The 72,089-nt window shown below is 38.3% G+C and overlaps 1 protein-coding gene across 1 annotated transcript; it reads right to left on the bottom strand.

Annotated features, from left to right (window-relative positions):
• Window positions 1-25,260: 25,260 nt before the first annotated feature.
• On the bottom strand, window positions 25,261-70,621 carry PLPPR4 (phospholipid phosphatase related 4). Its single transcript, XM_006169018.3, has 7 exons — window positions 70,205-70,621; window positions 45,711-45,896; window positions 38,639-38,768; window positions 34,676-34,871; window positions 31,963-32,020; window positions 31,037-31,210; window positions 25,261-27,142 (listed from the first exon to the last, which is right to left on the bottom strand). Exons 1-7 carry the CDS (start codon window positions 70,424-70,426, stop codon window positions 25,817-25,819), a joined length of 2,292 nt encoding a protein of 763 aa, XP_006169080.1. The 5' UTR covers window positions 70,427-70,621; the 3' UTR covers window positions 25,261-25,816.
• Between the last annotated feature and the right edge of the window lie 1,468 nt (window positions 70,622-72,089).

Genomic DNA, 72,089 nt, shown 5'->3' with positions numbered 1-72,089 from the left:
AAAATATCTATTTATAGGTAGGCAAGTGGCAGTTACCATAGAAACTAAAACAGCAATCAATTCAGAAACCATGAAAGTGTAAGTAAAGATGTGAGTATTATGAATAGAAAGCAATAAAATACAAAATCGCTCATAATTATTAGGAAGAGATGCAACTTAGAATTTTTTCCCCCAAGGGTTGATAGCAGAAGGAAAAATAGTATACAATTAAGGTTTATCTACTAGAGCGAATTTGTGCAATCATAATGAAACTAGGCATGCTCTCATTTTAAGATGCTGTCACAAATCAAGTATTTTTAGAAAAATGGGTAAATATAAAATTGCAGTGTATTTTGAACAGCCTATATATTAAGGCAGACAATTCCTGCTTCTCTTTCTAAATTTGTAATATTATATCCAATGTAATACTCAAATCATTGTGATTTTGCAAAGATTTTGAACTAAACCTACCCCTTCTACAACTACCACTAATTTACTTGGGTGTTTAATGCACTGGGAAAAATTGAGGAGGAGGCTAGGAATCATAATAGATGACCATCAAAGGTATAACATCTCTTAGTGATTAATTGTATGTATTTTTTTTTCATTTGGTATGTTTCCTGCACTAATGCAGTCATTCCTGAACTCAAAACTGTGACTCAATAGTAAAACTACATTAAGAATTGCAGCTAAATCTGTTGGAAATGGAAATTAGTTTTCCCTTTTAAAATATACTTTTATAGAAGGCAAAACAAAAGAAAACCACTGTTCTACTGATACATGGTTTTATGAATGGATTTTTCTCACCTGTGGGTATTTAGTGCTATCACTTGGAGTTGTGTGAAGAACGAGCATCAATCTCCTTTATTTAATACATTAATATCAATTTACACACCAAATTTCAAAACAACCTTTTAATTTAACCTTACATAAACCAATATGAATCACTAGATTTTTTTCACCCAAACAACAAAGGAAGTTTATAATTCACTAGAGAGCACAAGGTAATTCATATTTCTATGAATATTCTCATGTTTAATTAAAAGCTTCTCAAAAGTTGGCTTGCAAGAAACAGTGAGTGCTTTCCCATATGTCTACTAAAGGAAAAGGAAAATTATTACAGTTCAAAAAAATTCATATTCCATTATACCAGCTATATCTCCAATGGTAGAGAGCAGAAAGATTATGGCTCAATATAGAACTTGTTCAGCTGCAGAAAACAACACCTTCCATTCCCAACAGGAAATAGCTCAGGTAGCTATCATCACATTTAGGGAGCTGTAAACCACACCACTCTGATTCAAAAAAGGCTACTTGACTTCAGGGGGATACACTGTAAATTCCTAACCTCAGAAATCATCACGGCCCATCTGCAGGGCAGGTGCACTACACCACACTGAGCCATATGGGAAAGCCTGCGGTTCTGACCCCAGGTGGACCTGAACGTGCTGCATGTGCACCTGTGATCCTTCTGCGAAAAAGTTGGGGAGCAGGGGGGTCGTGGTGTGGTGAAACCTATCAGGTATGCCTCTTGCTCTAGCTCAGGAAATAAGTACATTAAGAAAAAATTCTCCTAATGAAATATTAACCTACTTATTTGATTTGGAGAATGTTGAAAATCTCCCATTCATCTGAACACCCCAATAGTAAGTATAAGAACTAAAAGAACAGTACAAATGATTTTAATTAAATGTAATGAGAAAAAGAACAGTGGTTGGCAATCTGAGGCATAAAAATTCCTGATAATGTAAACAATTTAGTGTTCACTTTTATGAGTCTAATTAAAAATAAAAGGAAAATGTTTCTTCTCTTTTATTTGAAAATGTAATTGAACTATAACAGGAAAATGGAGTGAGAACAAATTCTATGTACACAGTGCAGTGAATTTTCACCAAGTGGACTCTCTGATGTAAATAGCACACAAACCAATGCATTGAACATCAACCATATCCCACATCTTTCCCTCGTGCTCCTTACCAATCACTACACACTCAGCCCCTAAGTTCCTACACTATTCTGACTTTTTCAGTGTAGAAAAGAGTTGCCTGTTTTTGAAGTTTCCATGACTGAATAGGAGCATATGGATGCTGGTCCTTCTACTCATTATTTTTATGCTATTCATCCACCTTTTGCATGTACTTATAGTTGTTTCATATTTATTGTTGTGTAGTATCTAATGGTGTAACTGTTACCTTTCCTTATCTGTTTTGTTGACATTTAGATAGTTTCCATTTTGCCTCTGACAAATAAGTGAGTGCTCTGAATATTCTTGTATCTGGTTTTAGAACAATATGTACATATTTCTGTGAGGTGCTTACCAAGGTAATGAGTGGTCAAGTACGCACATGCTCAGTTTTAGCAGATACTGCCAAAGTTTTCCAAAGTCCCACCAACAGTATGAGAGTTCCAGTTGGTCCACATCTTTGCAACAGATGGCATTTTCTGCCTTTTTTCCCTTTGCTATTCTGGTGAGTGTATAGTGAATTCCCAGGGTGATTTTAAATGAGCACTTTCCTAATGCGTAATGAAATTGAGAATTTCTTCATGTGTGTATTAGTCACCCGGATCTCTTCATCATGAAGAGTGTACCCAAAACTTGATTCAGAAAGGAAAACTGTAATTTGGTCTACATTTTACTAATTCAACATCTTTTATTTCTTTCTTTCTCCCATGAGTGAGAGAGACAGAGAAAGACAGAAAATGAGTACCCTTCACAGACTTCTGACCCACCCCCAGGTCAGCTAACCCCAGACTGTGGACATGTGTGTTTCCAGCATTCTTGTGAAGGTAGTTGGACATGAACCTGGAACCTTTCCATGCAGGTCAGCCTTGCAGAGCATTGAATTTTACCACTGTGCCAGTGTATTGACCCCCCCCCCCAATAAATCTATATTTAATAAATGTCCCTGTTAATAATTATTCACCATTAGGACAGAGAGTGAGTTTTTTTTTTAATTAATTTCTTTCTTTCATGCAGAGAGAGGAGAGAGAGAGGGAGAACAGAAAGAGAGGCAGAGAAAGACAATTATTCTCAACATGATCTCACACCATGATCCCCTCTCCAGCCATTCCCAGCCAGCCAGGATCACAGGTGCATGCATCATGCCCAGCATGGACAAGCCAACTGAACCCTGATTCTCCATATGGCTTCCAGCATTGCAGAGCTGTGTTATCACTGTGCCAGCATGGCTAGGTGAGGCCAGGAATTGTGTTTTAACTACGATTGTATTTCCAGTGACTACAGTACCTGTTTTATATCATTGGCTCTGTAATTTTCTTTTAAATAAAGGATATGTAAAACTATAAAGTTATTCTTTTCCAAATATTTGGGAATTTTTTCTACATATCTTATTGATTTTTAAAAATATTTTTATTTATTTATAGTTATTTATTTATTGTGATTTTCAAGCCATCAGATCTGGGACTTGAACAGTTGGTCACGTGGGAATCCAGTGCCTTAACCACCACACCACTCACTGGCCCTCTTAGTAATTTTTAAAATTAAATATAGCTGTGGCATGTAAACATAAGGTTGCAACCTTTTAAACTTATTGTTTTATGGCCTAGCATATGGTCTGTCTTGGTGAGAGTTTCTTTTGCACTGAAAAAGAATATATATTCTGCAATGGTGTTTAATGTATAAATATGAGTTAGGTCAAATATTTCTAGTGTTATTAAAACCTTCTATATTCTTACTGATTTTTTTCAACTATCAATTAAAATAGAAATGTGTTAAAATCTCCATCTGTGGATATAGATTCGTTAATTTTGGCTTTATATATTTTGAAGCTCTGTTAATAGGTTCTTGTATACATAGGTCTATTATGTCTTCTTGATTCACTAATATCTGGTCTGGTTAATCTGGTTGGGTTAATATTAATTCCTTTAGTCCTTTTCTTGTGGTTGTCAGATACCCCAAAATGGAGTTTTCGATCTTTGGTCTGAAGATTATTAGCCTACATGCCGTTATTCTTAAATTCTAGTAAGGGAAGAAATTGAGTTTTCAAATCAGTCTAATACATATATATATACTATGCCTGATATACTTTCACTAAACTTTAGGCTTTTAATATTATTCCTGTTCCTATCTGTGGCAAGTGAGGACAGATTTCATACTGTCTCAAATAAGCTGCTGTCTTACCATCCCAGGGACAAAACTACAGTTTTCTGCAGAGGTGGTGAAGGGACAGTGAGAAGGAGAACTTGTGCCTGTTGCTGATTTTTTTTTGCAGTCTCTTGTTTTAAACTCTATTCTTGTTTCCATTTTCAGAGATACCCAGTGCTGCAAATTCAGTATAGTGAGAGAAGTTATGAAGAATAAATTGCTTCTAAATTTCCAAAATTTGGTTGCAAAGCCTGTGGTTGTATGTGAAGGAATTAATTGCAAAATTAGGTAAATGAAGAGACTGTCAGGGTCTACTATTGTGTTTCTGAAACTGATGAAATTATTTTCTAACACGTTTGTTTATTTCTTCTATGAGAGACATAGCAGTGTCTTTTTTGTTTTATTTTGCGTTAGGGTATATGTGCTTGCAGGAGACACAAATATACACACACACATACACACAGAAAGAGAGAGAGAGAGAGAGAGAGAAAGCACTCCCTGGGGGGATGACTACACCACAATCCCATCTACTCCATACTCCTCTAAGAATTTTGGGCACTTACACACATGTGCTTGGTGTTTCTCAAGCTGCTAGATCCAGGACTTGAGCTGCACCACCAGCCCTGTGGGATCTAGCTGCCTTAACCACTACAGCACTAGCTAGCCCAAGAGAAAGGTCTTTGTATCATGATTCACAGCCAGCCTCAGCTAGTCAGGATTGTAGGTACATGTGCTCATGGCCAGCATGTATACAAAGGCCTTGGGATGCACACTCAAGACCTCCCATATGAGACCAGCAGGTGGTGTGGTGTTAAGGTGCTGGACACTCCCACATGGCCAACCACGGTTCGAGTTCCGGACCTGGTGGCTTCCTTTATGCCTTTCTCTCTCTCTGTGTGTCTCTCTTTGGTCAAATTAAAATAAATGAATGAATAAAATTAAATAAATAATAATTAAAAAAAGAGACCTCCCCATATGGCTTCAGTATCACATGTTGTATTACCGCTGTACCACCACTGCTGACTGTGGTCGAAATTCTAACATCATAGAATATGTTTCCTTTGTTTACTTATTTAATAAAAACTTGTTTTCCCCATTTCCACAGTATTTGAATAAGGAAATTATTTTTCAAATGATAAATCTCTCTTTTTGACTCTGCTATGGTATAATGGTAACACTTGGACCTTGCAGTGCTGGCAGCCATGAGGTAACCACAAATCGGATCCCAGGTCAGCCTGAAAAATGCACCATGTACATGTGAAAGTGCCCAGGATCCCGAGGAACTGGAGGATTGGGAAGGTGGAGATAAAGGCATGCAGAGAGAGGGTGCTCTCCCTCTCTCTCTCTAAATCACCAGAGGGTACCTGTGCTCACCAAATGAGACAGAGAGAGAAAAGGAGAAAGCACTCTCCAGTGGAGCGAGATCCTGTGCCATCCCCTTCTCCATTTCTCCATCTTGTTAGGATTTGTTGAGGCACACAGATGTGCCCAGCATGTTTTTCAAGCCACTAGGCTTAGATTTAAACTGCAATGGGCCATGTGAGATTTGGCTCCTTTTTTTTTTTTAATTTTTGGAGAGGTTTTTGCTATAGGGCACATGAACTCGCCAGACAGACAGAAACATAGAGACAGAAAGCGAGAAATCACCCCCAGGAAGGATGGCCACGCTACAATCCCTTCTCCTCCATTCTCCTCTCAGGATCTTGGGCACTCACGCACACGCGCCCAGCATGAGTTTCAAGCCACCGGGTCCGGAATGAGAACTGCGGTCAACTACATGGGAGTCCAGCGATATAGCCATTACACTAACTGTTGGTCCCAGATTTGGTTCCTTTAATCACTAGGTGAGGGGACCACCCAGGTATGCTTGCTTTCTACTTCTCTCTCTCGTGCACGTATGCTTTCTATCATAAAAACAAAACTCTTTTAAATCCAGGTCACCCTGGGAAATGTGACCTCACCATGAGATGTTTAATTATGTCGTCAAGTAATTTAGTCATATTATTGTAACAAACATGAGAAACCTGCCTATTTGGCTTGGGAAGGTAGGTAAGTAAAAACAAAAAAGGAAGGGCAATTGTAAGCCTGCAGTGTGGACCTAGGACACCTGGGAAGAGAGCACTAGAGGAGGAAGTGGGGGACACAGCATCTGATGGCCTGTTGGGTATAAGGAGAAAGGGCAAACAAGCATTTCAAGGTCATTCCCAGGTGTCTGTTGTTATTATTTTAACACTTAAGTGCCTTTTCAGAAGCTGTAAGTAGAAGTTTTGGCGTTTACATAAGAATCACAGATTTTTTTTTCTAAAATGAAATGTTTCTTCTGGGCTCTTAAAATATGCTACAGGTTAATCTTGCTTTCTTTTATTGCTTATGAGAAATTATTTGTAAGGTATCAAGTTTTTTCTAAATCAAATTATTTCCTAGCAATTTATCTTATAAATTTAGAAAACTTTTATGCTACTTATTACTTTATTATTTTTTTTTATTCTTCAGGCTTTCTGTTAGTAGCTAGCATGTTTTATGGTTAGATACACTACAGAGTTAATAATTAAGAAAAAGTAAATATTTTGCCTTAATTTTTCTAGAGTTCTTTTTTTTTTTTTGCCTTTTTTTTCTCATATCGAACTAATACCAGTCCAAATAAAAAGTGTCAATAATTTTCTGATTTAAAAAAATTTTAGGGGACAGATTATGGAAGATTATTTTAGGAATGACTTTTGAAAATGAAATGAAATAACTGTGTTGCTCATGACACTAGTGTCCTGAATTCAGCTTACCTGGAGGCAGTACTTTTGCCTAACAGGTTTTTCTGTTGTTAACTTTGTTCCTATGGAAACTGGTCTCCCTTGCATTCTCTCTCTCTCTCTCTTCCATCACTTTAGAAACAGGTTGCAGAGGCAATGGCCAGGAGGAAACATGAAATATTCATAGAGCTACTACTTAGCCACTTTAGCTAACATACTTAGAGGTGTGTGTTTTCTTCTTAACTGGTCTCCCTTGCATTCACACACACACACATGCACACACACACACACACACGCAGAGTTTGTATTTATAGATATCTAAACATCTAGACCATGGAAACAGAGAGAAGTCCGTCCGACTTAGTAATGAAGCAGCTCTATGATGTGATGACTCTCTAACATTAGTCAAGGCTTGTGTGGTGGGCCAGAGCAGCAGAAGAGAGAGCAAGGTTACCTGGAACATGGCCGTTCTGGAACAGGTTAAGCAGAGAGGGTCCAGGCACATGCTAATGAACTTAGAAATGGATTACCATCACAGTTTAGAGAGAGCAGGGTGATCTGGCCAGCTATGGATTTTGGAAGAGATAGTCCTTTTTTTCCCCCAAGACTATACCTACGGGATTCCAAATAAGCCACAGTTTGTTAAAGAACACTTGATTTACCTTTATCTTAAAAAATATGCTGAACTCCTATCAGGACAAAGAAGATTTACCTTTATCTTAAAAAATATGCTGAACACGTATCAGGACAAAGCTTCTGTTCAAAAATGTGTTACTGAAAGAATGTATGTTTTTGTTTTGTTTAGTTTTGCTAGCCACAGGGATTTTTCAGCCTAAACTCCCTTGATGAGATTTTAGGGAATATAAGTTTTCCCACCCATTGCCCCCTCGAATCTGCATGGCCCCTCCTGACTGAGGAGTGTGTATTTTTGGGTCTGACCTTCACCAAGAAGGGGGCAAGGGGCCCATCCAAGCTGGTCCCGGTGGGAGGGCACTGCTCTGCAATGCCACACCCAGCACTGTCCTTCAGGTCCCAGTTAGTCCTGAGAAATGCCGACTGGCTGAACGGCTGGAGGTGGATTGTGGTGTAACAAAACTCTGTTGAGGCTGCCTGTTACTCTTTCTTTCTTTCAAGAAATAAATAAAGTTAAAAGCCAAATTTTCACGGAGTACCACCATAGATATAGCTGGAATCCCAGAGTCCTAGATTTAAAAATCTCGTCTATCAATTGGTAGGTAGTGAGCTTGAGAGAGTACTTTATTTTCCTGGGTTTTTGTCTCTCACTTTTCAAATTAAAATAGTAATAGATCTGAAATTGCTGGGAGGACTTAAGAAATTCATATAGATGATTTTGAGTTTCTTCAATGCCGGCTCACTGTGCTTGTGTGAATAAATATTGCTTATATTTAGCAATGTAAAATTGCTAAAATGTAGACAAGATTACCGTTTTTCCTTATAAAACAAACATGATTTTGAATAAAATTTTTATAGCACTTATACTCAAGTATACACATTTTTTAAGAAGTTAATTAATTTTTTTTCTTTCTTTTGTTTCTTTCAAGTAAAATTTTTTCAGCAATATTATGTATATTATGTGCTTTGGACATAAACTAAAATTTTAGATATAAAGGATTTGTTCAATATCAGCTGATATGACATCAATAGAGAGATGAAAAAAATAGGGAAAGGAGGATTAATGAGATACAAGAGAATAAAGATGTTCTCTACAAATGTGGTTTACGTCAACCATATTTAGATTGGAAAGTGAGTGGAATGACCACATTTTAAGATTCTAAGTAGAGGGAACCAGCAGTTAGCGTAATGGCTATGTCGCTGGACTCCCACGTAGTCGACCGTGGTTCGTGTCCCGGACCCAGTGGCTTAAAACTCATGCCGGGCACGTGTGCGTGCGTGCCCAAGATCCCGAGAGGAGAATGGAGGAGAAGGGATTGCGGCGTGACCATCCCCCCTGGGGGGTGATTTCTCGCTTTCTGTCTCTATGTCTCTCTCTCTGTCTGTCTGGCGAGCGCACGCGCCCTACAGTGAAAATCTCTCAAAAAAAAAAAAAAGATTCTAAGTAGAGAGATGTGTGGCATATTTTTTTCTTCGTATTTTTTTACTTTGACTTGGAAGTTGAATGCTCAGTTGAAAAGGAAAAGTTGAAAATTTAGTCAGGAAGTTAAAGTCTATCTTTCTTTAATCAAGCATACTAAATTAGTCATTTAGAAAGGGCTAAAAAGAACCATTTAATAAGAGTTTTCTTTAAGTGATTGAAAAGAAATTCTTTGAGTCCAATGGTCTTATCAAGCATACTAAATTAGTCATTTAGAAAGGGCTAAAAAGAACCATTTAATAAGAGTTTTCTTTAAGTGATTGAAAAGAAATTCTTTGAGTTGAATGGTCTTCTCTTATTCTTTTTTTTCTGTAGAATCTAGTTTAGAGAACATCTTAAATAATTTTTTTTTTAAATGTGAAACAAAGTAGCTACAGTCCATGAATGACTTTGCGGTTAGAGTATTTTCAGGGTCCTGAATAAACTGAGCTTAGAACAGCTTTAAGGACTTTAGCTGGGTGGTGAAGTTTCTTCTTTATAGTGTTACCTGTTTTATTACTTTGGAGAAGAGTACATTTTTGAAATTAATAACAAACCAAAAATTATAAAACTACTAAGGGGTGTATTTTGTATAGATAGTCAGTTAGGAGAAGGCGTACAGAACTGGAGAGCCCAGATGTGAGACCTGACTGAGAGCACAGGGCAGAAATTGTCAATCTTTCAGTCCACCACATTACTCACCTGTACAGTGGGGATAATAAGGACTAGTAGTTGGTGTAATGACTATGTTGCTGGACTCACATGTAGTCGACTACGGTTACCTGGTGGATAAACTCATGCCAGGCATGTGCACGTGCGTGCCCAAGATCCTGAGAGAAGAATGGAGGAGAAGGGATTGTAGTGTGACCATCCCTCTTGGGGGGTGATTTCTCATTTTCTGTCTCTCTCTCTCTCTCTGTGTCTTTCTGCCAAGCGCATGTACCCTATAGCAAAAACCTCTCTCAAAACAAACAAACAAAAAATAGTGTCTACTTCTTGAGGTTATTCCAAGGATTCAAGTACACAGTTACTGCAGCTGGCAGTAGTGAGCTGGTATAAAGTTTTGTACAGGCACAAAGGATGCAATAGCTAGTTCCTATCTTGTCACAGCAACAGGCACAGCTTGAGACAGCAGTAGCAGTGACACTTGCAGTGCTCTAAAGATAAATCTGCTGGAGTCAACTATTTTAATGAAAGGAGAGAAAGGGGGCCACAGTAGTTCCACACAGGTGGCACAGCAACTTCGCGGGGCCAGAAAGCAACTCCTCCCTGGTGCAGAATGGAGTCTGCACTGCATTCTCCCCCAAGTGTTGATTTAAAAGGTGACTAGATCAGGTTAAACAAATTGCTTCATGGCTGGGACTTATATTTTAAAAGCCCTGCTCTTTAAATGTTATTTTTATTATATATTCAACTTGAGCATCTGATTTATTATTTGAATGAATATCAAGTAGTTTGTTCATTATAATTTAAGTGGCTGTACTGAAGTATCAGAACTAAAACCTACATTCCAATTACACAAATAGCCCTATCATCTCCCGGTGGCAGCTAGCTGAATATAGGAACCACTGGAGTGTTGGCAGCATCTTGCCAGGCTGGCACCATAGCCTTGTGTTTAAGAGAGGCAGATCATACTTTGAGTGCCGACTTGGTGGCTTACAAATAGCCCTATCATCTCCCGGTGGCAGCTAGCTGAATATAGGAACCACTGGAGTGTTGGCAGCATCTTGCCAGGCTGGCACCATAGCCTTGTGTTTAAGAGAGGCAGATCCCATGTGACCAGCCATACTTTGAGTGCCGACCTGGTGGCTTGAAGAACACATGGGGCACTAGTGTGAAAATCCAGACAGGGTTGAAAAGGGGAGGAGAAGGGATTGTGGCATGCCCACACTCTGTTGGAGAGTACTTTGTCTCTCCTGCTCTCTCTTTTTCTCTGTCTTGCTGATCCTTAGATATACTTGACTATGTCATAGTTCACAGAATTTATACTTTAGGTATTTATAATGAAGAAGTTAAAATATTAGTGATAAGCAAACCCTAAATTTATTCAATACTTTATATTCATTCTATTTATGCATCTTTCGCAGTTTTAAAAGAAACTATACATGTGTCACCCATCTGATTCCCCAAATTTTTGTGAGCTCATTTTCGAGGACTGTTTGTTACGGAGGCAGAGACGAAAGTTCAGAGAAACCAAAGAGGTCATTGCCTAAGATCATACTGCAAGCAAGTGGTAGATTCTAGACTTGAATACAGATCTTCTGCAAATCCCCAGCCCTTATTCATGATACTAGAGTTCCTCTAAACTAGAATTATGCACTGAGTTTAAAATGCAACTAGAGGGAACCAGCGGTTAGCGTAATGGCTATGTCGCTGGACTCCCACGTAGTCGACTGCGGTTCGTGTCCCGGACCCGGTGGCTTAAAACTCACACCGGGCGCGTGTGCGTGCGTGCCCAAGATCCCGAGAGGAGAATGGAGGAGAAGGGATTGTGGCGTGACCATCCCCCCTGCGGGGTGATTTCTCACTTTCTGTCTTTATGTCTCTCTCTGTCTGTCTGGCGAGCGCACGCGCCCTACAGTGAAAATCTCTCCAAAAAAAAAAAAATGCAACTAGAAGCATAATTATCACCTTTTCTACAAATTCAGTTCATAAATTTGACAACTCCATTTTTTTTTTAATGAAGGAGAACACACGCACAAGAGAGTGAGGAGGAAGGAAGGCAGGCACTCGCAGTAGGTTCTCTTCATTACACAATCCCTTTTCCTAGTCTTGCCACGAGGACTAACTTTCATGTATATTTAAATAAAAACGGCTTCTAAAAATGCTGACATGATGATTAATCTGAATAATGAAGGAATATCCAAGACCGTGCATTATCATGCACTCAACATCAATACGCAGTGAGAATATACTGTTGTCTACGATATTTTGCTGTTTCAATTTGCTTAACAGAAAAGTGGCTGGGGGGGGGAGCAGAAAAGTGGCTGGTGGAGCACCCCATGCTCTCTCCTTGATGTTAGTCTAGAGAATCCCAGCCAGAGTAGATCTGGACAAAGAAAGCTGACTTCGTAAATAATTTCTGTTAAGATAAGTATAAAGATTTTTCTTTCCACTTAGAAATGAAAGATTTCTCCCCTCAGGGCTAGAAATTGAGATATTCAGAATTTGGTGATGGAGGTGGGGTATATAGTGAAAATTCTCAACAGAATCAACTTTATTGTTTTGGTTTTGTTATAGGACATGTATACTCACGCACGCGCGTGCGCACGCGAGAAAGAGAGAGAGAGAGAAAGAGAGAAAGAGAGAGAGAGAGAAATCACCCCCCAGGGGTGATGACCTTGCTACAATTCTGTTTCTTCTAGTCTCCTGTGAGGATTTTCAAGGCACTGGGGCCAGTACTCAAACTGTGGAGTTGGCCATATGGGATCCAGTGTGTTAATCATCAGGCCATGGGCTAGCCTGGATCAACTTTTAAATAACAGGTGTGTATAATTTTTCATATGATTTTTCTTATAAGTTTATATTTTCAGCATTTTTTTCTGAAGCATTCATTACAGCTTATGTAAATAAACTCTCAACATTAGCGATGCTGAGACAAATATTTGCTGAAACTCCCTGGAAGCACTGCCCACAGTTGCCATCTCCAGGCCCTCTCCTGTTTGTTTCTGAACCCACTCTCCTCGGAGTCTTCTGCCCGACTGGTCTCCTAACACTTTCCTCAGCGAAGTCACCAATCCCCTTCCAGCTGCACACATTTCATTTGACTCAGTGATTGGTGCTCGTATTTGTACTGTTAAGTAAATTTTATTCATTGTGGAGTCAAGGATATACTATATATCTACGTTCTCAATTTTTTTTTTGTCCAAAATTTTAATACTTGCCTTTTTAATTTGCTTAGTCTTTCTTTGACGTTCCAAGTGGAAATTTTCACCCAGATGCTCTGAGAGCTGTTACATTTCTAGTGATAGGTCTTCCAGATGCTTAAATATTTCAGATGTACCCGATTCAATTCTGTTTCTAATGATGTCTCTCCCACCGCCCTCTGGCCTTCTGTTCCAGTTTGTACTAGTTCACTTTTGATCCTGCTTACAACTAGACTCCTGAGACTTCCTTTTATTATTTTAATATATTAATTGTGTTTTGGAATCCTGTGTCTTCTTCCTTGTCTATTCTGCCTTTTGCTAGAGCAGACTCTCTAGTACTTTTTAGGCATCATGAAACAAATGTTTCTTTTCCATACAGATTGGTACTTAACATACACTAAATATTAAATATTTTATTTTTAATTGACAGATAACAATTATATATATCTATGGGTTACAATGTGATATCTGTGTGTGTGTGTACATACATAAACAGTATGGAATGATTAAGCCAGGGCAATTAACATACCCATCGACTAGTATCTTTAGATTTTTTTCCATTCTCTGTTGCTAATAGCAGAGATAGATGAGTCTGGGTCATTTATAAAAATAGAGACTCACGGTTTTAGAGGTCCAAGGTCAGGGGCTGCATGTGGTGAGAGTCTTCTTGTTTGGGGGCTCTGCAGAGTCCCGAGGTGGTACAGGGAATCCCATGGTGAGAGGGCAGCGCTGGTGTGAGTCTGTGTCTAATCTCGTCTCTCTCCCTCTTGTAAGGCCATAGATTCTATTGTGGGGGGCCACACCCCAATGAAATGCCCACCTTATCTAATTGTAATCACCTCCTAAAAGTCCCCCTTCAAAGCCATAGTCAGATTTGGTTTCTACCCTCTTAATTTCTTTACAATACAGGCAAATTCCAACACATGACATTTTGAGGGAGACATTGAAACCATAATAGCTCGTTCTTAGTTTTTTTTTTTTTTTTTTTTTCTCTAGGGCATGTGCACTCGCAGGAAAGAGAGAATGACAGAGAGACATAAAGCAAGAAATCACCCTACAGGTGCGATGACCACACTGCAAAACCTTCTCTACTCTTTATTGGGATTTTCGGCATGCACAACACATGTGCCCTGTGTGTTCTTCAGGATGTTTCAGACCATGGATTTGGCCGCATGGGCCCAGAGCCTTAACCATGACACTTATTGGTCCCAGGATACATTATTTTTATGACTAGAATCTATTCCTCCTATTTAATTGGAGTTTTGTATCCTTGGACCAACATCTCTGCTTTCCCCAATCTTTTCCACCTCCCAGTCTCAGGGAATCATTCTATTTTCTACTCCTATAAGTTCAACTTTGTTAGGGTCCACATATGAATGAGACTATGCAGAATTTTTCTTTCTGTGTCTGTTATTCACTTCACATAACATCCTCCAGGTTCATTCATATTGTTCCAACCAACAGAATTTTCTTCTTCTTTTTTTTTTTTTTTAAGGTTGTAGAGTATTCCATTGTGAATTTATACTACATTTTCTTCATCTAGTCATTCTTTGCTGGACACTTAGGTTACTTCTATATGTTGGTATTGTGACTAATGCACAATGATCAGGAAATGCAGCTGACACACTAATTTCATTCCCTTTGGTTATGTACCCAGTAGTGGATTGCTGGATTGTATGGTAATTCTACTTTGATTTTCTCAGGAGCCTTCATACCGTTTTCCATAATGGTTGCACTAATTTACATTCCACCAACATTATGCAAGGGTTCTTTTTCTTCACATCCTCACCAACATTTGTTATCTTTTGTCTTTAAATAATGCCCATTCTAATACGCTCAAGGTAATATCTTTTTGTGGTTTCTGTTTGCATTTCCCTGAAGATTAGTGATGATCATTTTTTCATATCTGTTCTTTTACTTATAAAATAATTTAAAAGTTATCTTCCTTTGGGGCCAGCAGGTTACATAGTATTTAAGGTTCTGAATTCCTACATGGCTGACCATGGTTCTAGTCCCTGACCTGGTGGCTTGAAAATCATGCCGGGTTGGGAACCAGCAGTTAGAGTAATGGCTATGTCGCTGGACTCCCACGTAGTCGACCGCGGTTCATGTCCCGGACCTGGTGGCTTAAAACTCGGGCCGGGCACGTGTGCGTGTGTGCCCAAGATCCCGAGAGGAGAATGGAGGAGAAGGGATTGCAGCGTGACCATCCCCCCTCTGGGGTGATTTCTTGTTTTCTGTCTCTATGTCTCTCTCTGTCTGTCTGGTGAGCACACGCGCCCTATAGCGAAAAACCTCTCAAAAAAAAAAAAAAATCATGCCGGGTGTATGTATGTGCAAGCCCAAAATCCCAAGAGGAGGATGGAAGAGAAGGAATTGCAATGTAGCCATTCCTCCTGGGGGTGATTTCTCGCTTTCCCTTTCTCTGTCTGTCTTTTTCTCTTTTTGACATGCACATGCCCCCATGGGAAAAACCTTAAAAAAGAAAAAAACATTATCTTCTATTTTCCTTGACTTTGTAGGTGAGTATACCTTTTTTTCTTTTCTATATTTACTTTGTTAGAGTTTTAGGAGTGAGAGAAGTTAAGTTTGTATGGATAAATGGTCACGTTTACCTGATATATCCTTTCCTATTTTAAGTGAAATAGATTAAACAAGCAGAGATCATGTATATGGAGCAACAGTGATACACTAACTATTTAGTTAAATGCGTTGTACCATCGGGAATCTGTTATACTAACTATGTACTAGGTGATTCACAGGTACAACTATAACCAAATAACCCCTTCAATGGTGAAGGGCTGCTAACCACCATAAAACATTAACTGCTCTGGGTATTAAGAATTGAGAACAGCACATTCAATTATCTGGCATTTAGGCAAAAAGATTGTGCAAAATTTCTTGTTCTTCTAGTCTTTTTTTCAAGAGAACATGCAGAAATCTCTGCTGTAATTCATAGAACAATGAGGGGTTGGCATGGAGGAGGTGATTAAATACCAAATAAAGCAAAGGAAACTTCATTTCTCTTAGTTTGTCCTTGACATATTTTTGAGATCCTATAATGAATAGTTATTCTAGGGAAAAAAGAACATTATCCACTAAATAGTTCTGGTAAAAATGTTAGAATAGTGAGTAGGGGTAATGTTACTTAGGTTTAGGATAAGAGTGGTATTGTGGAGACTATATGAAGATATGAAGCGCACTGGGAAATTATATAATCTGCATTGATTGCTTTCAGAGATGTTATTTCTGATCAAATCAGGTAAAATATACTGCTTTTCATGTTTACAATAAAAATTATGCCTATTATCAAAATTCTGCCAGGCAATGAAATTTGTCAAGAGGGGAGACTAATATTAATCAAGTAGGCAGTTGAGTTATATATTCAAATCTATAGTTCTAGGGAGAGGTGAGGAGAGGTAAGGTGAGTTTATAAGCCACGTAACAAAGAATGATAATAGCTGATACTAATGCACTGCCTACTAAATGCAACACAGTATTTTTTTTGAGGTTTTTTGCTATAGGGCGCATGCGCTCACCAGAAAGACAGAGAGAGACAGAGAGACAGAAAGCTAGAAATCACCACCCAGGGCGGGGATGGCCACACTGCAACTCCTTCTCCTCCATTCTCCCCTCGGGATCTTGGGAACGCACGCTTAAGCACCCGGCATGACTTTTAGCCACTGGGTCCAGGACTTGAACCTTGGTCCACTACATGGGAGTCCAGCGACATAGCTATTATGACAACTGCTGGTCGCCAATGCAACACAATTTTAAAAACACTTACCTACATTCAATTACTTCCCATAACAACCGAAATTATTATTGCTGTTGTGCAGATAAGGAAACTGAGGCACCTTCAAAACTCTTTCACTACTTCAGAATTCTGAAAATACTGTTATTTCCTAGTACAAGATTGGGTGGGGACCAGAGACCAGTGGATATGCCAGATATTAAAAAAAATTACATCCTGGATTTAATATGTGATTTTGAATTTAGAAAATAACCTTTATTTTTTCCCCCTAAATGCTAGGTGATAATATGCATGAGACAGAGAGGAAGAGACAGAGGTAGGTAGAGAAAGCAGCCCCCATGGGGACCTGGTCATGCTACAATTCTTTTCCCTCCACTTCTCCATCCTGACATGATCCTGGGCACAAATGTGCAACTAGTATGTTTTTCAAGCAGCTGCAGTCAGTGTTTTTTAAACCTTGGTTGGCCATGTGAAATATGCTTAACTGCTGAGCTATGGGGCCACCCATGAAAAACAATCTTGAATTCTTGACTCTAAGGAGAGCTTCCTGAGTTTTTAAACTTTTATTTATTTATTTTTTTAATCATAGAATACGTAGGTACTCTTTACTGACACTTGCCTACAGAGATTACTGTGGAGGTGGGAACATTTGAACAAACAACTGTTGCTAAATTGTGAGCATTGTAAAAAGACAGCTTGTTCTCAGAAATTTGGCTTATACTTTGTCAACACTTCTTAAAAATGCTTCAAAAAAGAAAAAAAGGAGAAAACATAAGTAGCCTAAATTCAGCTTCAGTGTCCTGGAGTGAATTTTTGAGAACTGTAGAACTTCAGGGTACAGTCAAATGTACAACCTTTGTTTTTCTCTTCTAAATTCCCTCACACTTTCTTTTAAATAAAACATTCTATTAATTTACCTATTTTAATTATTTTTTTCATTCACAATAGATAGAACATACTATATTCAATTATTCTTGTACTTATTGAATATCTATTGTGCTATGAACCACTCACAAAGACCTTAGGGTGTGGCATGTAGTAAGCATATGATGCTTCATTTATCAAATTGATTAATAACACAAAATGCATGATTAAGTGAATACATCGATCATGCTGAGAAAGGATCTATACGTATTCTCACAAGGTAGAGATTAGGCCAGCGCTTCAGAATAATGCGCTCCCTCTAGTTTCAGAAGATTCGTTCATTTACTTCAAAAAGTTATTGAGTGCCCCACCTATGTGGTGGGTGATGTGAGATTTGGAACAGAAGATAGTTGTTCCTCCCCTCAGTGCCCTCCTGACTCCCAATAACTGCGTGACTAAGTAAATCACTTATTTGTGTGTTCGACTTTGTCACATGTGAAACATACAGTGATCGTGCCTAAGAGGGCAGTGATCTCTCAGATCACTTCCTACACTAAAATGTTACAAAGAAGTCAGTAATTTTTAGAAAGGAAATGAAAAATAAACCGTATGCACAAACTGCTCTCATCCTCTTTCACCCAGTTAGAGAAGATGCTAAATTTTAGCTGGGACTTGGGCCTCGCAGCTGGATGACTTTGCTCATCCTCTCTTGAAGCAAGGTGATCTGGTTGGGTTAATTGGGTGGGTTGTAAATGCTGGATGCCTCTTTAATGGCAGCTTGAAGGCAAGGCTGCTTATTCTTGACTTCTCCCTCCAGCTGTGACTCCTGCTGGGAAATCCTGACAATTAGAGCAACCTTGGAAGCCATGTGTTAAAGGTGGTAGAGACATTACTACAAATATAGGTTGCTTGTGTCTGGCCTATTGATTACATGAGATGGAATCATACAATGGTCTTTATTTTATCCAATGTAATCCCTGGGAGAATCATTTCAGTTGTGTACTGGTCGTTCATTTCTTTCTATTGCTGATTAGTATTCTGTAGCATGGTTGTGTAACAGTTTGTTTAATCATCAACCATTAAAGTCATCTGGTTTTTAAGACTAGTAATGCTAGTTTTGGGCTATTATTAGTAGAGAAACCATGAAAAAAAATATATATATATTTCATTTTTTCCTTTTTTTTCAAGAGAGATTTGATTTTCGCTATGTGGAGCAGGTGCTTGCCAGAGAGACAGAGAGACAGAAAGCGAGAAATCATACCCCAGGGGGATGGCCATGCCACAATCCCTTCTCCTCCATTCTCCTCTTGGGATTTTGGGCACACATGCACATGCACCCTGCATGAGTTTTTATCCACCAGGTCCCAGACTTGAACTGTGGTTGACTACATGGGAGTTCAGCAACATAAATAACTTCTATACCATCTTCTGGTCCTGTATCATTTTTTAAAATGTGGAAATAATTTTCATTTCTGTAGGATAAATGCCCCAAAATTCATTTCTGTGCTCGGTATGTGTTTAGCTTTTGAAATAAAATGTGTTTTCTGGAGTGACTGTATCATTTTACATTTCCAGCCAACTCAGAACAAGTGATTCTCCAAGTCATAAGTAGCATTTGATATTATCACTACTTTTAATTTTAGTCATTCTGTTGGGTATGTAGAAATCTCATTGTGGTTTTCAATTGAATTTCCCAATTGGTTAATGATACTGAACAAGTATTCATATGCTTTTTTGCCATTTGTGTATACCTTTTAACAAAACATCTGTACCTATTTATATATATATATTTTTTAAAAATACTATTTTTCTATTGCATTATTATTTTTATATTGTTGAGTTTTGAGTACTCATTATAAATCTAGATTTAATCCTAACAGCCTTGTTCATAAAAGAAAAAGGTAAGTTGGACCTTATTAAAATGAAGAACATTTGCCCAGTGAAAGACCCTGTTAAGAGGGAAGAGTTGTTGTCCAGGGCTGGGAAGTGGAAAAGATAAGGAGAGATTCGTCAAAGGCCACGCCACACCTGCAGGGTTTTGGAGTCAGCAGGTGACATGATGTTCGGGGTGGCTGGATCTTCCATGTGGCTGACTTTGTGGTTTGAATCTTGGACCCATTGGCTTGAGAAACTCCCTAAGGCTTGAGAAATACACAGTTTGTGTGTATATGTGTGCTCAGAACCATGGGAAGAGAGCAGAGGAGAAGGGGATTGTATCATGGCTATTCCCCTGGAAAAGTGATTTCTCAATTTCTCACTTTGTCTATCTCTCCCTGTCTCTCTCCTGTGAGTGTATGCACCATGCAGCCAAAAAAAAAAAAAAAAAGATTTTTTTAACATAGTTTTTCTGTCATATGTAGGATAAGTTCTGGCGATTTGAGTAATGCTGTATTGTATGCTTGGAATTTGAGAGAGCAGATCTTAAGTGCTCTTACCACACACAATAAAATAGTAACTACATGAGGTGATAGGTGTATTAATTTGCCTGATTGTGGTCATCATTTCACAATGGATATGTATAACAAAACATTACAGTACACACTTTCAATATATACAACTTTTATTTGTTGGTTATATCTCAATAAAGTTGGGGGTGGGGTGGGGAAGAAGGGCCTGGTTTAGAGGATGAAAAGATATACTATAAACTGGTCCTTGTTTTAGAAGCCAAATATTCTTTTGTATCTTTTTAATCAAAATTTTCATGGTTTTACATTTTACATTTAAGTCCTTGACCCATTTTAACATAATTTTTGAAAATGCCTCTTTTTATTCCTCCAGAAAGATCTGCCATTATTTAACTTAGATCTCAAATGGGAAAGACTGGGCATGGGATGAAATAGATTTCCCGAATATTCAAATATCAGATAACTTTTCTCGGAGGATATCACAGACTAGATTGTATAAACCACAATACAAGAAAAAAAACAAAACAAAACAAAATGAAGCAAAAAATTGGTGCTCATAAAGAAAGTATTTTGATTTCTAAAAGGTAGTAACCAATTTCAGAGGTGATTAAGGATAAAGGAGATTTTATATGAATATGATTTTCATAATTTTTCTTCCTCAAAATCATTCAGTTGTACCATCTTTATACACTAACTTCAGAATTTAAATAGATTTTTCTCATAGACAATAACACTGAGAATTTTTTTTATGAGAGATTTTTGCTATAGGGTGCAAGTGCTTGCTGGAAAGACAGGGAGAGACAGAGAAACAGAAAGTGAGAAATCATCCCCCCATCCCCAAGGTGATGGCCACGCCACAATCCCTTTTCTTTCATTCTCTTCTATGGGTTATGGGCGCACATGTGCCTGGTGTGAGTTTTAAGCCACTAAGTCCAGGACTCAAACTACAGTTAGCTACGTGGAAGTCCGGCAATGTAACCATTATGCCATCTGCTGATCCCCAACACTGCGAGTCTTAAAGAAGAAGGAATAAAGAAGATAAAATTGGCACTCAGCAAGTTAGTTAAGTAGAACTAGTAGCAGAACTATAGCTTCATTCAGTACTCCTTTTTATCATTGTGGTGCCTGAATACACACAATTAGGAGCTTTTATTGACTAACGGTTGTGTGGATAGTGAAGTAAAAATCATTATTATAACAAAGCACTCATCTAAATATACTCCTGCAATCAGAAAGAATGGACATTGGGGATTTCCTACAACTACATTTTATCTGTAGTCCACATACTATTACTAAAATCAATATTTTCTTCAAACTGAAACATTTGATCCTATGACATTTTGAAGCTTTCTATAGAACAAAGGCAGAAGACAGATTCAATACGTAGAGGAAGTCAACCCTCCATTTTCAAATAGGCCATTCCCTGTTTTGCAGGCTATGTTTTCCTTGTAGTTGAAACCATTTCTGGGCCAGCCCTTTAGCACAGTGGTTCAGTGCTGTGCCCTGGGAGTCGGATTCCACATGGCAGCCTATGGTTCAGTTCCTGGCCCCAGCAGCTCAAAAAACCACTCTGGGTGCATGTATCTACATCTACATGCCCCAAATCCTGTCAGGACAGAGAAATGGAGGAAAAAAGATTTCAGTGTGATTATGCCTCATCGGGAGGGCGGGGGTGCTTTCTCCCTTTCTCTGTCTCTCTTTCTCTGACAAGTACGCACGCCATTTGGTAGTTTAAAAATCTCAATTCCTTTTGTGTTCTATTATATTAATTTAATTAAGTTAGTGAGTCATGCATAAATTTCCATACTCCCTTTAAACTGTGATATGAAATGTCATAGATGGCAAGTAAAGACTTGACCAATAAAAGACAGAAATGCCACGGCCTTGGAGCCAGCAGGTGGTGTGGTGGTTAAAGCTGGATCCCCACATGGCTGACTGCAGTTCGTGTCCTAGATTTGGCAGCTTGAGAATCATGTCAGATGTGTGTGTGTGTGCATGCCCAAAATCCCAGGAGGAGAATGGAGGGGAGGGGATTGTGGCGTGGCCATCACCCTGGGCGTTGTTTCTCAATTTCCTGCTATCCACCTCTTTCTGGTGAGCTCACCCAGTCTATGACTAAAACCAAAGGGAAACAAACCAAACCAAACCAAACCAAAACAAAACAAAACAGAAAAGAACTAGAAAGGTAATGGCCCTAATGATAGCTTCTTATCTATTTAATCTGGAATTTATTCACTGATGTCTCCTGAGAAAGGTACCAGGACCAGGGTAACAGGTTTACAAGTCACTGTTTTTTACATAATGTGAGTAAAATCATTGATATGGGTTCTTCACAATCCCAACTAGTTTGCTAATATGATAATACTAACTAGTCATTTTCGATCAGGAAGTTATTTTCTATTTTCTTGCCAGTAGTTTTTGCTACTGGATAAAACACATAATGCAAATACACAGACGTGTATAAGTGACTTTAGTGTATCCTTTAGAATGGACAATACAGCTGAATGTCTCCATTTTGGGATAACAAAACAAGAAGACCTAGAGGCGTGTAATACTGTATTTCAACCATCATGAAATAAATATAATTTTTTTCACATATTAACTTCTCTAAAACGAGAATGTCTCCTATAATTAACATCATCTTACAATGGCTGTTGGTCAGACAGTAATCATGTAGTTGCCTCGTAGGCATGACCTTGGTTCCTGCTGGACAGTTGCATGAACTTGGTGGTCTACTGAATGACCGTAACTTTTTTCTACATTCAACAAACCACTTAATGATCAGTTGAGTAAAGCAGTAAATCCTGGTTGTGGTCCTAAAACTTGCAATAGGAATCAGATGATGGAGCAGTGGCAACACGACTGGCCTCACACAGCAAGGTTCCTGGGTTTGCATCTAGGAATCCTCTTGAACAGGCCAGACACAAGTGACTGGCTGAGACTTAGGGTGGATTGTGGCCTGAAGACCCTATCGCAGCAGCTGTCTCTCTTTCTGTCTCTCCCTCTCTCTTTGTGTCTCTTTTTTTTAATGACAGAGATGAACTTAAAAAAAAAAGAAACCCTCACAAACCTGGGTTAATATCTTCTAGTGTGATGTATAAAGTATCAACAATAAAACTCACATAATGGGTGTTCATAGCTTGGAAGAAAATTCCAGAACTAATCATGAACTATTCAAGAAAAGCTGTAGCAGCAAGGGCATGCTAGCATGGAGGGATAATGTTGGAGAAATATGCACATCAGCTATTGTTAGTTGAAAATTGATTTAGAACAATTGAACTTGACCCTTTCATATTTTCTTTTTTATGCTCTGTAACATTGATATGTTGCAAAAAATGGAATGTTTAAATAAGAGCTCTTTTAATAAGCATAAAACAAAAAACCCTATATAATAAGGGAACATAGTTTGAAATCTTTTTTCTTAGTACAATGTTCCTGTTTTCCAATAAGCCAATTACTATTCATTCATACGCTGAAGTAAAAAATAAAATATTCCGGTTTTGATGAAGAAATCTAATCTTTATTTCTATGATGTTAGCACAATATACTCACACGATAGCTTTGATCTGTACTTAACAAAATACATTTATAGCACTTTACAAACTTTTTCAGTTTGGAAAACATTGCATAACATTTTATTAAACACAATACTTTATATATATATTATATATATATATTTCATAATTTTATTTACTTGAAAAAGATAATTAACTCTCTTTATTCAATACTTGATTTTATCAATAAAGCACAGCCTAACAAAGGAAGAAGTGCTCCCATTAGCAAATAAGATAAATAGAACACTAAGAAGAGATACCACCTGTTAGTCTGATTTATTTTAAATTAAGGTACCAGTGGAATGTAAACAAATTTTTTTTGTAATTTTTTTTTTACAAAAGATGTGTTATCAAATATACATGCAGAGGTCTGAGTTCTAGTGTCTATCATTATATTTCCTTAACAACGTGGTACAATTTAAGTCATTAAAAACTGTAGCCTTTGGCACTTTGAGTAGAAAAAGAATATATCAATATTTATGTAAAGAAAAAAAAACTTCAATGACTAGAGAAGTATTTTAAAATCTTTTGTTAAGAAATAGGAAAGATTAGGAAATACCACACTGCACCTGAAATGCTGCAGCTTTTGTTTTCTTCAGAGTACTAAAACCAGCCCACCTTTCCCTCAGTAGCTGGCCAGAGCCAGCAGGAGTGTCCCGGTGGTGGTGGTGGTGGTGAGAAGTGGGGAAGGCAGCATTGTACTCCCACTCCCCTCTCTGAGAAGGTCATTGCCAAAAGGGATATGGTTGAGTCTATATTTTATTGCCAGAGTTTCAATTCTGCTGGTTTCAGCTAAATTCCTAATGCTTCAGGAGAGTGGTTTCTCTAGAAAGCCCTGCTCTTTTCATGTAGAAATCGATAATGATGTGATACGATTCATGTCTAAACAACTCTTTCTGTTCTCATTGAAAACTAAAGTAAGATCAGATCAACCAGTTCTGTTGTGTTCTTATCCCCTTAGCAATCATCAAGTGTATATTAGGATTCTTAAGAAATGGTGTAAAAAAGGCTTAATACTAAATTCCAAGAACCAAATATTTCTTCACACTTTAAATTTTTAAGTTGGAAAACACTTAAAAATATTTTGTTTCTTCTTCTTATCGATTGTATTGGTTTCCTTTGATTTAGGCTAAAGGCTCGATTCAGGATAGGTAGTGAAAACTGTTATTTGCATGTTAAGCACTAAAACTGTCCCTATACAGATATTTTTAATAAATACATTCTTAATTGATACTGTGAGATACTTTTAGTTGTTAATTGCATATTTTTTCAGAGGGTAAAACCCACCAACTGTGGCTCTAATTGATTGGTTATCAGAATATCACAAAAAGTTAGTCATCTGGAACCAAAAGGAATTTTTGGATTACTAGTTAAACTATAACCTAAACCAGTTGGTTGGAGACATCTAAGGGTATACTTGACCAACGTTTCTGGCAATGTAACCCACAATGTCAAGTGTTGGCTCAAATTTCCCGTTCATAGATCCACAGCAGTATATTTTGCTCCAGAAATATCAGTTGTTACTTTTACTTTTAAAATAGAACATATCTAGTATATAAGAAAAATTTAATCAGTAAATAAAGGAAAATTCATGAACACAAAATATGATCACAATGACTTCAAAAGATTCTCTAAAACAACATATATTTAAATTATATAAATTTACTCACTGAAAAACAAATTCTTTGTTAGCAGTACCTGTACTTAAATAAAAAATAAATAGCAGAAAAACTATGCAGAAAGTACTAGTTATTCCCTTTCACTGAGAATATGCCTACACAAGTTTTGATGTTGAAGAAAGCATAATTCTGAAGAAATGCACATAAACCTCTTCATTATTTGACTGTGACAGAGCCACTACGGAACAGCTGTGTGTCCTATTCTAACACAAAGCAGCTAGCATCTTCTTAATAAAGGAAGCATTTCGTTGACAAGGAATTTTACACCACTATTTCACAGCTAAATAGAGTTTGAGAGTTTACATGATATATGTACTACAATAATCAGCACCACCCGTATTGAGCTTTAGGTGCAGATTCTGCAAAATGAATATATAATACTGCATGGCCTGGGCTGTGAGGAACGTTTGTTCAGGATTCCCACAGCTAATTAGAAAGAAAAATATCCCCAAAGTTGGCACATTCAGGAAGTAAAATAGTATACATTGAAGGAAACCACTTGCTTTTGATTATGCCCTTTGCCAAAACTTTTGAGTCTGACGACAGATCTTAAGAAAATGTCACACAATGATGTTAGTTAGGTTCTTGTATTGTGCTTTTCCCTCCCCTTGACGTGAAATCTACAAGTTTGAGTACAGTACTGTGTAAGAGTTAGAGGGTTCTGGGCTGACGGTAGACAATCTTCAGTGAGGCTTCCCAGTAGGTTGGAAAGGAGCACAGGTAGAATCACGTGGTCTTTCGAGGGTCGCCCAGTTGGTAGAATTGCTATATCGCTCAATCCTTATAAGCCCGTGTAGGGGAGGTTCCTTTGTAGAAGATATTTCTAGTGTTTTCGGGGCTGTTGCTTCTTTCAGGGATTAAAATGATATTGCCCTTTCTCCGCAGGGTGGAGTCGCGGGAAGAAGAAACGGACAGAGTCTCTGAGCCGATTTCACTGCCCTCCACCGGAGTGACGCGAATGGTGGTGATTCCATGGTGGTGGTGTTCATTACTATCAATGTTGCTTCTCTTGCGATCTCCAGATCCGAAGCTGTCTTTCAGGGACTCGCAGCTTTCGGAGTCCCTGTTGAGATCGTTGAGCTCGTAAGTTTGGCGGAGGCTGCCCTTTTCGGGAGCTTTCCATTTCCAGGAGCCACTGCCTTCTCCTTCGGTGGACGGGATCTGTATGATGGGCCTGTTGTTCTCTGGGTGAGCCTCAACCCTCACGATCCCACTGGGTTCGTGGTCCGTCAAGGTTTTGTAGCGGATGGAGCCGGTGCAGGAGACCGTGCTGCCTTCGGTGTTTTTGGGGCTGCTCTGGAGGACGCCCTGCTGCTTGGACATGGCTATGACTTGCATGATTCGGGGCTGGCTGTTGCTTCTGTTGCAGGCCACAGTTTTCTCAGCCGCTTTCAACCACTTGGCTCGAGCAGAGCTGCTCTTGGGGGAGGTGCTAATGTTCTCCTGGGTCTCCTCGGGGATGTGCACCAACTGTGAGGACCCTGGGCGGGACTGAATGGACACTCTCGGCCCTCCCGGCATGCTGTTGTTACAGCCGGGGACAGCGCCAGGCTGGATCTTGAGGTACTGATTGCCAGGACCGTGGTGGTCTCCATTCACCCCTACCCTCGACGGCTCTGAGCTTGACCTCATTTCTATGGATCTGGGCGGGGACTGTCCGGGCTCGGTCTCTATCACTTGCAGGGACAACTTACGACTTTCATTCTTATTCTTCCACTGGGTGAGGAGCTGCTTGGACCGCGCAGAATCCATGGAGGCATGAATGGTTGCGTTTCTTCTGACAGGGTCTTCTACAGATGGGGTGTTGGCTCTCGGCAGGGTATTGCTGAAGGTAACCATGTTCTCCTTCCCCATGGGGCTTCGCGGAGTGATGATTTCCACATCAGCATTTGCCCTTTTGAGGTTTGTCAACGAGCTCGCATCTCTGTGGTTTCGGTTGAGGATGCCTTCGGTATGAGCAATTCCGTCACTGCTGCTACCATTTTTAGCAGATAAAACTCGGCTGGGGTCTTGATTGAGGTCTGTCAGAGACCTGAGGGCTTCTCTGTGCTGAAACATACTCTCCTCACTGGGCAGAAAATTGCCCACAGCGTATAGGCCCTGGTGTTGAAGAGAAGACAGTGAATATCATGCACTAGAAGACATGGTTGCTAAGCTTCCTTTGGTATATCCACCTAAGTTCACAAAGACGTACATCTCCCTATAGGTCACTGACTAATACAAATAACAAAATGAAAACTACAATTAATTAGATATGTTCCATCCAAAATCACTGAACTAATTACTTAGACGCATGGACCCCATTTCTTTTTCCATCTCACTGGATGTTTTTGCCAATCTTATCCTTGACATATCTTGAAGGAAAGTCAAACAATGAAAGAAGTAAGGACATTTTTTCAGCTTTTCAAAGCAATTCATTTTTCTGGAGCTAGGAGCTTCTTGTTGAGTGACACCTCCAACAGCTTAAATGATTTATTTTGCTTTCCGTTTTCAATCATACCTTATGATGGAAAGCAGAAGAGGTGTAAAAAATATAGAACAATGGATCATTCATAAAACATGACACATGGCTTTGGAATGAGGCATGCATTGTTCTCACCCAGGATAGCCTTGTTTGTTCAGTATTGCTCTTGAGCGAGTAGAAACCAGCACCAAACTGGGGCACCGTGTTCTTTCTTAAATTGTGACTAATATTTGATCCAGTGATTGCCATTATATTAAACTTGATCCAGATTTTATTTAATTTTGTCTTTACACTCAGCCTATCAATTTTTTGCTTGTTATAGATTTGATAATCAAAATTTGGAAAAGACTTTCAGACTCAAAATTATTACTCTTTTTGAACATAAAAGATCTTATCCCTGCTGGATTTTCAGTTTTACAGATGCTTACTTTAGAGATAAGAGCAGTAGCAGACACCTAGGAAGGGTCTTCAAAAAGTCATTGGAAAATGAATATTATGAATGCATGAATTTCAATATTTTGGTAACCAAATACACTCATGCTTTAATTTAATTTCATAAGAACTTTTGGAAGCTTCCTGTTTGTGTGCTCATTTTAATATATGGTAGCCGCTGTCTACTTTTCAAGTCAAAACAAAATAATTTATGAATGTAACACTTTGTAGAATGCTTAACTATGAATGACAGCATTGGTTTAGAACTGATAAACTTCCAATTTTACAGGCTAGGGTGCAAACACGAATGAAATAAAATCAAGCTCCTGCCTGTATAATGAACTTAATTCCTGGTTAAAATGTTCTATTAAGTAATATCTGTCTCTGCTCTCACTATCAAAGTTCATCAGGATGAGCAGTCCCTACTTAATGTTCTAATAAAAACTGAACTTACGGGAACCAGCAGTTAGCGTAATGGCTATGTCGCTGGACTCCCACATAGTCGACTGCGGTTCGCGTCCTGGACCCGGTGGCTTAAAAAACTCACGCCGGGCGCGTGTGCGTGCATGCCCAAGATCCCGAGAGGAGAATGGAGGAGAAGGGATTGCGGCGTGACCATCCCCCCTGGGGGGTGATTTCTCGCTTTCTGTCTCTATGTCTCTCTCTCTGTCTGTCTGGCGAGCGCACGCGCCCTACAGTGAAAATCTCTCCAAAAAAAAAAAAAAAAAAAAACTGAACTTACATTGTAAGCTTGGGAAAGTTCTCCACCAGACTGCAAGGCCTGTCTCTTGGTCAGTATTCAGTACCCAACAGTGTGATATATTGGGTAGTTGGGAAAGTCATGACACATTTTTGTATAGAAAACATACAAAAATACATCATGATTTTCTCAACAACCAATAGTTTAATACTTCTTATGATATGAGGCAAAATTGTTACTATCCTTATTTTATAAGCAAAGAAACAGGCTTCTGATCGGTCACATAACTTGGCCAAGTAACATGAAAGTTGAGATTCATTCCCGAATTCTTTGGACCATAAAGCCTACATTAATTCTAGAACATCATGAAGTCATACACGTGCAGAGGCAATGCAAGAACTAGAGGACCATAGTTCTCAGTTTCTTTGTTTCATCTGTAATGCACATCGTGAGGCAACACTCCCATGGGCAATCCAGGTTTATGTGCAGTCCCTAGCATACTAACTTTAATTTGGTTCATTTTTTATCTTTTGAAGAAAGCATGCAGGTAAGAATAAGAGTGAAAGTGACAATCTAAAAATCAAAAGCATACCATTGCATATTTTAGTACTTCTATTATTTTTTGTAGTAATTCCCAAGCGCACCAAAATCACATGATTGGAAACAGCAAGTATAGATCATTGCTTTTTTTTTTTAAGTTGACTTATTTATTTCCAGAGAAAGAGAGAAACAGGCACTCTTCCCAGGGTTCTCACACTGCCACCCTCTCCCTGGCCCTGCAGCCTGCCAGGATTTCACTCTCACCATGGGTGCACTTGTGACACTGGTGTATACCTGGGATGTGAACCAAGTGCCTTCCTACCTGACCTCCAGCATTCTCAACAATGTCTACTGCCTCCATTACTTGGCTGGGGCATTACTTTTATTTTTCTGTAAGCTCCTCTGAGTTTCTTAAATACTATCGTTACCTCTAAAAGCTACTTAGATATTGGTATCCCCTGGCTCATTTCTACTCATATGACCTGGCAATTACATGTACCTCCAAATAACTACAATGGTATGTCCACCAATAATGTCCATCATCTCCAAATCTATTTCTCCAGTACAAGTTGCTCTTTTGAGCTCCAGACACAATTCAACTGCCTATTGATTCAACTGAGCATGTGGACTTTCTTTCCTCCTACTGTTTCCTCTGTCATTTACCTGGTCTCCTTGTGATCATTCATCCTGTCTTCCAAGCTAAACACCTGGCCATTACCTCATTCCTCCTGTTATATCACCCTTCACTTACACTGGCTTTCTCATGTTCATCTCTTTGCATGCACAGTTTCTTCTCCCTTTTCCTTTCTAATCCTAAAGAGCTTTCATTAAAAGCAAAACAAAACAAAAATAAAACATCACAGAACCAGCATATGGCATAGCAGTTAAGTTACTGGACTGCCAGATGACTGACTGGAGTTTGAGTCCTGAACTTGGTGACTGACTTGAAACTCATACAGGGTGTGTGTGCGTTTGTGCTCAAGATCCCAGGAGGAGAATGGAGAAGAAGGGACTGCTGTATGGCCATTCCCACTAGGGGGTTATTTCTCACTTTCCCTCTCACTGTTTCTGTCTGTCTGTCTGTCTCTCTCTCTCTCCAGTGAACACATGTGCCCTAAGGCAAACCCAAAACCAAACCAATCAAACAAAACCCCATCACTTCTATGAAGGCAGTTCATAGGGAAGTTTGTTATTGCCAAAGCATTTTGTGTATACCCTGTAATTAACATATTATAACCATTGTATTTATGTTGGTCTTTACAATGTATGTTTCTAAAGGATACATCTTATGTCTCACTGTTTTAATGTTCAGTATAATGTTTACACAGGTTAGATAGCAAATAAATGTAGAATGAATGATTGGATGAATGAAATGGACAACTTAGGTTTTCTTATCCTGAGGTCAGTTCCCAGAGGCGAAAATCAGGTCCGAAAATAGATTACTGTTGACAAATTCAGTATTACACTCAATATTAGTTACATTCATTCAGGTGCTACATTTGTACTTTGAGCAAGTCATATAACCTTTCACTAAATCTGTATTTTATTGACCTTCCTTTCACTAATATTCACTTTCCTCATCTGTAAAATTATTACTATAAAAGTAATATAGCCTCTTTCTTTCTTTCTGGTTGATAAAAGGATACAATGCAATCATCACAATTTCTGATCGATAGTTGAAGTTGAAGAAATTATTTTATTGAATGTGGCATATGTGCATTGGGTTAGAATGAAGATATGGCCTGAGATTTTCTCATGAAGTAAGATACATTGCAACTAAGTTAACATAGTGCAAAATATTGTGCACATGTTTCCCATTTTAAGCTATAGGTTACCTAATAAGAATAAAGTCATTTACCAAGTACAGTGCAATTCCTCCTCCTATTAAAAAGCCACAATAGACATCAACTGGGTGGTTCTTATACTGAGTTATTCGTGTTAGCCCACAGATGATTCCACAGATGATAAATGTGAAGACCAAGAGAGGTTTCAGAAGCTTAGAGGAATCCGTTAAGGTGGAATTGAAGTACATCTTAAAAATGAAAGAAGTGGGTTAAGGATGTTAGAAAGGACATTTTATTAGACAATTATAATCAAATAGCAAGTTAAAATCAGAAGTCTAACTGGAACACTTGACATCAACTTTATCATTCCATTCTCCCTGCTATGTTTATGTCTATACCTGCCAAGAAGAGAGAAACATGGCAGAAATTGTCAAATAAGTAATGGATCTCTCCTTTAATGACATGGAAGTTTGTAAAAAAAAGAGGCAGAACTAGCCATAACCATTTAATCTCCACGTTACTTGTCACATAACTTCAGTCCATTTTTATCACAGAAGACTTTATGATCCTTAGTCAGAGACAATGACTATACATTTTATGAAATTTACAAAGGCCTAGAACACATCATTGTTGCATAAATACTGAAAGTAGTATGACTGTGTCCATATGTATTTGTGTGTATTAATGTAGCTCTTTCAGTTTTAGTATTTGTAACATTCATGGATCTCACAATAACTTCCCATGAAGCATAATATTACGTTAGAGATGCCAGGCTAAATAAATACTATTACGACTGAGTAGAAACATTATTTTACTGTACTATTTTTATAGCAGTATCCCATTTATGGTTTTGACGCCATTGTAATGAAGGGCTACAGTGCTAAAACTTACTGTTTTGTTATTACATGGCTATATAATCTAATTAGTCACCTGGAGACAATAGTCACTCTCCTGATGTTTCCGTAGGACACAATATAACAAAAAAGAACCAGTTACTCACCGAAATGTACACAGCTGCGAAGGCAGCGAGGGTCGCGTGTTGAGAAGGGAATGACTTTCTGCCAAAGGAAGACAGTCAAATTATGCCTTTTAGATCAAATACGCTGCTAGGACTCATCTTAAGAGCACTAGGTGGTTAAAATGTTCAGTTTTAAATCAGCAAAGCACTAAGTGGTAACTTTAATATCTGTTTAGTTTTCTGGGGAAAGACCTGGGTGACAACAAACACCACTGAACACAGTTAGTATTAATAAACAGTAGTGATCTATTCTCCTGTATAAATAGATGACGTTTGGCAAGGGACAACTTTATTTACACTGTTGGGATAATGGTTGAAAGTAGAAATGGGTTGGAAACCATTATAATTGTTCTTCTGTATTAGAATTATGCCCTTTTAAAGTAGAAGTTCATAAGATGTAGGGTTTTAAATGACATTTAAAAATATTTTATTTAACTTTGCATTTGTTTATTTATTTTACCTTGACTAGAGAAGGACAGAGAGAGAGACAGAGAGAGGGAAAATGAGAAAGGAAGCCACCAGGTCCAGGACTCAAACTGAAGTCAACCATGTGGGAGTCTAGTGCCCTTAGTCACCACGCCTCCTGCCGAGTCCCTTAAACAACCTTTTTTGATGTTCCTAAATATGTAGTTCTATTTACATAAAAGAATTTCAAAAGGTAAAGTGATTTTTATCACAGCAGTGGATCTAAATGTATTTTTTTTATAAGAAAAGTCTAATTGTAACAAAATGTTTCCCTGTGTATTTCACTTTAAAATAATTATCATCTTAGGAATCACAGAACATTTTATTTAGTTCAACAATTTAAAGAGTGAGCAGGTGGAAGAGTCAGAATGCAGGATGGGGAAGAAACAGTGAGGATAGACAAAAGAAGCAGAATAAACATTTCTTTCAAGGGATAAAAAAAGGAAAAAATAAAATCCACTTATATTAGTGCCCTCATAGTTATTTGGCAGCACAGTAAGGAGAATTACCATTTAATACAGACGATGTAATAGGACTGACAAAGAATGCAGGTTTTAAATTTAGGTCCAAATTTACTGAGTGGTCCATGAGAACATAAATGTAATAATATCATATATCAGATTCTGATTCTTTAAGTATAACCCTCTCCCTTTTTAATTCTTCAATTAATATTTGGGAATGAATTGAAAGAAAGTGTCAATCTTATAATTATCATTTATTGGCCTTATCCCACTGTAGTTTATTTCTTTTGAGTTCCTAAAATACTCTCTCTCTTCACACAAATTTAATTTTACTTTACTGATTGGAAAAAATCTAATTATTAACAGTAATTTCTTAAATTTTATTTTCAGGTTTTTTTTTTTTTTTATAGAATATGTGCATTTGCCAGAGAGACAGAGAGGGAAAGTGAGAAATCACCCCCTTGGGGGAATGTCCACTCCATAATTTCCTCTCCTCCATTCTCCTCTCAGGGTTTTGGGCATGTACACACACACCCCCCATAGACCCAGAGACCCCAGAGAACAGGCAGGCAGTGAACTTCGCATTCGTGACCCAGTTGGCCCCAGACTAGTGCCCTCATAGTTATTTGGCAGCACAGTAAGGAGAATTACCATTTAATACAGACGATGTAATAGGACTGACAAAGAATGCAGGTTTTAAATTTAGGTCCAAATTTACTGAGTGGTCCATGAGAACATAAATGTAATAATATCATATATCAGATTCTGATTCTTTAAGTATAACCCTCTCCCTTTTTAATTCTTCAATTAATATTTGGGAATGAATTGAAAGAAAGTGTCAATCTTATAATTATCATTTATTGGCCTTATCCCACTGTAGTTTATTTCTTTTGAGTTCCTAAAATACTCTCTCTCTTCACACAAATTTAATTTTACTTTACTGATTGGAAAAAATCTAATTATTAACAGTAATTTCTTAAATTTTATTTTCAGGTTTTTTTTTTTTTTTTTATAGAATATGTGCATTTGCCAGAGAGACAGAGAGGGAAAGTGAGAAATCACCCCCTTGGGGGAATGTCCACTCCATAATTTCCTCTCCTCCATTCTCCTCTCAGGGTTTTGGGCATGTACACACATGTGCCTGGCATGATTTTTAAGCTGCCAGGTCTGGCACTTGACCTGTGGTTAGCCATGTGGGAGTCCAGAGCTTTAGCCACTATATCACCTCCTGACCCCTCTTGAATTTATATATCCCTTATTTTCTGACATATAAAGTTAGAAGATGTACAGATCTTCTGGGTTCATTTAAAGGAAGCATGTAACCCCAGATGTTACTCCTTTTCAAACTCCACTGAAAGGAAAATTCACGATTCCACTGATGAAGCATACAATGTACATAGAACTTTTATAAATGTTTACTTTCTACTTATGCCACTACAAGACACCTACAAAGTGTAGACCATGCCTAACTATACATATCCTAACATAAATCAGTTGCTCTAACACTTACACCATAGTAAGTGTAGGGTAGGTTACAGCACAGAAGTGGGGTTGGTGATTTGAGTATGAGTTGGAAGAACAAGGGGCTGAAATATGGAGAAAGAATTTTGAATGAACTGTGGTAAAGCCACCTACGTGATCAGGAAGTTAAAAAGAAAACAAAATCCAAATCACTATGGCTGAAAAAGGCGTGCTTAAGGTGATATGCCACGCGGTTACTAAATAATGAAAATGCTGACATGGAACGTCTTTAGATCTCAGTGTCTAACCTGCCACTGTTGATAACTGTAAGGTCGGATCCTGAGCAAATGTCTTCCACAATATAAGAATTTTCTTTGCATGATACATTCAGGGAGGTATAGTTGGGCTTGCACACTGTTAGAAAGTACGGCGCCTGATATCCCGTGGACAGTTGTATGATATCTGTAATGAGAGCTGTGGAGCATAGTCCAAATATATGAACACCTAGAAGCAAAATGAAAGAAACTGTTACCAGGTTGATGGGTAATGCAAATGTGTCAGCATCAAGCATGTTTGCTACACATTAACATGCTAGACTTAAAATCTGTTATTATTTTCTCTAAGTTAATTTCAGTAAAATATTATAGAAAAATTACTAAACTTCTACAACTCCTTAAGACCAAATTAAGAGCAAAGAGTACCTCCAAAGTAGCAATTTTAGGCACTATCATCAGTTTAGTGAGAAGGCCAATTCTTAACATTGCTATAACCATAGACCACTTTCAGATATGTGCAGCAAGTTAAGGTGACCAACTGTCTTTTTCAGAGAACTCAATGTGAGGCATAAGCAACATTTACACTAATTTTAAGTTGCTTGGAAAGCTTGAGCTGCCAGGGCTCTCCCTCCTTGGTGGTCTCTAACTCTAGCTTATAGTCACCAAATCCGATGGAATCAGTCCTAATTCTGTATAAACCAAAGGCGTATGAGGAGTGCTGATTAAACAGACAAGGCAAACCCTGGCATGGGAACAATAATCATATCCTGGGCACATGATTGTGGGGCATCTGCCTACATTCTGGGAACGTGCAGTTGATGTTCTTTCAGCTGTTGGTCCAAGTTCTGTCCTTTTGGTCTCCAAGGGCTGGTCTTATTTCAAAAATCACAAATCCAGAGGCACACTTGTTCCTGTAAACTGCATGCCTGCTTGAAGTCACTTGCTTGGCCTTATCCTTGGGAATCTAGCTCTGGCATCCACATGATCTAGAACTTTTCTGCTCCCTCCAGTCTGTCTTGGCATGCTGGATTCACCAACTGATGGCATGGATTCTGATCCATAAGGTGCACACAGAAATCATCACAAGATGCACCTGGGTAATTCTTCTGTAGCTGCCTCCAGACCAAGAGCGCTGACTTGCATAGTACTTTGTTTTGCCTTTTTCATCCCTGCTCATTGTCACCTAACCACTACTCCTCTAGTTCTTTCTCTACCCATACACCTGAGATTCATAGTTTATTTCTACCCTCCAATTTCTAGAAACATGAGAGTTCTTGAGGAAGTTTGAGAAGAAGAGGAACCCACCTCCTTTTCCCTTTGAGAAATCAGAATCTGTAGACCTAGAGGATGGGCTGCAGACTGCTGACTCTAGATGTTGTTTGCTGGGATAGGATGGATGATCCTTATAGTGGTGAGACATTGCAGGGAGGGCATATGCGCCTTTGTCCATAGCATTATTTTTTACACTGGGGAAAAGTTTCTCGGAGGTCAGCTACATGTGTTAGAGTTTTGTTCCTTGTCTCAATTTGTGATCCTGCTAAATGGCCTACTGTTTCTTTTTTAAAAATTTATTTTTAATTTATTATTATTATTTATACATTCAATTGCTATATATCATTTAGATTGTAAAGAGAATTTACCCAGCCTGATATAGACCTCCAACCAGTCCAGTTCAGAATACTATAACATGTCATCATCAATAGGCCTCTTGATTTGATGGGGTGGGAATGGTTAGTGGAGCAGAATCTGGGACATGACTTAGACCATATTTTTTCTTCTCATGGGAGAGAAATTTGTATTTAATTATCTACTAGATATCAAAGGAATTCCTTTGAAGCAATATTTTCCAGATGAAAATGTTATATGGACTTGTTGAAAATGTAAAACATTCAGGTTGGTATGCTGAATTATGGGTACTACTCAACTCAGTTAAAAAAGAAGGCTAGTGACTCAACATTAAGATAGTCCAATGTTAATCAGGAGAGATGAAGGTTTTGAAACTGGTTTGATACAGAAACTGCTTAGTGAGATCTATAGGTTTTCTACAGGACCGAGAAGTAATAGAAGGTAAAGTTAGAGACTATCACAAAGGAAAAATAGCCATGATGCAGTGTTCTATAGTGGCCTTTCCATGTGCAGTAACTTCTGGATGAAAACCCTCCAATACAACTGGAACGGAATCACTGCTGTGGATATAGTAACTTCCGAAGAGTTATCCGTTCTCACTGGGCTGCTGACATTTATTCTTCATTTTAAGAAACTGAACACAGATCTGGTAAAGTCATTTTAAAGTAAATTCATGCTTCAGCTAGAAAGACAAACATATTGAAATGCATAGTATGTTCATGCTCAAAACAAGGACCATGACTGTAAATAACATAGTTCAGCTACAAAGCCCAAATGTTGGTGGTTTTAACAGTTTCTTGTATAATGCAAAACTTATCATGCACTGAAGTTATATGTTAAATTACAGCTTAGAGACTTAATGTCTGTAATTAAATAGAACATTTCTATTTGAAAAAGACATTTCCTTTCTCTGTGGTTCCCCACACCTACCAACAAATCTGACAGCTCTTCTAAGGAAAGAGTTGAAGTTGCAGCCTCCGGCATTAATGTTAGGCTCCAGTCCAACCCCGTTTCTTCTTTTGGATAGGCAACAGTAGAGAATCCCTTCCCCTACCATAATCTGCAAGATAAAATGGTATTCAGGCATGAGAGTGTTGATAAACAAGTTACATCAACTGGCACAAAGAGACTTACATATCATTTCTTAGCACAGCATCAACTCTGTGAAGTAAAGGCATAGTTTTCTTTTTCCAGCATGTTTACTATTCCCTTTGGTGGGTGCGCCATTGATGGGGTCCTTATGTCATGACTGAGCCCTGCAGCCAGCCAGGACCATAGGTGTGGGGAAAAGTTTCTCGGAGGTCAGCTACATGTGTTAGAGTTTTGTTCCTTGTCTCAATTTGTGATCCTGCTAAATGGCCTACTGTTTCTTTTTTAAAAATTTATTTTTAATTTATTATTATTATTTATACATTCAATTGCTATATATCATTTAGATTGTAAAGAGAATTTACCCAGCCTGATATAGACCTCCAACCAGTCCAGTTCAGAATACTATAACATGTCATCATCAATAGGCCTCTTGATTTGATGGGGTGGGAATGGTTAGTGGAGCAGAATCTGGGACATGACTTAGACCATATTTTTTCTTCTCATGGGAGAGAAATTTGTATTTAATTATCTACTAGATATCAAAGGAATTCCTTTGAAGCAATATTTTCCAGATGAAAATGTTATATGGACTTGTTGAAAATGTAAAACATTCAGGTTGGTATGCTGAATTATGGGTACTACTCAACTCAGTTAAAAAAGAAGGCTAGTGACTCAACATTAAGATAGTCCAATGTTAATCAGGAGAGATGAAGGTTTTGAAACTGGTTTGATACAGAAACTGCTTAGTGAGATCTATAGGTTTTCTACAGGACCGAGAAGTAATAGAAGGTAAAGTTAGAGACTATCACAAAGGAAAAATAGCCATGATGCAGTGTTCTATAGTGGCCTTTCCATGTGCAGTAACTTCTGGATGAAAACCCTCCAATACAACTGGAACGGAATCACTGCTGTGGATATAGTAACTTCCGAAGAGTTATCCGTTCTCACTGGGCTGCTGACATTTATTCTTCATTTTAAGAAACTGAACACAGATCTGGTAAAGTCATTTTAAAGTAAATTCATGCTTCAGCTAGAAAGACAAACATATTGAAATGCATAGTATGTTCATGCTCAAAACAAGGACCATGACTGTAAATAACATAGTTCAGCTACAAAGCCCAAATGTTGGTGGTTTTAACAGTTTCTTGTATAATGCAAAACTTATCATGCACTGAAGTTATATGTTAAATTACAGCTTAGAGACTTAATGTCTGTAATTAAATAGAACATTTCTATTTGAAAAAGACATTTCCTTTCTCTGTGGTTCCCCACACCTACCAACAAATCTGACAGCTCTTCTAAGGAAAGAGTTGAAGTTGCAGCCTCCGGCATTAATGTTAGGCTCCAGTCCAACCCCGTTTCTTCTTTTGGATAGGCAACAGTAGAGAATCCCTTCCCCTACCATAATCTGCAAGATAAAATGGTATTCAGGCATGAGAGTGTTGATAAACAAGTTACATCAACTGGCACAAAGAGACTTACATATCATTTCTTAGCACAGCATCAACTCTGTGAAGTAAAGGCATAGTTTTCTTTTTCCAGCATGTTTACTATTCCCTTTGGTGGGTGCGCCATTGATGGGGTCCTTATGTCATGACTGAGCCCTGCAGCCAGCCAGGACCATAGGTGCACCCATGGGCACACCTGGCATGTTCAGTCAGACCCAGGACATGAACTGGGAGCTCTCTCTCATGGTCTCTAGCCTCACACAGGAGCACCTACTGCCTGTGCCACCATGGCTGAACCCAGATACATTTTTCTGAAAAATGGTAGAGGTATAAGCAATTTTTAAGAAGTATTTGAGTGGGACCAGTGGATGGCGAAATGGTTATGTTGCTGGACTCCCTTGTAGTCAGCCGTGGTTCGAATTCCGGACTCGGCTGCTTAAAGCTCACTCCAGGTGTGTGTACACACATGTGCCCAAAATCCCAAGACGAGAATGGAGGAGAAGGTACTGTGGTGTGACCATACCCCTGGGAGGTGATTTCTCACTCTCTGTCTCTCCTGCAAGTACACATACCCTATAGCAAACATCTCTCTCTCTCTTTTTTTTTTTTTTAAGAAGTATTTGAGCAAGCAGTGAGGAGTAAGCAGTCAGAGCACTGAAACATGGTTTAGTTGGTCTTCCATGTTCTAGGCAAGGGTGTGACCACATCCTGGTACTTTGAGGTGGCTGCAGCACTCAGGCCTGGCCCGTTTATCCAAAACCACACGGTGACATCTAATCAATGAACTGCATCATAACTGGTTCTGACCTGACTCTTAGAGTCTTGGTATTTCATCCCTAAGATCAGGAAAACAAGATGGTGAGCCAGAGCATAAAATAAGTACCAGAATTGGGATCAGGAATGCATCACTGGCAGATTAGGTTTGTAAGCCGATTCAGCCTTCAGTAAAAGGACAATCGATGGAAAGTATGCATGAGGTAGAAGGGTGCTCTCTACTGCATAGCTATGCCATGAAGATTCCTGCAATGAAATCTTGGTTTGCCCTGTCCAATACGTTAGCCACTACTCACACGCGGCATGTGAAATGGTGCTATTGCCAATGAGGAGCTGAACTGCTAACTTTATTTCACGGTATTATATTACATAAAAAGCAAACAGCACATTTAAAACAAAATAGCCACTTGTGGCTAGTGGCTATCTCACTGGAGAATGCAGATTACAAGAGATTCTAGGTAAGCATGGTAGTGCTTTCTAGTGATAAACCCAGGAGTTCACAAGGAACATATTCACAGAAGTAGTGTCGTTCAAAAGGACTATTTTAAAATAAGAAACAGTGCCCTTTGCTGTAGGATTTTAGGACATACAAGATCAGTGAAGGAGCTCAATATTATTCAGGCATCATTTCCTGCCAAAAGTTTCCCTCGAGCTCTCCTCCCGTACACTACAGTGAATGAAGTCTACTACATGGCCCTCTTAGCACCAGTCCTTCCTTTACATAGCTTTGCTGAAATCTATTTATTTACCTGTTTACATTTTTGCCAGGAAGTACATACAGACACCAGAGAGGCAGAAAGTGAGACAGTTTCTCTTCCCTAAAGGGGGAATAGTCACATTGAAATCTCTCTGCCTACGTTTTCCCTTCCTTGTCAGATTTTGGGCATGCGCATGTATGTGTTTCTTAAGCCACCAGTTCTGGAACTCAAACTGTGCTGTTGGTTGAGTTACCCATTTTTATTTCTTGAAAAATACCATTCTACATTAGCACTTCAAATTAGACATGGAAATGCAATTGGTTCTATACTGTGTGTCGATAAATGTAGCACAATACACCACTCACACAGAATACAATGAATTGTAATATCTCAGAACTATCATTTTAGGAAAATGAACCACTCATTCCTAACATGTGTTACTGTTTGGCTAAAAGAAATCAATTTCATCTTTACTTCTTTGACAACAATTTTTTGATTAATTTTGTAATGATTGATAGCTTACTCATGAACTGCTAAATTATGTAAGAATATAGAGAAACATATCTTATACAACACAAGTCACTATTTCAAGTGACCTCAAAACTCCAGGAGGTTTATATTAGTTTTAATATCCTAAAAACCCACATGTCAAGAGAGTGTGTTGACACTAATTGCTTGATTATGTAACATGGTTAGAGTTTCTTGTCAGTATTTTTTTTTTTTTGAGAGGTTTTCACTATAGGGCGCGTGCACTTGCCAGACAGACAGAGACATAGAGACAGAAAGCGAGAAATCACCCCCCAGGGGGGATGGTCATGCCGCAATCCCTTCTCCTCCATTCTCCTGTCGGGATCTTGGGCACGCACGCACACACGCCCAGCGTGAGATTTAAGCCACCGGATCCGAGACGCGAACCACGGTCGACCACGTGGGAGTCCAGCGACATAGCCATTACGCTAACTGCTGGTTCCCTCTTGTCAGTATTTTGACCACCCTAACCATCTCACTCACTGAAGGGCACTACCTTCACATTTCTATTTGCTTAATCTCAATCTAGTGCCATTCCATAAATTTTCAAAACAATTCAATTTGGTTCAAGGGTAAGGGGGAAATGCTTCCCATTGTATTTCCAAATGCTCCTGCTTATTTCTCCCTTCAGAGTGCCATGCTGTTGGGACAGGTTTTGGAATGAGATTCTGTAGTGACTGCTTCAGGGGAGATGTTGAGACGCAATAAACACATTGTTGTTGTTGTAATAGTCACCTGAGGGAGAACTCACAATCCAAAGTCTTTCTTCTAAGACAAAATAAAACACCAAAAGCATTGTAATAGTCATCATAGTATCTTCAATGTTTAAGTTTCCAATAAATGTCTGCTGTAAGTCATAAGACATTTAATATTCTGCATGTTGATTATACAGTCTCCTAAAGCTGAGGTCACCTTCTAGGATCTATAATTACATTCCAAGAAAACTCTTCTATAAAATTAGATTTGTTCATCCTTTACTTTAATAATATGTAAGAAAATTGTATTTCCAGGGAAGAAAAAAGTGCACATTTGTTCCTATTCATGTAGACTTCATGATGATTTATGGTACACTCAGATATAGCGTGTTGTCTTCTCTAAGTCATCTTCAAAGGACCTAAACCAAATGCTTGTTTTATTATCACTGTAAAGTAAATGAAAATTTAATATTCAGGGAAAAAATTCAATTTAAGGGCAATTTCAGAAAAATAAAAATATGTATTTCACAGACACAGAAGGCATTATTACTGTTTCATGGACAGCATTGTGAAAACACATTATTTTTAAAATGTCTCTCAATGTGTTAAAAAAAAAACCTAAGGTGCAAACACTAAATGATTTATATTTAAATGACTGCATTAAAAAATCTGTTAATCTTCAATTTGTTCACAGGAAGGTCCTTTTAAAGAATATTGTCGATGTGATTGTTTTCTCTCTTCATAAATGGGTGAACATAGGACCCTCTCTCACACAATTTTGCTCTAAAAGTCATTTCCAAATGATGGCTTCTTCTTGACTTCCTCCTTTCCCCATCACCCCATTCTTGGAGGAGGTTTATGCCACCATACAAACTAAAAAGTAGAGGCCAGCAGGTGGTGGTATGGTGGTTAAGGAGCTAGACTCCCACATGACTGACCACTGTTTGAATCCCAGACTTGGTGGCTTGAAACTCACACCAGGTATATGTGCATGCATGCCCAAAATCTCAGGAGGATAATGGAGGAGAAGGGATTGCTGTGTGGTTCTTCCCCCCTGGTGGATGACCTCTCACTTTCCCTCTCAACATCTCTCTCTGTCTCTCTCCAGTGAGCACATGTGCCCTTTGGCAAAAACCTTAAAAAAATGGTATCCTTGAAATCTAAACAGAGATTTAGATTCTATTTGCTATTCATACTTTCAGGAACCAGGGAAAGGAGTTAGAACAGTAATACAGAGGTTTTCAAAAGTTAGTAGAAATGTGTACTATAAAAATTCTACATGGGTTTCAAATCATTTTGTACCAAAATAAACTTGTAGATTAATTTTATTTTTCCTGCAAACTTTTTGAAGTCTGCTTATATAAATACAGTAAAATTAGAGAAAGAATGATTGTTTCTGGGCAAGGTAACTATGGATGCTATCTGGTCAATGTTGAGAAAACATATGTTTGGGGAAAAGCTCTTATAAACGGAGGTAGAAATAAAATTAGACAAAATCAAGAAGAAGTATGGTATATGTTTGGAGAGAAAGGTGTGAAAAACAAGGTTTGATGTCAGCAACATCAGTATTAGTCTCTCCATTGAGTTCCTTCCCTAAACCTTTGAAATAAATATGGCAAAAAAGAATTTCTCACATCCTGGGGCATCCTGGAACTTTAAGTGATGCAGGGAAATTAGCAACCCTGGGATGCAGATGTTTCCCTACTCTGCCTCTTGTTCCGTGATGAGGCTCACAGTGGCTCAGGAGGCCCCATGGAGATCAGGCAGAGGGTGGCTCAGTGAAAGGCAATGACACTGAGCTCCCAGCTCAGTGTGGTGGAAGGGAGCCATGGTGGTTGTCCCCTTCATTTCTCAGGGATCAAGAAAGAAAGCATTGACCTGAACTCCCCCAGGACACATCTCTCAACTGCATGCTGAGAATTTGTTACAGGAATGAGGGAGTCAGCAGAAGCAGGAATACGGTGATGAGGCCAAGGTCATTGTCCCCAGGACATGTAACAGTGTCGGCAAAGGAAGTGATGTGAGATAGATGAGGCTGGTGGGGAGTACACGATTAGATTGGTTTTCCTGGTGACTTGATAAAATACTTTAGGCAAGAAAGACATCTGGATATTTAAAAAGCAAATTATTTCAATGATTAATGTTAACACATTCTTTCAAGCAGAGTCAAGAATATTTGCATAGCATTTTATTTCTTTGATTCAAATATATTGACTATAATAAATTTTGGGTGCCTTACCCCAATTAGGGGAAATGCTTCCTAGTCTGATAGATTTAAGCAAATATTCTTTCTGCTCTGGCCAACTGACTTGATGATATGGATTTTTGCTAAACATCTTGAGAAAAAGGAAAGAAGATGCTGTTTTTTTTCTGAGCAGTAACGCACTTTGAAAATGTTTTATTATTCTTAGAGTCTCAGCTACTTCCAAGCACATCATGAATAGTTCGAATCATCCTGGACTCACTGTAATTTGAATGACTCATTAATTTACAAAGTGTGCTGGCATCTTTTAACTATGATAAAGTTCTATGGAAAATTAAGTTGCACTTTTTCTTCTTAAAATATTTTATATAATTTATTAATTGTATAAACAGCATGCCATTATTATTTCATAGAGGAGACTATTAAAAATGCTATATAAAAATACAGAGTTTAGGAAGTCTACATGGGACTTTTACAACATTGCTAATATATTGAATCAAAATAGGCTACTTCATTAGAGTAGCTTATAAACACTACTTTCAAATACAGATTTCAATTTAATGACCACTTCCTCTGGCATCCAAGTGTATGATAAAAGAAAACCAAGAGTTTCCTACTGATAGAAATAAATTTTATTACCATTGAAACATGTTTCCTGTCCCTTAAGGCAGTATTCTGAGGGTAGGAGAGATGGTAAAAAATCTTGGCTAGTCTTATTTATTTATTTTTAAAGTAGTTTTTGTCGTAGGGCACATGCACTTGCTGGAGAGAGAGAAAGAGAGAGAGAGAGAGAAACTGACAGCCACAGTGAGACAGAAAGAGAGAAATCACTCCCCAGGGGGTTGACCACGCCATAATTCCTTCTCTTCCATTCTCCTTTTAGTTCCTTGGGCATGCATGAACATGAACCAGGCATGATTTTCAAGCCACTGTGTCTGGGCTTGAATTGTTGTTGGCCATGTGAGAATCCAGTGACATAACCACTATGCCATCTGCTGATCCTTTATTAATATTTATTAATGAATTTATCTGCAAAAGCTTTATTCACAATGTGTAATAACACATAAAAGCAACTCTATTTTTAATTTAGTTATAGTAGTTTAGGATATTTCATTATGTAAATATATTTTAAAATGCAAAAGTCTGTTCTGAATCGACAGCATTTTATTCTGTGTGTTTGTATGTTTGAATATGTGTGTGTGTGTTTGCTCAAAAGTCTGAATTTTTGTCTCTTCACTTTACAGTTGTTGAAAGTGCTAATCTAGTAAAGAAAATGAAGCTATATGATATCAAATCTACTTTGAGAAGACAGTCTGGTGACTGTGTAGTTATTTGTTGCCCTCAAACACTCTCAGCTTTTCAGATTTCAGATACCAAATAAACACCCAAAAAATACATTAACTAGGCAGTATATCAGAAATGTAATATTAGTCATTCAAGGAGGATTATATATTTATAAAGCTTTACTCATAATGATTTATAAATGTGAACATTATGGAATTCATCATTTTTAAAATCATACAATTTTATATTTTAAATGTCAATTATTTAAAACTTTTTTTTAAAGAGAGATTTTTGCTATAGGGCACATGCAATTGTTGGGGAGACAGACAACAGAAACAGAAACAGAAACAGAAACAGAAGGGAGAAACTACCCCCCAGGGGGAAGGACCATGCCAGAATCCTTTCTCTTCTAGTCTCCTCTCAGAATTTTGGGCATGCATGCACACATACCTGGCGTGAGTTTTAAGCTGCTGGTTACAGGACTCGAACCACAGTTGACCACGTGGGAGTCCAAGAACATAACCATTACACCATCTGCTGCTCTCAATAATTTTAATGCTATTAATTTGTCTCACACGATGCTGTTGAAAAACCTCAAAGACCTCTTCTTAGTCCAAGATTTAAAGTTCACCTTTTGTTTTCTTTTAAGCCATTTCTTACACAAATGTGGTTATTTATAGTTTTCTGGGACTGACAAATTCAATTTGGGGCAGTTCTTACCGTAATTGCAGGTCCAGCAAAAGCCAAGCTAAGCAACATGAGGAACGGAATTGCTTCCTGGGTTGGTTCAATGTACGGCATACTAAGACTCCGGTCATAGCAGCTGAATCCAGAATGTACAGGTTTGAAGACATCAGTGAGTTCAAGGAAGTACAGGCTAACCACTGATGATGCCAGTATAGGCAGCTGAGAACGAAGGGCATAGAAGAGTAATTTATTCTTATATAAAGGACACACATACAGTCAGCACAAAATGGGTGGATTTCTCCACTCTCTCACTACCTCTCTGATTCTGGAGTTAAAAATCATTCAGAAGTACCATTGCTTCTACTGCCTGATTATATTCCAATTCCCCCTACCTCTGTCGCCAGCCTGCTGCGAGACTAGTCATCTCTTGCCTCCTAACTTGTATTTCTCTTTCATTTCTACTCTCCCATTCTACCAGTACATTTTTTTAAAGAATTATATATTTTTATTTTATTAATTATTATTATTTTTAAAATTTTTCATTCAGCATTGCACTGTGTCTTTCAAAAATATTTCAGATTGTATCACTTCCTATCTTAACTACTCTACTGGTTGCTATCCTTAGGGATAAAATCTAAGTGTCATACCATGGAATGCAAGTGTTTGCATGAATGGTTCTTGCTTCAGTTTCTTAAATCTTCTTGTACTGAATTTTTCACCACTTGTCAGCCTTCTGTCCACTTTAATCCAGTTGATCTTCCTTCTTTTCCTGTAACAAACTCTATTCTGTCTAGGGCCCTTTGCATGCCAAATGCTGGCTTCAATCAAATTTCTGTCTTAGGAATTTTAATAAATTTGATTCATTTAATTTTAACTAATTTAACTTAAAACTTTCTGTTGTCATCTTTGATAGCTGCTATTCATTCTTATTTTGTAGGTGAATAAGCAGTCACCTTTAGTAACTAGCAGATGTAGATTTTGAACTCACAAATTCTAGTTTCAAAGTCTTACATCTTGACTATTGTTCTATGCTTCCCTTCCAAAAAATGGGAATAGAGGGTTAGGATAATGAAATACAACTGGCATCAATTAATGGGGGTACTATTTATCTTAAGATTCTGTATAACTAAGTTTCTATTGGAAACTATTCAGTTAAAAATATTTATCACTAAGTATAAATGGATATTATCTTAAATGTATGCTTTAGAATTTCCTCCTTAATTGAATGTTAAATATTTCATTTTCTTCTTTTTTTTAAATTTAACTTTTTATGTATGTATGTATGTATGTATGTATGTATGTATGTATTTTAACTTGACCTGAGAAGGACAGAGTGAAAGAGAGAGAGAAAGAGTGAGAAAGCCAGCTGCCAGGCCCAGGACTTGAACCTTGGTCAGCCACGTGGGAGTCCAGCACACTTAAGAACCATGCCACCTGCTGGCCCCTAAATATTTTATTTTTAAACCAAATTTTATGATCCACTTGCTTCTCTCTTTTCTGAATACATTTTTAGGTCTTCTACATGTATTCTGAAAGTGGAATCATATTTAAGATCTTCAACACCCACTCAAATGATATCTGATCATTTAAGATATTTATTTCCCAGTAAAGAGAATCTGATATCTTCTGCAGAAAGATGAGCAAAATTTTGTCACCATGGCCAACATAAACATGAAATAAATCTTTTCAAGACATATTTGCCTTTGAATTTTGTGAATGATTACTTTAGAACTTGCTTAATTGTGCCAATGAGGATAGAGCCAAGGAATGAAAGTGCCAGTCCTATAGTGTGTGTGTGTGTGTGTGTGCGCGCGTGTGTGCGCGCGTGTGTGTGTGCGTGTGTAGATGGGGAAGAACACTTAGAGTATTACCACTCTAAAGAGTTATTTGAATACAATATTTGTAATATTTCAAAAAATAAATAATTTTATACATTGTGTTCCCATACTATGCCTTACTACCCAGGTGAATTGAATTAAATGACAATGTCTATTTGTAACATACCTGTCTTCAAAGATATCTTCCATGTTTTGAAATGTTTAACAGAAGTTTCTTTCGAGTATAAGAAATTTAACAGATGGTATGTGCTAATTTTGGCATACAGAGAAAATTGATATGCACATAATAAAACTGCATAGATTTTTCTTGATTGCCTTTAAAATGGTATTTTGAAAATGAGTCTTAAAAAGAGATTTATAAAAGCCTGTGTAGGTAGGCATCAGGAATTTTATTCCTTAGTCATGAAGTAGCTAAGAAAAAAAGTGTGAACCAAGTTATTTTTATGCAGCAGTACAGAGAAGGGAAATTACCTGAAGACAGGGAAAAGAGTTTGCAAAAAGAAAAGATTGATTCTTATAATTACCATCTGCTAAGGCACTTATGAGTGAAAACAATAGAACAATTTTTAAAAAGAAAATTATAACTCTTTAGAGAACAGGACAAACAAAGAAAGGTGTTTAAAAAAATCCCACCTTTCCTAGATGATACTGATTTTTCTGATGAAAACTTTTAAAGACAAATCTACAGTATATATGAATTTTAGTGAAACATTTTTTGTGCTCTATCACGACATTTTTATTTAGGTCGCATAGCTGACTTGCATTCAGCATGGTGATGACAAGTAAAAGCTTTACTTATCTGAGAGAAGTTACTTCACCCTCAGCCTATATCAATACAGATTCAGTCATTACCTCTTTCATAGCCATGGTGATTTCAGAGTCCTCTAAAATCGTCCTGAACTGATGGGAAACATAGTCAAAACGTTCCAATTAATATATATGGCATTAATGGCTCATTTACTTACTCACTCATTCAACCAATGTCTATGGGGACATACCAGATTCTGATAGTATGGTTGTGATAAAACAAAGTCTTTATTCTCACAAATATTTCATTGTAGTTGAGGGAGACAGGCTAAAACACAATAAATAATATTGAAAAGAAGACACTATAAAGAAGACGGTTGTGGTAACTGAGTGCCCAAATTCTACTTTAGATGAAGGAAGACAGATCAGCAGGTATCACTTAAGCAAATACTTGAACAGGCCAAAAAAACCTAACCATATCAAAAACAAAACACATAATCAAATGGAGAAGTGAAAGAAGATAAAATTGGAGAAGTAGATGTGAGACCAGACTTTGCAAATAATTGGTCTATGATAGGAGTTAGCACTTTATACAAGGTAGGATTGGGAACATTTTGGTTTAAGCAAAGATGTAATATGATTTGAAATATATTTTACAAAGATTGTTTTGGCCGTTGGATTGAGGGTGGATTGTAGTTAAGTCAAAAGTAGGAGCAGGGTGAAAATTTAGAAGAAATTGCAAAAGTCAACGAATATTTATTGACTGTCTAGTGGGTGTTAGGCACTTTCTAAGTATAAGTAAAGAACATAGCAGTAAAGCAAACAGAAAACTCCCAGCTCCTGGGACCAGTAGATGTATGGCAATTGCAGAAATCCAGGCAAGAAATGAGATGGCTTTTGCTATTAGTAGAGACTGGATATGGTTTTGGAGAAAGAAATGACAGTATTTGTTAATGAGTTGATCATTGAAGAAAAGAGAACAATAAAGATTGAATTCAGGAACTGAGAGTTTGAATGATTGGGCCAGTGGTGTCATTTTCTGGGATGAGAATGATGGGAGAAGCTGAGGGTAGAAAGAATCCAGGGTTGTCTCTCTCTTAATTATTTTTTTTTAGAATTATTTATTTAATTTATTAGTATTATTATTATTTTAAAATTCACCCTAGAGAGGAGGGTGGGGAAGGAAAGTGAGAAAGCAAGCCACCAGGTCCAGGACTTAAATGTTGGTTGGCCATATGGAAGTCCAGCACCTTAACCACCATGCCACTTTATGGCCTCCAGGGTCCTTTTAAAAATATTAAAATTGAGATGCCTCTTAGTTATTAAAGTGTGGTTGTCAACAAGAGAGTAAGATCATAAGAGCAAATGAGTGAGTCCAAGGCTGAAAATATTATTAAAGCTCCAAGTCATTGGGGCAGGATGATTCAAACAGCAGCTCTCTCACTTTTGAAGAACAATACTTAGACCAGAAATTTCAAAGTGAACTACCTTGGTTTTGGTATAAACTACATCATAAGAAGTCAAAGAACATAATTGTGTATATTTATACTATTTGTATGCAAGAGATTATATAAAAGAAAAATAACATTAACATCTTCTTTTATTTTTTTAGAGAGATTATTTTGCTGTAGGGTACTTGTGCTCACCACAGAGACAGAAAGCAAGAAATCACCCCCCCCCCGCCAAGGGGGGGTTTCTCCTCCATTTTCTTTTCAGGCTTTTGGGCACCCCTGCACCTACATTTTGAAGAACAATACTTAGACCAGAAATTTCAAAGTGAACTACCTTGGTTTTGGTATAAACTACATCATAAGAAGTCAAAGAACATAATTGTGTATATTTATACTATTTGTATGCAAGAGATTATATAAAAGAAAAATAACATTAACATCTTCTTTTATTTTTTTAGAGAGATTATTTTGCTGTAGGGTACTTGTGCTCACCACAGAGACAGAAAGCAAGAAATCACCCCCCCCCCGCCAAGGGGTGATTTCTCCTCCATTTTCTTTTCAGGATTTTGGGCACACATGCACATACACCTGGCATGAGTTTTAAGCAGCCAGGTCCAGGATTTGAACTGTGGTTGACCATGTGGGAGTCCAGCAATGTAACCATTATGAATAGTCTGCTCGTCCCCAAAATAACATTTTCTTGTATTAATAACAAATTTAAATGGGAGTCTTGAAACCAATCTTGGTAAATATTCCAAAATCATATAAGATATGAAATTTTTAAAACTAATACAATATATTGAAGTGAAATTCAAAGTGGAAACAAAATTAGCAGATCAAAGCAATATTATTAAAGTTTGTCACCACTAAGAAGGTTGTAGCAGGTCAACACATAATAATGCAGGAATATTCTGCTTCCTACAGTACAATATTTAATGACATTCTACAGTATTTTTGGTCTTGTAGATAATACAGATGAAAGTTCCCTTCAAATATTGGCAATAATAATAACAACTAAGAATATAGTACAAACCCATATGGTTTGTAAAACTAATTTCACCTTAATTGTAGTATATTTAGATTAGCTACAATGAACTTCTAGAATACAGATTATACAAAACATGTATTTTTAGTGTCATTATGGGAAAAATAGGTCAGAATGAGCCTGTAACATTATTCAAGGTCTAGATTTGAAACTTATTTTGACACATACAATGGTACGGTTTATATGACATGTACAGTTGCAAATTAAAACAGGGCAGTGTAATTGTGATTAGGAGAAACAAATGTTGCCCTCAGAACCAGGAAAATCCTGTTTCTCCCCTCACTTGTCCTTAAGCTTCTGCGATGTGAGCAAATCACTTAACCTTTGTAGGCCTCATGTGTTTTTGGGAAAATGAGGGGTTTCTTTTTTTGCCATCTAAATCTAAAATTCTCCATGTACTGTCATGACTTAATAAACATTTCTCTCACTCCTTTTACACTGTCACTGCCCTGTATAAAGCATTGTTGTTTTTCTATCCTTGTTTACTCCAACATTCTTTCACCTTCCACGATGCTTCTAGGCTAATTTTCCTAGAATTCACATCTAATCATGCATGGTGCCCGCTAATGGTACCCTGCTAATTAAGTGCAAATGTTTCAGAATTACATTTGTGACCTTTTGTAATCTGGTCTCTGCCTTTTCTGTTTAAGTTTGCTCTATATCTTCTCCACTTTCTCGGTCCACAAATACAGCCCTTGTTCCCAAAAAGACACGGTTAGTCTCTGTGTAATGTTACATTTTCACAATCGTTTCTCATAAAAATGAGTCCTTATCCTTTCAGGTTGAGATCGCATAATTTTTTTCTCCCTGAAACCTTCTTTTTAGTGTTCATTCAGAATTAAATACTATGTCTCATATACTTCATATATAACTTTATTAAAGGACTTATTAGTCTCCCTTGGATTATATTTATTTATAGAATACCAGCCCTTATCCCAAGACCAGATTCTTGAAAGTTAGGAAGATCTTAAGATCTTCATAATTCATGCAATGCTTTGCATGTTTGAGGTGTCCAGTGAATGCCTGGTGAACTTCACTGAAAAAAAAATCAGGAAACTAAAGGAACTAAAATGACTAATAAATGACTAATTTTTTCACAATACACAGCATTTGTTAAGGACTTAGGCACCAGGTACTGTGCTGACTCTCATAGACTGCTATATTCTGTCTATATCGTACAAAGTCTGTTAGCATCCCCAACCTGGAGATGAGGCAGAGCTAGCTTACGTGAATTGCATAACAGTCAGAGTTAGTGAACAGGAGCACCCACACTCCTCCCAGGTGCCTCATCCAGGACATATCTCTCACCGGCTCTGCCTGGAGGTCTCAACCTGCTTTCGGCATCGACACTGCTACAATGTAAAATGGCTGTAATTAGAAGATGTGGTAGGAAATATATGCAGTGTGAAAAGGACGACTCTGTTGTTTCTAAGTATTGAATACTCCTCACTTTTGAAATTTGTGATGGAACTGTACATGGGGGAAAGGGAGGTGAGAGTAAGAGAGAGAGGAAGATGCCCGCTCCATAGCATTCAGTTTAGTTATGCCATGGCTCCCTTCCTCCAGTCCTCTAGCACACCAGAGCCCTGGGCATGTGCGTGGGCTAGCATACGTTCAGGCCAACTGGGCATGGGACTTGAACGACGGTCAGCAAGAGGCTTCCAGCTCTGCAGTCTGGTATGCTACCATAGAACCACAGACGCGGGGCCTCCTTGGATTCTCTTAATGATTTTCTCTACACAATTTTACTTGTCACCCAAACATGAACATTGTTTTCTGCCGTCATTGTTCAATCTAAGATCTAACCTTTCTAGAGCTCATCCCACTATCAAACATTCAAAGTACAACTTATTGAGCACCTACTTACATCTAAAAAGAAAATATCATGTATTGAATTTTTATCAATAACCCCCCCCCAATTATCAAACTTAATTCTCACAACATCCTTGGGAATTTAAAGATAAATTTTAAGACGAGGACCCTGCCCCAGATCAATGAAACAGTACGCCTGACTCCTAAGTGGCAAGGCCAGTCATGGAAACACAGTCTGTTAAATTCCTGGAAGAATGGGCCCACTATATCCCGCTGCCACTCTGCCACATGTCGCCATCTGGCACTAATCTAGTGCTTTTCAGGAAAGGATAGCCCCAGGCTTCAGTGGGAATGCCAGCTTAAAGGACAGAAGGGGAGAGATGGCCATGTGTGCAAGGGGTTTATGTGACACCAAGAATGAAGGACTGGCAGGCACTTGCAAATGACAGTCTTACTGATATGGGAATTCCAAGGTCTTGAAGGTTCACCCAGTGTAGTTTCCTCACAGTCATTTTCATCGCTTCGGTAAATATCTTAAAAGCCTCAAACTATATTTTGGATGTAGTTTTCTTTTCTCTTCACTTTTGTCTTTCCTAGTAATGATTTCTATTACAAATGATCAGAAAATGGCCACATTGAATGAAGGCTTCAGGTGTTGTCTTGGCTTTGGTGCTTCCTTTGGATTGGTTTCTCTGAGTGCACAGAGATACCCTGTCAAATGCCACAATCATAGCAACTGTCATGTAGGCCTGTAGAGTTTCTTTCACTGTTCTCTCCTATTCAATAAAACCCTTGAGAACAGGGAAATGGTCATATTCACCTCTTCATCCCTGACATACTGATATCCTCACTGTAAAATAAATGAATGCATACTTGGATGATTTGAACAGTGATGCCAAAAGTTTAGACAGTTTTTGTAATGTAGCAAAACAAAACAAAACAAAAAACACTTCAGTTAAAAGATCTTTGTCTATTTCTACCATAAGAAAATGCTTCCTACTTTGAATTTCTGGAATTCTAATGATTTTGTTAGTCTTAAAGAACATAAGAGACTTAAATCGAGTTTCCCAAAGAGCAATGGTAATTAACAGAGAGTAGCTAGTGGAGTTAATATACGATCAGGTCAGATAAAGTGGAGGAGTCTGACTTGGTGAGGCCCCAGGATTTGTCTGAGCCCCCCGACCTTTGAGCTCTGCTTTTAGTCAGATTAACATGTTGGCAAGGCCACTGTTGTGTGCCCCCAGACTTTGGAACAAAGCTTGGGTCAATTAGCATGTCAGTAAGGCTGTTTGCTATTTGTTCTACAAACAGTGGCAGTCTTACTGGGAAGCAACTCCTCTTTGACTCCCTCATTTACTACTATAAAAGAATTGCATAGCTCTCTTATATATTCTGAGTGTATGATAAAATTTTTTAGGAAGTCTTTTGACTGACTGCTCTTTTTTACTCTAATTACTTATTATTAATTATAATGCTTTATTTTCGTAGTCACAATAGAGGGTGGGCTGAAGTTTTTTTTAGGCAGAAGTAATTTTGACTTTTAGAAGGCCCTTTAAAATACATTTAAGGTAAACTTAATCCTTTCTTTACCTAAAATAGGATTAGGCCAAAATTGGCCCAGGACACTTCCGCCCTCTCTAAGTGAAATAGATAAATATATTAGAATTCCTCAAATTAAGTTATAGATTCCTACAAAACTGTGTAAGTATTATTTTTTATTAAGATCCATAAAAACTATTATCTATTCTTAAGATTTTCTTTTCTCAGCACCATTCCCAGTAATCACAAGATGGCTGCTATGCTGCATCAGCTGATAATCATCTCTGCTTTCCGGAACCGCTTTCCCGAAACTGCATTCCATGGAGACCCACCTATTATTGAGGAACTGCACTAAACCCACCCTTAATCCACCCCTAAATAGGAACTGCACTAGACCCACCCTTAATCAAACCCTAAATTGCACTAGACCCACCCTTAATCCAACCCTAAATAAAATCTATATTCTTTATTATTAAAAACTTTATAAGCTGTTAATTGAAACACTAGCCCCTCTCCCATTTTACTTGTAACACATTTTCAATAAAAAGGCACAATAATTCCTAGCAGTTGTCACTCCTCAGAGGACGACCTCTGAGGGCTGTCCGGCATAAGACATACATAAAAAGACATCGAGGCCTCTGTCTTCTGTTCACCTTCGCCACCTTCGTCGAGATAACCCACCCACGCCGAGGCTGGTCCCTGGCAATAAAGAAAATCTATTCTTCTATATGTTTATGCCTGATATGAACTATATCCTTACAGCTCTAAAAAGAATAATCACTTGATGATTTAACAGTAAAATCTAAAATATGATGTTTTATTGCCTGAATACTGATCTAGCACTGGGCTTGAAGTAGAAGGCTTTGTAATCACCAGTCTTAACCTCAGGTTCCTGAAGATTTGTTCCTCTTACATAATTAGACATTGAAATATGAGTATTGTCTTGGAAAGCATTTTGTCCTCTAAACGAAATTAGAAACTAAGACCTGAGGCTGGGGACCTGTATTTCAATAGTTAAAAGTAATTGCTTTAACATCCTTTTCCAGCTGTAATTTCTCTTCCTTTATAACAGATAGCTGATTTTTTAAAATATGAGTATTAGTAGTAATTCAATGCTGCTAATATTTGCCAGGTACCATTTAAAGTACTTCACATGTCTGAACTCATGCAATTTTTCTACCTTTTTGCTGTAGGTATTACTATAATTATTATTGTTTTTTAAAGAATTATTTTTATTTAACTTTATCTATTTATTTAATTTGACCAGACAAGGACAGAGCAAGGGAGAGAGGGAAAGTGAGAAAGCAAGCCATCAGGTCTGGGACTGGAATCAGAGTTGGCCATGTGGGAGTCCAGTGCCCTTAACCATTCCACCACCTGCTGGCCCCCATGGTATTATTATTATTGTCATGTTTTAGTGAGAAAACCGGGCTTTAAAAGATGATATCTATACATGAGATGTAGAAAGAGAGATGACATGATTTATACAATGTTATACAGCTCATAAGCTGAATTACAAACTCAAGAAATCGGCTCCCAAAGCCATATTTGAAATTGTGCAAATAGAAACTGGAGACTTTCTAGAAACTTCCTCTTCTTAAAAACTTACATTACTTTCTAGATACTTCCACTACTGACCTGTCTTCCCAACGATATTGAAGAAGAGCAAAAATAAATAAATGGGAATTTTTTTTTCTTTGTACACTATAGAATGGCACTTAACAATTTCTGCAGTGAATGGCATTGTACTTCTGTTTGTTCTATGTCTCCTAATAATAGTAAACTGCATGCAGATTAAATATGGTTTTCATTATTAATGGAATTATTTTATTCATATAGATAAATCTTATAAATATTTGTCTGAATGATCTAAAGAAATGCATAGTACCTTTGGAGTCCAACATATTTTTCTTAATATCAAACAAAACAGGAATTAAGGAGACACAAACCATTGTTGTTGCAATAACGGCAGGATTTGTAACTGAAAGTTTTCCTACGCCAGAAAAGTTTTAGTTGAGATACAGCATAGGAGAAGATATTTCTGGTTTTGAGATCAAAGTGAATATAATCTGTTATATACACAGGGATGATTCAACATCACCAATGCTTTGAAAATTTTTTCCACATTGTTTCCTAAAATCAAGTATCAAATTTATTTAATTATTTTTCTTAAGCATTATCAAACTGCATATTTTCTATTATGTAATAATTATTTAACTTAGCTAATAAATGTTTTTCAGTATCTACTATGTACCTGATATGTATTATTTGAACTGTAAGTTCTTCAAAGAAAGAGTTTATAATCTAATTTCAGAGATGAGAAACTAACATTGTGTCACAAGCCTCTCTTTCTCTGCTTGTCTGTTATATTCTTAGATACACATCATGAGCCCTTTTTCAAAATTAAAACATTCTAGTGTTGGTGAAAATCTTGACCTTGAATATTACCTTTTAAAGGGATTGATGCATGTAAAAGAAGTATCAAATGCAGGTGTAAATGTGAGACAGTAATAACTTCTATTTCTTTCAACTTCCCAAGGCTGCGATTAAATTAATTAAGACTGTATTATGTATTTCACAAAAATATGCACTTTGAAATGCATGAAAAAGTCATATAAACTGTATATATAAACCAAATGCAATGTAACATGGGATACCAGTTCCTCTGACAAATATATTTTGTTACTAAATGCCTAAATGGACAAGTCTAACTACTGCTGGATTGCTTAGCCAACAAATAAGTGGTTTGAACTAGAAATGAGATTTATTCATTTTGGGAAACTTACAGTTTAACTTAGCATCAAGCATAGATCTGTAGCAGGTGGCCTAACCGAATGGAGAGGTCTTTAAGTTGGGTAGATATTTAAGTAGTGTGGTGACTAATGAAGTTTTCTAACCAGCCTCCCATTTCTAACCATTTCAAGGAATAGCCATTCATGAGAGGTTCGTTCGACACTGTTCACACGCCAATTTGAGCAGTCACTGATTTTGGCAACCCAACTATCTGGTAGGTAGAGCTAGGCGGTCCCATATTGCCCTTGGAGGAAGAAAAGTTTCTGCCTCATTGCCTGTGCTGAGTTTCTTGCCCCTTGTTACACTAAACAGCTTCTGTCTAGATTGGAAATGGTTGTCCTCTCCTTAGTTTTTAGTATGGCCTGGGAAATGAAGAAGGAACATAATGTAGGAAGGCAGGTAGAACTGAAGCACGGTTTACTAAGGTCCTTGTGCTTCTTAGCATCGTCTATGAGATACCGTCTACCCTTTTCCCCTCCTCTGCTGCACTGATCTCTGCAACCTTAGGAAAGCAAAGGGGTGAAGATGGAGGAAGGAATCAAGTCTGTTAAATCTGGGACCTATGAAATGAGCACCTCTTGGTCTTTCCTGTCCCATGGAGCAGGCATCCTCTAGTAGGTGCTGCCTTTGGCCTTTCTTAGCTATTAAGAAAAATGAGAGCCAGCAGATGGCACAGCAGTTTTACCACTGGACTCCCTCATGGTTGACCATGGTTCTAGCCCCACAGGTGACTTGAAAATCATGCTGGGCATGTGTGCATGCATTCTCAAGATCCTGAAAGAGGAATGGAGAAGGGATAGCAGTGTGGCTATCCCCTCCTAGGGAGGGAGGGGGGGATTTCTCACTTTCCCTCTCACTGTCTCTGTCTCTCTTTTTCTCTGGCAAGCACATGCACCCTAAGACCAAAACCTCTTAAAAAATTATTTGATGGGACCAGCAGGTGACATGGTGGTTAATGTGCTGTACACTCCCACATGGCCAACCATGGTTCAAGTCCCATACTGGTGACTTTCTTTCTTTCTCTCTCTCTGTCTCTCTCAGTTTCTCACTCTGATCAAATGAAAACATAAAGGAATGAATAAATAAAATGGAATAAATAATTCTTAAAAAATTATTTGACGATGATAGATTCTTTAATATTTAAGTATCAAACTATGTGGTTATTCTATTGACAATACCGGTTCTAGTGACTTTTAGGGTGGTTGTTCCAGGAAATAGTTAAGGAAGAATTTCTATCATTATTTTTTTTTTCAATTTTAGTATGCAAATAGCTGGGAGCAGAGTGTAGGCTCTCAGTAAATTTGTGATGCATTAATTGTTGTGTTGGTGTTGGTCAAGGAATCCATCAACTTAATTAATTGGAATAAGGTGATAGAACCTGGACTGAGTAGGATCAAAAGGACCATGTTTTATTTGTTGTGCTGCTAAGAACTGAGGTAACTAAAACGGGGTGATTTGTAAGTACAGACTTTTACTCAGCTTGTGGTTTGAATGCCCAAGGTCCAGGAGCCAAATGTGATGAGGGCCTTCTTGCTACCAGGAGCTCTCTGCAGAGTGCTGTGATAGCAGAGAGCATCACACGGTAGGACACAGTAAGTGTGGCTCTGTGATCCAGTGTCTCTGTCTAACTCCCTGTCCTTAGAAACCCATCAGGATTCTATCATGGGATGTCCACTCGGATGACCTTATGCCTAATCCCCTCCCGTAGTTGGATTAAACTTTCACCTTCTTAATCCTGTCACAACCAAATTTCATCAAATGAATTTGGTGGGTACACATTCAAACTGTAGCCGACAACTAGCTTCAGAGGTAGCCAGAGAAGACTGAGTCTAAAGTCAAAGCCAGGGTTCAGTCCAGGGTCTATCTCCCTATTTCCACTAGATTTCTGTACCAACACCATGCATCACAAATTTATGGAGAGCCTCCTCTCTTCTTCCTGCAACTTGCATAGATTTAGAGGCTGGAGTTAAAAGTAGATAATGAGAGAAAATCTTCCTTAATTACATCTTGATCTGACCATATATAAAGTCACTAGCGCTAATATTTTCAATGAAATAATCAAAATTTGAGACTTCAATATTAAATAATCTATCATCAAATAATTTTTCTTTATACCTGTAAAGTTCTACTAAAAGCTAGAAATCAAAAGAGGTCTTAGAGTAGCAGAGTTTCCAAAAATTCATCTCTCTATAGGATATAGTTTACAAGAGATTGCTGCCCAACTTTTTATAAGCATTTTCATCATGAAGAAGACTTCCATATCAAATTCTTTACAACTGGATCTTCTCCATCTTTTAATCACTCAAATCTCAGTTGCCACAATACGATTATTTCCTGATCATCAACCAAGGGGTAATAAACTTCTGTAAATTCCTTAAGGTATATCCAACTGCCTTAAAGAAAAGATGTCATGAATCTTACATCAATCACCTTAAAAAGGTCACTTATTCCCCCAAATTTGATTATCCTTTGACTCACTCTTCATTTTTTTGAATTTCATAGAAGGCCAGATAGAGACATGGGAAGATACGCAAGTTACACTGGACAGAGCCTGCTACTGTCAAGGTTGTTTATGGTACCACAGAGCTCTGAAAAGATGAGAATGATGGGGTCTCACAGAGTATAGGCCTATGGCCTATAAGGTCCTGCAGTCAAGTATACACTAGGATACAGCAGGTGCTCAGTGGGTGTGAATTCCTTTGGCTAGGTGAAGGCAAAGGTGGTCTTTGTTTTGTGAATGTGTGTGTGTGTGTGTGTGTGTGCATGTGCCTCTACCAATAAAAAATGAGGATATTTTCCAGTTGGAATTTTATTAGCATATTTATATATTGCAATGGATTGTTCTATCATTATATGCACATCATATAAAACATAGCTAAATGTGTGACCAAAAAAAAAAAATAGGGAAGCAAATCTCTTTCCAAGGAACTCAGAAAGACCTGAAGTCACAGAGAAGTTTACGTAGAACAAGTTGGTGGGGTGTCAGTTAATGGGAAAGAGAAATTCATTTACTAGATACTGTAATATTGCTAGCCATATTATGTAATCTGTATACACTGAAAGGGTCAAAAAAAACTAACCTGACCACAATATTTTCATCATTTCTGGTGAGGTAACTGAAGTTTAAGGAAATGAGTTACTTGTCCAAGTATACAAAGCTAAGTAGATCAAGAAAAAAATATTTTGTAAGAGTAGCAAATATTTATCTAAGTTTGTTCTACTAAAAACACAAAAGTTTGTTTGTGTGCCTTATGCAACTAAAATAATTTTCTATAAAAATTAAAACTGCAAGTTCTTTGAGTTAACAATGCTTTTCTTTGAAGATTCAAATCTCAAACGATCCATATATATGTCCTGGATCATAAAATGCACATAAGTATAATTAGGAAATAAAGACTCATATAGACTTTGGAGATTGATTTCATCCTCAGTTGTTCAATAATCCAGGAGGCAGAGCAATGTACCTGAGATGAAGCATTCATCACCACTTATTTTACAAATAAAAATGTCTCCACCAGTTGAAAAAGACAGTTAAGACAAATTTATGTTCATATTATTAATTCTGTTTTACTTCATCCATTCAGTGAAAATTTATTGAAATTCTACGATAGGCTAGGAAGTATGCCAGTAATGGTTCCACATTGTTTCTATTCATTTAACCAAAAGACATATAACAAGCAAGAAATAAATATTTATTCCATGAATAGTTATGGAAGCAACAAACAGATTATACCCTAGAATTTCACTTTAGTCCCTTTTTTTAAAGAACATGTAATATAAAATTGGTGTCTTTTGGACGCTATCCAAGAGGACTCAGTTTCTGAAGCATGCCTAGGACTTTATTAAATAGCAGTTTTACTCCTAAACCATCCCACTGCACAGGCTTTTGGTGAGAGGATTAAATTTTAGACAATATATTCACATTTATTTACATTGTTCCTACCACCAAATGACATTGTTCTGGTAAATGTACTGCTCTCTTCTTTACCTGTTCCTCAAAATCCATTGCTTTATATTACCTGTGCTTTCCCTTCACTTTATATATGCCTCAGTGGTTTCACGGCACTTTCAGAACATGCAGAAGCCATCTTGTTGCTGTAAGTAAGAAAGCAATTACCCTTCCCTGTGCTAACTGACATTGTTTCATGATTTAAAAATAACCAAACAATAATGGACCTGAGTAGCAATTGGTTTGGAGTCTAATTACTGACAAGAAAAACACCTCAACATTAATTATGAAAAAATTAGCATTCCTGCGTTTGGCATCCACATCCCCAAATTCCCTTGACCACAAGGAAATAATTCCATTCCACAGTTATCTGGACGTACACTCCTCAGCGAACTCACTCTAGAGTAAATCACAAAAAGCTGCAATGCTCATGATTTATTTGTTTGATATGCCATAGTTTAAATATATACTTTTATTTTTTTCCTTACAGGCAAAATGGGAGAATAACATTATTTGGGTTTGGGGCAAGTTCTTGTACTTTCCTGAGTCTCAGTTACTGAATTTATGAATTTGAGTTAATATCAATTACGCAGGTGTATTTAAAAAATCAAATGAAATACTGGGTTGTTGGAAAAGCCATGACGTACTTTTGCATAGGAAAACACATAGAAAACTCATGACTTTTACATTAAAAATTACTTTAAAGTGTAAATGAAAATCTTAAGGATTTTCTGTTTATTTAATTTCTTCAAGTTAGAGAGAAGATGAGACAGGCACCTTGACAGATTATTTATGCCATGATCCTCCCCCAAGTCCTGCAGATCATAGGCATACTTGGCATGTGCAGGTAGACCTGGAATGTGAATCCAGAACCTTCCCACATGGTCTCCAGCATCAGACACTAGGGCTCCTAGTGCCTGCTCTACCATGGCTGGGCCCAAAGTTATTTTGTAACTGATAATAAATTATATTCTGATGTTTTCCATTGTTTCCTCTTTCCATTACTGTCAATCAGAGATCTCATGACGAAATAATTGTGAAATTATGGTAGTGGGAAAGAAAAAATATCATCCATATTCTGATCTTTAGTGGAAACTATGTTCTGCAAAGAACCTACAATTTGGAAAAGTAGAAGAGCCATTCACACTTGTTTAAACATATTGTTTAGTGCAATGCAATGTTATGCAATGTGATGGAAAGCACAGACAACTAGCACAATTTATTCACACGTAGAATTAGAATGACCTGTATTTTAAATGTTATAATCCAGAGGGAAATTTTCTACTAAAAGGAATTCCAGAAATAGTAATAATTAGGAAAGAGCACTGGAACAGCAGTCAAGAGACCTATGTCCTATTCCTGGTCTGATATTAACCACAGGGTGTCTTCAGGTACCTCAGTTAACTTTCCAAACCACAACTTTCTAATATGTGATTGTGACAGAAGAAAAAGATCAGGTGTTTTGAATTACATAATTTTAATAGACTCTATAATAAGGCCTTTAAGTTGTATGATAATTCCTGTAACTCTGTAATATGGCTGTGTTTTTTTAGAGAGAGAGTTTTTTTCTTTTGCTATAGGGTACTTGCACTCAATGTAGAGAAAGAGAGACAGAGAGTGAGAAATCATGCCCCAGAGGGAGAGCCATGCCTCAATCCTTTCTCCTTCATTCTCCCCTTGGGATTCTGGGCATGCATGCACAAGTGCCCAGTGTGTTTTAAACTGCTGAGTCTGGGACTCAAACTGCGGCTGACTACATGGGAGTCCAGGGATATAACCATCATGCCATTTCCTGGTCCCAATACCTTTTAATTCTATAATAATTCCTCATTTTTTGAAATCTATTTGTTGTGAGTAATAATTGTATTTCATTCCAACACAGACAGCAAAAATTGTGCCTCACATGTTTTTTTACTTTAACAAAACAGCCTAGCCAACCTAAATGCCTGGAGGGGTCTGCATGGTTTACTCAAAGACTGGACCTCCTTTATATTCACATACGCTTCACTCCTATCTCTAATTTTCTCATATGTTTTCTTCTAATCTGCTGGGACTAGGCTCTCTTTTTTCCTAGTATCTTGTTGGGATTTCTTCCTCCATGCACTATTATTGTCATAAACCTATAGATTCTACTGTCCTAAACTTTATTTTAGTCCCATGCCTTTCCTCTCCCTTCACATTTACCTCCTTATTCATTTTTATAGGAGATTAACGGGCTTCATTGGTGTGTGCCCAAAGGAAGATTTTTTTTTTTAAGGTGGACAGTCATTGTGTTTCAAAAGATTCAGGTCAGAATTAAATTAGTTACCACTGAATAGGAAATAGCACTAACAAAGCCAAGTTCAGTAGCTGAAGGTAGAGTAACTCTATTCTACAATTACAGTGGAGCCCCAACCAGGTATCTTCAAGTATGTGCCTTCAAATACTATGGAGCTGGCCAACTCATGGCTCTCCATTCACTAAGCTTAACACTGTCAATAGAAGCCTATGTGAGGCAGCATGGTGTAATCATAATGCTAGAGTTATTTGGAAAAGCACTCAAATCTTCACTCTCTCACTTAATCACTGGGTTTCTGGTAAAGATAGAGCTCTGAACTACAATTCGCTAATTTAAGAAATGGGGACAATAATACTTTCTTTAAAGGTAGTTCGACAGATAAGGCATCTACAGGGTCTGTCACATGAAGGAGACTTGAAACAGAATAGTCTTATCCTTGTTACTTTGACAATGATGATGATTAAAAGCCCTTTGAGGTTGGCAGCTATGGAGCCACAGTAAGATAGTGATGGTGCCTACGAATAGAATATACTTCCCTAATAGCAGGTTATATGTTCAGTATGTGGTATTTGTGGAAATGTCCTCATTTAACTCGATCTCTAAGCCTTAGGAATCTATTATTTTCTCTATTTATTTTTCTTTTGCATCAGACTTTGTGCATTGTGACTCTAAAAGAGGAGGAATGACTTGCCAGCTCATCTCATTTGGCAAGGTTCGGAGTTCTTCTTTGAGCAGACCATCCTTCTATACAATCTAGAAAAGGGAAAAAAAAAATCTGCAGCTGCTATTTTAGTATATGCATTGCAGAAATGTTGTGATTTTGTATTTCCTACTGATGCTAAACTTTATTATGTAAAAGGAAGTAAGCTAGTTATATTTCTCAGCAAGAAGATCAGATGAGTTACATAATTTTCACAAAGAGCAAGAGATATAACAGAGACCTTGTGAATTAATGCCTGCTATAATTAAGAATCTGTGGATGCTTTCCAATGGGAAGAAAACAAAAATCATATTGAGGTTCTGTCAAGACACCACAATGTCAGGACATGGTGTACCAATTGAATTAACCAAAGTGTTTGCTCAAAGGATTTTGAGTAGCAATGGGTTCCACTCCGGAACACAGTGTCCAGTCACTGACCCTATGGTAATAAAGCTGTGTTAACCAATTCCTGTAATGTATCTCTTGCTAAACACAGCACGTGGATTAATGAAAATTTTTGTATAATCAAAATCCTTTTCAGTTTGAAATATTCTGAATCTGTGATGCTTCAGATACTGTACTATAGTTTTATGCTGAGTGGAGAGAGGTATGATATACTCTTTCCATCTGTGTTTAAAATTTGCGTTTAAACCTGCCTGTGACAGAGGTGTGGTAGGGTGTATGCATTCTCTTGTATGGAAAACAACATACTTCGGGAACAAGCAGTTAGCGTAATGGCTACGTCGCTGGACTCCCACGTAGTTGACCGCGGTTCGTGTCCCAGGCCCGGTGGCTTAAAACTCACGCCGGGCGCGTGTGCGTGCGTGCCCAAGATCCCGAGAGGAGAATGGAGGAGGAGGGATTGTGGCGTGACCATCCCCCCTGGGGGGTGATTTCTCACTTTCTGTCTCTATGTCTCTCTCTGTCTGTCGAGCGCACGTGCCCTATAGCAAAAACCTCTCCAAAAAAAATATAAATAAATAAAACATACTTCAAACTCCTAATTGTGAGCGTAGACTTGTAAGAAAATTCTCACAGGTAAGTCCAATGTAATCCTTCTACTTCCATAATATAATGCCAGATTAGTAACAGAAATGGATATCATAAAACACAAAGTTTAGCACCAGCCCATGACCTGTTTGTTAGGGCAGCAGGATCTTAGCTGGCCAACTGTGGTTCAAATCTTGGCTCTGGCAGCTTGAAAAACATGCTGGTTGCACGTGTGCCCAAAATACTGATAGGAAGGAGAGGTAGAGGAGAATGAATTGTGATGGGACTGTGCCCCTTTGGGGGATGTGTTGCGCCTCTCCCTCTCTTTTTCTATTTGTTTCTCTGTCTTTCTCTGGCAAGAACACATCCTTGTGGTAATTTAAAAGAATTTTCTTAAGTAAAACAGATTTAAGTGAGAATAATGCCTTTCACATTTATTTCACATCAAGAATTTATATATTTTTTTGGCTTAAATAACAATTTATCACTTGTTTACATTACATATTGGGTTGATCTTTCAACAGGACAACTAATAAGAACAAAGTTGTGAGCCGGAGAATAGGTGGGACCATCCTAATAGTTTGCATAAAGGAAATGCATTAGGTTTCCAGACAACTAGGCTTGTCATGTATAATATTGAGCTATTAAACTTGAGAGACCTTTTACTAATCCTAGGTATGCTCTTGGCAGTGGTTGCCTATGTAAGCAATACAGCCATCACTTGGAGAGTGCTTTGGAATTTTGAAGGCAAGAAAAATGATGCCTTCAGTGGAATATTCCTTTTTACCTGCTTTTCTGTTCAGTCTACTAAGGCCTTGGATATACGCATTGGAGAGTTCTCCCTACTTGATCTTTGTTTTCCATGGTCAAACAGTGCAAAGCTGTATTACTAAACTTGTGTACAAAATGAGGTGCATTACCGGAAATTATGTTTTTCAAATCACTATGTCTTTTTATTGTCAACCACAAACTCCCTTTACCAGCAGTGCAAACTGAAGATATAAGAAAAAATTATTTTATCCATTGACTTAACATTATCTTAACATCAACTTTGGTGGTAAACTGGGAAACAATTACTTGATTTTAGTGGCTGAACATCCTGTCTTCGTGCTCACAGGGATGTAAGTGGAGATACCCTGACATGCAGATGGGCTGCCAGCATCCCTACCTGGCTATGGGCACTTGTTGAAGAATCCTGGCATGAACTAGTGAGTTGATGTGGAGAATACTCACTTTCCCCTACAAAACCCTTTGTGCTTAGGGACTCTTAGATGAGGAACTGGGATGAGGAAGTTTGATCTACTGCCAGAGAAAGCTATCACTTTTGTCAGTGTGGCCTTACTTTCCTACATCTTCCTGGTTTTACCAGTTAGAACCTATAGGAAATATGTGAATATTCTTTCAACAATCGAGAGAGGCCATTATGGCAGCAGTGAAGAGCACAAGCTCTGAGTTAATACTTGACTCTGTTTCTAACTTTGCTTGTAAACTTAAGTTGCCTTACTTAAGGATCTCCAACCCCTGGGCCACAGACCTGTCTATGACCTTTAGGAACTGGGTCCACACAGTGGGAGGGGAACAGTAGCTGAGTAAGTGAATCTCCATCTGTATGCATAGCCACTCCCCTTTGCTTGCATTACTGCAAGAGCTGGGGTCCTGTAAATCAGGGGCAGCATCAGAATTCACATAGGAGCCCCCAGATGGGACCATCTGCTCATAGGAAAATCAGCTTAGGGCTCCCACTATTCTGCATTATGGTGAGTTATATAATTATCTCATTATATATTACAATATTATAGTAATATAAATAAAATACACAATGAATGTACTGTGTTCAAATCATACCGAAATGATCCTCCCCAGTCTGTGGAAAAGCTGTCTTCTATGAAACTGATCTACAGTGCCAAAAAGGTTGGCTTACCTTCTATGTGTTTTTGTTTCTCTTCAAAACACAGATAATGATGGCCCCTTTCTTAAAGAGAATCTATGAAGACTGAACAAGATGGAGCATTTAGATCACTTAGCTTTATCGTTAGTACATGTTAGGCGCTTCATAAATGATACTAAAACACCCTCTACTCTCTCTATTCATTTCTATTCACACACGTCTATTTCAGGAAACCTTTTGAACTTAGGCCACTTCTTGAAACTGGGGAGAAGAAGATTTCTTCCAAGTAATGGGGACTCCTCATCTGAACTTTGTCAGGACTTTATCCCTTCAGTCCAGCCTTGATGTAAACCAGTCCATTTCAAGTCAAGAGCAGTTAGAAGAGAAGAAAGAGCTAATCAATCTTGAGTGCCTACCATATCAAGACCTGATGCTTCCACCTTATATTCTATATTCTAGGAGGTAAGTATAACAATTTTTACTATACCATGAATCTTCAGAAAGTTCACAAAGTATGTTATGTAAAATCTATACATGGATTTCAAATGTTTTTGTACTAAAATAAATCTTTAATTATACTTGCAATTATACTATATTTATTATAACAAATATGCTAATTCCATTTATCTGAGCTTTCTGAAGTGCCCTCATATGTGATACATATGTATTTGTATTATGTAACTTATGTTTTTGTATGCAGAAACTGAGGAACAGAGAAGCAAGTTCACCAGAATTCTCCAAGTACTGTGTTGCATAGGGAGTGCTTGAACCGAATCAATCTGCCTGCAAGACCCAGCTTTTCTTACGCTTTAGGTGTCATTTTCATGCCATCATTCAGTCTAACTTGATTTCAGCCCCTCTGGTCTGAGTGCAAGTTTCTCCTTCATTTTCCGAGTTAAAATTTCTTCATATCTTGTACCTATCATGGATAGTGATTTAAAACTGCCTGTATTCTTTGAAGAAAGTCAAAGTGTCACTGACTTGAGACCCAGAGACTTTGTTTTCTCCCACAGAGCTGGTCCTTTTAGCCTTTAGTCCTTTTCATTACGTAAATCATGGTCCTAAGTAGCAGAGAAGACATGGAATGTGCTTTGGGTTGATATGTGATGGAGGAAGATTCATGTTTCACTTTTTCTGTCTTAAACACTAAGATCTTGGAAAACTATACTGTAAAGCAAAGTGGGATTACTCTAGAGCATTTTACTGACATGTTAATTCAAGTTACACTTACTCATTATGCAAAGGATATGTAGAGCTTATTCCCACCAGCTTTAGAATGAGTCATTTCAAAGGAGCTTGCAAGTGCATCTATTCAAACTCTTAAATGACGGGAGTGTCAATGCCATCTCCCATTTTCTGGAGAATATTTAGTGGTTCATTTATTGTTTATTTAACTTTGGTGAGATCATCTGCAATGCAGTTTTGTGGCTCTGCTTTTGAAGTCGGTTAACCACCCCCAAACATAGTGTTGTCAATGCTATTCAACGCCATGAATAGTCTTCAAGTAATTGTTATATATTGGGCCGCTGGAAAAGTCATGATGCATTTTTGCATAGAAAAACAAAGAAAAAATACTTCATGACTTCTCTGATGACTGAATAGTTTGCCCCACTAAGGACTTTATAAAGGGTTTCTGGGTGGGTCAAAGTGAAAGCAATGAGTTTGGGCTATTTCCAATCATGGGAAAGATGTACCTTTATGAGATATTTGTGCCTAGAAACATAATCCAAATGCATTTTGCGTTATATTTTTAAATCTCTGGTTTGCATCATCTTTCACCAAAGTATTTTTCGTAAAACTATACAGCTGCAATCCACATGTAGTTAGCTCCAGGTGTCAGAAGAAATCTCTTTCTAGAAGAATCTGATTTTTATTAGAAATCTAGACAAATATAATAGATCTAGGCACGGGTAAAAGTGCTTTAGTCCAAGCCCACATGGATTAGCAATGCAACAAGTGGCCTGATGGATTGAACACGAAGACAGGTATCCCATCTTTCTACTTTCTGTCTTTTCATCAAGGAATCTTCTGCTGCCCAGATAGAGAAAAGCACTTTACTATCTTTCAACAAAAATAACCTAAACTATGGTCTCAGAAATCCCTTGTGAAAAGAGGAAGGTCAATGAATGAGTCAGTGCTTTTCAATAAGCAGGACATGGTTTTCCTTCTTTTTTGGGTGAGGGATGAAGGAGTATTCATTATTTCTCTGAGACTTAGGCAAGTCACATACATCTTTCTTAAAATTGAAATAATTATTAGAATTTATGGCTCCAGAAGGAAACTTCTAAATACACTGTTACCTATAAGAGTAGTCTGCCAATGTCCCTTTCTCCAAGTTTCAAGGCAGTGACTGTATCTCAACACAGATATGCCTCCCAGTCATCAAGTACAGAATCTACTATTTGTACTCGAAAGTGCTGAACCTCCATATTTGGCTGAAAAGATGGCTAAGGAAGGATGTTTATAATTCAACAACAGTCATAATTCTCTTTGCAACTCAGGCTGCAATACATAAAACATGGTTTTATATCTAAAACCACTCAATTTCCCTAAACCCATAGAATACATCTTTTTTTCTACCTCTGATCTAATAAACCCCTTGCTTAAAAATGTCTTCCGGATGCAATGGATCACTGTACATGGAATCACTGTACCTGTCAATCTTTATAACCCTCCCATAAATGGTTCCTCCCACAAATACTGCATGTTGGTAAGTTAGAGGTTCATTATGACTACATCTGCATGTTAATTGCTCATCTGTAATACTGCTTAGTTCAGAATAAATCCACAGAAACAAATCATGTAAAAATCAGATGATGTCATGATTTTAAAATATGTATTGATGAATGTACGTCTGTGATTACACACATACAGATAATTTTCTTTAACTATGAAAAAAGACCAGTAGATTGATGATAGACTCCTAGAGATGCAGACCCAATTTTAGAAGGAGATGTGAGCACCATATTAATTACAATGGGGGCAGGTTTGTTTTCGGGTGGTGGGAGATAGAAGGGTTAATAAAAACAATCAATAATCCCAGTACAGTGTAAACACCTCCAGCCCTAATATACCTAGGCGTAGCTGAGTGTACTTGAATTCTCAGTAAAAACTCACAGAGTTCTGGAAACGTACTCAGACTGAATACACAAATCGCGAAATGTGGGCATCATGGCCCTTCCGGGGCACTGAGGGACATGGTGCACACAGGCACAGCAGGAGGGCCGGGGAACTAAACCCACATTCACTCACACAGGTATCCCTTCCCTGAAGGCCACCCAGCAGTGACACCTCTAGTGGTATCACCCAGGGCTGGCAGTAGTCACAGACACACTCCGGGGAGCTCCCATGAAAAAGAGGCAGCTTTGGGCATTTGGGGGCAGCGGCGCGCACCCAGGTTGGGCTTCCGCGCCTACCTTCAACACTGTCCAGAACCCGAATTTGCTCGGGAGCAGCGGAGGGGATCTGCATTATGCCGAGGCGCTGGGCCAACTCACCTCGACGAAATAAAAGCAGGGCAAGAGGGTGACGCTGTCCTTGATCACTTTGCCCTTTGGCCTCTCTTTCGCCGACATCCCGGCCGCCTGCCCGGGTCTGCGTCCTCCCCCGGGCGAGGTGTGCACAGCACAGGCGAGGCGAGCTGCCTCCTCCAGCCGCAAGCGCCCGGCGCTGCTGATGTCACATTCCCCGCGGGCACCGCTGGAGCCAGCGCGCTGCATGCAGCGCCCCCACCTTCTTCCCGCCCCTCTTTGCAGCAACCCAGCAGTTCCCTGAGCCGGCAGGTCTTTCTCGCTACTCTGGCTCCCGGTTCGGTTTTGCTGGCGAGAGGCGTTTTAGCTCCCTCCTCCAAGCTGTTGCTGCAATGGCTTCCCCTCCTGGTCACCCTCCCTCTGCTCTCCACCGCCAGTACGAGGCTCCTCGGCTGTCGGATCTTGACGTCAAGAATCGGAAAAGGGGGACGTCCCCCTGGTTTCCGCAGTAGCAAGGCTCGGGAGCTAGAACCTCCTGCCCTCTTGGGAAGCCGCCTGGGTCATTTCCAGGAATGCTAACTTTATGATTGCTGGAGAGCAGAAGCGCAGCCCCAGAACACAGATCCGCAGGGAGAATCCCACCTCCACCCGCGTGGATGGAAAACCTGGACCCCACGCTGGAAAGTAGGCCTCTGGTGGGAATTCACCGAAAGCTGGCTGCCACCTGGGAGTGGCATCCCCTCCTGAGGAGCCTGTCTGCTTCCTGCAACATCGAAATAATCTCCGATAGACACTGATTAAACTCATTGGGAATGGTGAGGGTTTCCTGCATAGAACAGGCAGGTGTGAGAACCGGAGGGAAACAGGCATCTTCACTGCGCCCGACGGCCATGATATGTCCCAATCCCACCATCACGCCCCAGGACAACATCCGCGCTACAGTCATAACTGTGGAAAGAATCATGTCATTCACCTCGTTGACAGGGTAGGTGGCCTGCCTCATGTTGGTGATTAGTTTTGCAAACCAGAAGTATCAAGTGACACAGAGGAGAAAGGCAAGCTCAAAACAATCACTGGATTTCCCTAAACCTATAAAGTACATCTTTTTTCTATCTGCTTTAATAAACCCCTTGCTTAAAAATGTCTTCTGGATGCAATGGATCACTGTACATGGACTCACTGTACCTGCCAATCTTTATAACCCTCCCATCTCTATTACATCTGTATTATATCTGTATTATTATCTGTATTATACTAATAAAGATAACCTAGGTCCATGATCTGATGCCCCAAGCCATTTCTAATATCTCCAAGGTCCATTGCCAGCGTGTGAGATCTGACTCTGCCCACTTTTCAGCTCACTTCTTAATAGCTCCTGCAATAGGTCTCTGGCTGCATGGGTATCATTGCATCCACTGATGTTCACCTTTCATGCCTCTGCTCCTCATGCCTCCACTTTTTCCTGCCAAGCTTGGGTTCCAGAGTGCAGCAGTACATCTGCACCTGTTCCTCTCTCAATTTCACCACTCTCACCAGGGAAAATCCCAGCTCCAACTAAAACCAATTCTCTACCTTTACCAGAACATTGAAAGGAGCTGAAGAAAAAACCCACAAACACGTGATCTTGATATTAGACTCATGACCGCAAACTCCATAGGTCTCACTACCCCACAATCCTAGCATTTTTCCATAGCCTGGTTACCTTCCCATTCACATATTCTCACTTCTCAAATCATCTGTTTTTCAACTGGAGATGTCCATTCTTATCTCATCCAAGACATGGGAGTAATCAGAAAAGAACTATGTTATCTTCCCAAACTGACTTTACTGCCCACAACTATCTCTTGCTTGGACTGGCACAGTAGCCTCCTAGCTGTTCTACCAGATTCTGCCATTGCCACTCTGCAACCTA

The sequence above is a fragment of the Tupaia chinensis genome, unplaced genomic scaffold, assembly GCF_000334495.1.
Source record: "Tupaia chinensis unplaced genomic scaffold, TupChi_1.0 Scaffold146687_1, whole genome shotgun sequence".
Lineage (NCBI taxonomy): Eukaryota > Metazoa > Chordata > Mammalia > Scandentia > Tupaiidae > Tupaia > Tupaia belangeri.
The sequence above is the reverse complement of the archived record's forward strand: the minus strand, read 5'-3'. Positions and strand labels throughout refer to the sequence as shown.

Coding starts and splice junctions, on each gene's coding strand:
- PLPPR4 (XM_006169018.3), bottom strand. CDS start 70,426: ATGCAGCGCGCTGGCTCCAGCGGTGCCCGCGGGGAATGTGACATCAGC. Junction 34,872..38,638: donor AAGAGCTGTCAGATTTGTTG/GTAGGTGTGGGG, acceptor TTTTGCTTCTAG/GTGTTCATATATTTGGACTA. Junction 31,211..31,962: donor TCGCAGCTGTGTACATTTCG/GTGAGTAACTGG, acceptor TTCATTTTTAAG/ATGTACTTCAATTCCACCTT.